The sequence below is a fragment of the Lolium perenne genome, chromosome 7, assembly GCF_019359855.2.
Source record: "Lolium perenne isolate Kyuss_39 chromosome 7, Kyuss_2.0, whole genome shotgun sequence".
Lineage (NCBI taxonomy): Eukaryota > Viridiplantae > Streptophyta > Magnoliopsida > Poales > Poaceae > Lolium > Lolium perenne.
Window position 1 is genome coordinate 328,834,322 of NC_067250.2, and position 72,089 is coordinate 328,906,410.

The 72,089-nt window shown below is 42.3% G+C and overlaps 3 protein-coding genes across 4 annotated transcripts; all 3 read left to right on the plus strand.

Moving 5' to 3' along the window:
• The first annotated feature begins 27,451 nt into the window (after positions 1-27,451).
• LOC127313384 (protein LAZ1) lies at positions 27,452-32,250 on the plus strand. Of its 2 annotated transcripts, none has more exons than XM_051343895.2 (9): positions 27,452-27,778; positions 28,128-28,503; positions 28,602-28,658; positions 28,748-28,856; positions 28,943-29,127; positions 29,222-29,310; positions 30,793-31,054; positions 31,174-31,417; positions 31,535-31,673. In XM_051343895.2, exons 2-9 carry the CDS (start codon positions 28,276-28,278, stop codon positions 31,543-31,545), a joined length of 1,185 nt encoding a protein of 394 aa, XP_051199855.1. In that variant the 5' UTR covers positions 27,452-27,778; positions 28,128-28,275; the 3' UTR covers positions 31,546-31,673. The 2 variants fall into 2 exon arrangements, with proteins under 2 accessions (XP_051199855.1, XP_051199854.1); XM_051343894.2 differs by having other exon boundaries at positions 27,463-27,778; positions 31,174-31,425; positions 31,535-32,250.
• Positions 32,251-34,564: 2,314 nt separating this feature from the next.
• LOC127313388 (1,4-alpha-glucan-branching enzyme, chloroplastic/amyloplastic) lies at positions 34,565-40,980 on the plus strand. The gene is made up of 14 exons (XM_051343899.2): positions 34,565-34,799; positions 34,900-34,986; positions 35,418-35,625; positions 35,722-35,791; positions 36,618-36,887; positions 37,003-37,909; positions 38,223-38,339; positions 38,499-38,561; positions 39,057-39,164; positions 39,620-39,721; positions 39,898-39,965; positions 40,057-40,138; positions 40,256-40,372; positions 40,457-40,980. The coding sequence occupies exons 1-14, from the start codon at positions 34,719-34,721 to the stop codon at positions 40,679-40,681; spliced, it is 2,505 nt and encodes an 834-aa protein (XP_051199859.1). The 5' UTR covers positions 34,565-34,718; the 3' UTR covers positions 40,682-40,980.
• Positions 40,981-43,574: 2,594 nt separating this feature from the next.
• On the plus strand, positions 43,575-45,055 carry LOC127313395 (NAC domain-containing protein 22). Its single transcript, XM_051343906.2, has one exon. The coding sequence runs from the start codon at positions 43,670-43,672 to the stop codon at positions 44,573-44,575; it is 906 nt and encodes a 301-aa protein (XP_051199866.1). The 5' UTR covers positions 43,575-43,669; the 3' UTR covers positions 44,576-45,055.
• Positions 45,056-72,089: the final 27,034 nt, after the last annotated feature.

Below are 72,089 nucleotides of genomic sequence, written 5' to 3' on the forward strand. Positions count from 1 at the left end.
CAGATTAATATTGTCTGGTCGTTTTCAAATGAGTGTGCTGTCCTGGTGCGTGGTAGTGTAAGTCTCATATGAGCAGACAGCAACCTGATTTTAGAAGTGGAACTAACATGGTCGGGTGTTGCTAAGTAAACAAACTGTCTTTTGGGGTTCTTTGTTTTGCAGATGCTAGATGAGAGTTCAATCGGTTAAGCTGTTCAGCTCCTAAACGGAGGTTGTCTCTTGCATCCTACTTCAGCTATTTATGCTACTAGGGTCTAGGGGAATCAAGATATGTTCATCCTTTTACTACTTGAATTTTTATGATGCTCTTCATCTCATGTTACATTCAATCACTCCGCTCGGTGTTTATATGAAGCTGAATAAACCAGATCACTTATCGCAAAAAAGAAAGAGTCAACCAGATGCCTATTCCTGATGCAAATGCACCATTTCGTGCAGATCAAGACCAGGAATATTCTATATACAGGTTTAGGAAGTACTGACCATTTTTTGCGACATCGTTTAAATTTGTCTTACTACTAATTGTATGATCAACATAGGCTTGAACTCTATAGATTTTGAGTTCCGAGTCATTCTCTTATATCCGATTATGCAGAGAAAACAGGAAACAATAACTGTATTGTTGTTATGCTAACACATATGTGTAGTTGTTTGAGCTTGAATTTAATTAGTAGCTGCGTAATTATTGGTCAGACATAATAAACTCAGTTATTGGTATGCCCCTGTTCAAATGTTTTTGTCATGCATGAACTATTCTAGATGTGCAAAATATGTGATTCGGAGATTAAATAAAATCTCACTGTCTTCACCAGACCTACCTTTTACTCTTCATGCAGGTTAAAAGGAAAAGAATGCACTCTAGATGACTTGGTTATACCACGGCCTCCTCATCCGGCAATGTCTATTCTGATTTGTACAATGGACTCAGTTTGACCTTCGACTTCAACTTTATGTATTGTTGGTTGGATTGAAATTTTTTATCTCACTTGCCGTGCAATGATATTCAAAGTATTATAATTTATTCTTGCCCAAGTTTTTCTCTTTTACCAGATGGGAGTAGCATGGTATATCTAGCACAATTAAGCATCTTCAACTGATGTATCTAAAACCCAATTATTAGCTACGCATGTTAGAAAATTTAGAGAGGATATGCAACTGACCCTGGCACAAATAGAAGATGGTGTTTTGTAAATCCTCTTCTTTTTCTTCATAAATACTTCTGCAAACAAATTCTGTTTTTAATGTCTTATACTCTTGGGTCTGATGGAATATGCTCAATATGGACAATCCAACACTCAAGCTTTAATTTTTTTTCCCAACGATCCACAGCTAGGAAGCTGCTCTTCGTCATTCCGAGTCTATGTTTATTGTAGAACCCACCATTACAGATAATATACTTATGGTTCTATTAGACTGTCAATCCATGGAGCAACATGATTCTCCGCTGCAACGCGCGGGTGTCATCTAGTTCATAATGAATGTCTTCAATTAGACTACCAACCATGGTAGAATTTGCGTGCATTAATTAATTGCTAAATATTCCGATGGTACTAGCTGGATGACCCGCACATTGGTGTGGCTAGATATACTATATTTTATTTTATTTTATTTTGTTTATTACTTTCAATATCTTGGCCTATCATTAGGTACACATTTATATATATAGGAAGACTTTATTATGGCCACACTACACTATGAAACGTATTTATTTAAAACCTTATCTTCCTTTCGGGCACCATCAAATTTTTGGTTGCAATTTATTTCTGTTATTTCTTAATTTAATTTTAATCATACATTACCCTCTTTTTTCTTTTGTTGCATGGTGATATAATAGTGTAGTTATGAATTTATATTGATAAATTTTGTTGCCAGTTAGTTCTTGTGGCTCAATGCAATTATGACATCCTCGTCCAGGGCTTAATATGATAGAGATTATACACACATCAACTGTTGTGAGAACACCCTATAGGGCACCGACTAACCATACCTGGTGTGTTCCAAGCAAAGGCCCATGAAGCCCAATGAGGGATGTTGATTACTAAAGGAGCCGAAGCCTAGGAACCTGGAGTGCGACACAAGAACTAGCCCATACAAGGGAACCCTAACATGTAACCGACTTGGGGTCCTGAGACATGGCATTCTTTACAAAGGCCAAGAGGGATCTAGGAGGAGGCAGAGATACGAGACATAGATAGATGCAATCCAGAGAGAACACCATAGATGCAATCCAGAGAGAACACCATAGACACCGAGGAAACATTGTAACATCATCATCAGTCAATCAAGAACAAACATTAAACACATAACTTTTTCACTCTTGGGGTCTGAAGCTGGGTAAGTCATGTCCCCTGTCTTGTTTGTATGCCGATGAATTCACCAGCGCACTCCTTCCTCAAAACCCCAGTCCATCATCTATGGGCATTGTCGTGGCACCCCTACGTCATCAACATGTTGCAATTTTTTTGCAAGCTCATCTCCAAATAACTCTAAGGTTAAACATGATTTAGCCTAGAGAACTTTGACGACTAGAACAATTTGAGGATGAGTGACTGACCTAGAAGTTGATCTCAGGTGCGTACCAATAAGGATAAAGTGCGCAGAAAAGAGATGTATTGGCGTGTGTGTGGACCAGTAAAGAAACCATATAGAGATGCCAGAGGTAACAAACCCGGCCTCGTGGTGGCCAGGGTGTAACACCAACACATACCGTACTTGCTTTTATGCCAATTAATTATAGCAAACAGTATCTTCGCTAGAGACGACCTATTCATGCGTACCTCCTCTAATTGAATTGGACATGAAATTGCTATTTTTCACTTCGCCTCACATTTCAGTTTTACGATGATTTTCATATGGAAATTAAGCTAGTAATTATATATGCATACCTAAATCCTAGTCATAGAATTGGACATAAAATTGTGAAAGAACATCTCTCACAATATGTTTTGTGTGTTTGATGTCAATGTATGTGATACTCTAATGTTTGATGAAGTGGTGCAGGATGTATATAGGTACATGAATTTGTGTGTGTCTTGTGTGGAAACACGAGTCAAAAGACAGCTGAAAAGGACCACCAGGCCGGATATTCCGGGCCGGATATTTGCAAAATATCCGGCCCCCAATTTCTGGCTAAAGGACTCGAGGAATTGTGGCTCAGTACAGGGGCCGGAATTTTGGCCGGAAATTCCATAGGGCTGGATTATCCGGGCCGGATTTTCTTGAAATATCCGGCCCCCCAAGAAACGACTAAGGACCAGAGAAAATGTGGCTCAGTATAGGGGCCGGATTATTGGCCGGACTTTTGCCCGAAAATTCCCCAGGGCCGGATTTTCTCGAAATATCCGGCCCTCTCGAAAATGGCTAAGGACCAGACGCGAAGCAGCCCTAGACATGGGGCGGACTTTTGGCCGGACATTTGGCCGGATTTTTCCATAGGCCGGATTTTTGGTGGGGGGCGGATTATCCGGCCCCAACTTAGGCCGGATTATCCCCCCCCCCCCCCAAGAATGCAACGGCTGGATTTCTGGGGGGTATAAATACCCCCTGATACGTCCAAAACGTATCTACTTTCCCGAACACTTTTGTTATTGTTTTGCCTCTAATTTGTGTATTTTGGATGCAACTAACACGGACTAACGCTGTTTTCAGCAGAACCGCTCTGGTGTCTCGTTTTTGTGCAGAAATCCAACTTTCGGGAAAATCCTCGGAATTTATGCAGAAGGCCCTATTTTCCCAGGAAACTAACGGAGCCAGAAGGACAATTGAGGTGGAGGCCCGAGGGCCCCACACCATAGGGCGGCGCGGCCCTGTGGTGTGGCCCCCTCGGCCGGCCTCCGACGCCCTCCTTCGGACTACTTATTCGCCTCGACTTAAAAACGCACGGGGAGAAGTCGAAGTCGCCAGAAACCCTCCAGAACGCCGCCACATCGCGAAACTCCGTCGCGGGAGCCAGAAGTCTCCGTTCTGGCACTCCGCCGGGACGGGGAATTGGAGGATATCATCGCCGCCATCACCGCCAACGCCTCTACATCAACCAGCCATGTTTCCCCCATCCATGTGTGAGTAATTCCCCCGCTGTAGGCTGAAGGGGATGGTAGGGATTGGATGAGATTGGTCATGTAATAGCATAAGATTGTTAGGGCATAGTGCCTAGTGTCCGTAATTGGTACTTTGATGATATTGTTGCAACTTGTTATGCTTAATGCTTGTCACTAGGGCCCGAGTGAAAGTGCATGGAGCCCCCATGTGTGGTTTTGGTAATTAATGACAATCCCTATGGACTAATGTTTGCATTGAGTTATATTTGTAGGAGTTGTCCATAGGCAATTCTTGAACCATATGTTGGCTTCAAGGTTGCAATAAGAAGAAATTGATGAAGGATATCAAGTGTCAAGTATGTCTTGAAGATGAAGATGAAGTGAGCCCTCAAGCTACTTCAAGACATCAACATGATGAAGAATGAAGAAATGAAGTGCAAGTTCAAGATGAGCCATCTCGAAGAGATCCTTTGCTTGAGTCTTGCCATCCATATGGTGATCATGGATATGTGAAGATGCGCCGAAGAAGAAGCTCTCCCATGGTGGATTATGGGGGAGCAATCCACAAGACTTCGTCAAGCAAGCACAAGCAAGAAAGGCGTTCCATCTTGTTGAGGTCAAGATCGTCGTCATCGAGCTCAAGTGGAATGCGCAAGTATAAGGTTTGCTCTTGATAGGGTTTGTTTCTCACCGGTCTCATAGTGTAGTTGGAGACCGGTTTATAGTTTAGTTGCCGTACTATCAAGAGGGCTCTCGAGTGAGTAACTCGATCGTATCGTTCGGAGAGAGCTCAAACCTTTGCATCCTTGCATCATCTTTCTTGGTTGTTATTTGGACCTTATCCATGTGATGTTTTAGAGCTTGTGCTTATTCTCATGACAAGCTCTAGTTCATCGAAAACGGATTTCGCATAGATCACTTGTTGCGTTTTCGAGTTTGGTTCATCATCTTTCTTGGTTTTATTTGGATCTTATCCATGTGATGTTTTAGAGCTTGTGCTTATTCTCATGACAAGCTCTAGTTCATTGAGAATGGTTTTTCCATGGGCAACTTGTTGCATTTTCAAGATTGGAGGTTTTACCGGTATGTCTTTTTGAGATAGGTCAAACCTTTCATCATTTGTTTCTATCCTCCTTTGCTGGACTATGATGTTTCTATGCATATTGTTGTAGAGCTCGTTGTTGTGATTTCAACGAGCCCAAGATCATCGAAATCGGAGTCCGGATGCAAAAGTTATGCCCGTTTTAGTTTTGGTGTTTCTGCAGTTTTCTTAGGCCGGATATTTTGGAAATATCCGGGCCGGATTATCCGGGCCGGATATTTCGGAAATATCCGGCCCCCGAAATCGTCTAAGGACCGGAAGAAAAGCAGCTCTGGATAGGGGCCGGATTTTTGGCCGGATTTTGTCCAGGTTTTGTCCCCGAGGCCGGATTATCCGGCCCCGGATAATCCGGCCCCAACTTGGGCCGGAATATCCGGCCCTGTTTTGCCCAAACGGCTCGATTTTCTTGGGGGTATAAATACCCCCTTCTTCCTCCTTGGGCTGTGCGTCTCTCACGCGCTCTCCCCTCCATTGTTGAACTAGAGAAGCTTGCTCCATCTCTCAATCCCTCCATGATTCTTGCCCCCATTTGAGGGAAAAGAGAGAGGAGATCTAGATCTACATTTCTACCAATCAAATCCATCTCTTTGTGAGTGGAACTCTCTAGATCTTGATCTTGGTGTTCTTTGTGAATTCCTTTGTTCTTCCTCTCTTATTCCCCCAATAGCTTTTGTAGCTTTGTTGGAATTTGAGAGAGAAGGACTTGAGCATCTTTGTGGTGTTCTTGCCATTGCATTTGGTGCATCGGTTTGAGTTCTCCACGGTGATTCGTGGTGGTGAAAGCAAGAAGGTTGTTACTCTTGGGTTCTTGGAACCCTAGACGGATTCTAGGCCTTTGTGGCGGTTTGTTGGGAGCCTCCAATTAAGTTGTGGATGTGTGCCCCAATCTTTGTGTAAGGCCCGGTTTCCGCCTCGAAGGAAATCCCTTAGTGGAACCGTGACCTAGGCCTTTGTGGCGAGGGTCACCGGAGATTTAGGTGAGGCGCCTTCGTGGCGTTCGGTGTGTGGTGTGAGTACCGCATCTTGGGGTGAGGCCTTTGTGGCGTTGGTGTGCATCGAGCAACCACACCTCAAGGTGAGCCTCTTGTGGCGTTCGGGAGCACTAAGCAACCGCACCTCTCCACCGGAGATTAGCACTCGCAAGAGTGTGAACTCCGGGATAAATCATCGTCTCCCGCGTGCCTCGGTTATCTCTATACCCGAGCTCTTTACTTATGCACTTTACCTTGTGATAGCCATCGTGCTTGAAGTTATATATATCTTGCTATCACATACTTGCTTGTTTTGCTTAGCATAAGTTGTTGGTGCACATAGGTGAACTCTTGCTTAGAATAAGTTGTTGGTGCACATAGGTGAACCATAGTATATAGGCTTTGGGTTTGACAAAGTAAACGCTAGTTTTATTCCGCATTTGTTAAGCCCATCTCGTAAAAGTTTTAAATCGCCTATTCACCCCCCCCCTCTAGGCGACATCCGTGTCCTTTCACCGAGTGCCATGATCTCAGATCTGAACATGTTATTGTTTCATCATGATATTCATTGTTTATGGTCTTACCTATAAGTTGTATACACATGTCGCTGTCCGGAACCGATGGCCCCGAAGTGACAGAAATCGGGACAACCGGAGGGAATGGTAGCGATGTGAGGATCACATGTGTTCACGGAGTGTTAATGCTTTGCTCCGGTACTCTATTAAAAGGAGTACCTTAATATCCAGTAGTTTCCCTTGAGGCCCGGCTGCCACCGGCTGGTAGGACAAAAGATGTTGTGCAAGTTTCTCATTGCGAGCACGCACGACTATATATGGAACACATGCCTATTGATTGCTTTGTACTTGGACACCGTTTTATTATTATCTGCAAATGCCCTGCTATGATTGTTACATGAGTTTCTCTCATCCATGCAACGCCCGTCATCCGTCCCCGTGCCTACAGTATTTTAATTCTGCTGTTTACTAAAATCACTACTGTTGTCTTTGTTACTCTGCTGCTGTTATTTCACTACTGCTACTGTTATAAAACTGTTACTACTGATAAACTCTTGCGAGCAAGTCTGTTTCCAGGTGCAGCTGAATTGACAACTCCGCTGTTAAGGCTTCCAAGTGTTCTTTGTCTCCCCTTGTGTCGAATCAATAAATTGGGTTTTACTTCCCTCGAAGACTGTTGCGATCCCCTATACTTGTGGGTCATCAAGACTATTTTCTGGCGCCATTGCCGGGGAGCATAGCTTTATTTAGAAGTTCACTTGGATTAATATTGTTCGCTGCAAATTCTCCATCATGGGTAAACCTCGCGATACTAAGGTCGCCATATTACCATCCACTACAAGAAAAGGTACAACTCTGAGTACCTCTGCTGCTCTTGATTCACCATCTGTGATTGATAAACTTGTTTCACCGCCACATGCTTCACATGCGGGTACTTCTGCTGAATTTGAAAATTCTCATAATATTGATAATATTTCTGCTGTGCTTGATGATAGTGGTTCATTGGGATCCTTTCTAGATGCTACGATTGCTAGGTCTAGACAAATTGAGAATACTGAAACTCCTAATGCTACTACACCTGTTAGTTCACCTGAACTTGATTATTTTAGTGATGATCCTGAGGAAGATTATGTGGAGCTTAATGATGATTTTATTAAAAAATGCAATGCTACTACTGATGCAAGAAAAATTAAAAAGTTGCTTGCAGAACATGCTGTTAGATATAAACTGTCTCCTGATCCTAAATTTGCCACATCTCCTATAAACATTAGGGATAAAGATTATGATTTTTCTCTTGATCTATCTCATATAGCTATTGTTGAGAAAACACCCTTTTGTGGTACTGAAAAAGAAAGTGCTGTTGAACACATGACTGAGTTATCTACTCTAAGTAGCTTGTTTTCTGATGATGTCAAGATGCGTACTTACTTTGTTGCTAAAATCTTTCCATTCTCATTAAAGGATGACGCTAAAACTTGGTATAATAATTTGCCACCTAATTCTATTAGAAGTCCAAAAGAATTGCTTGATGTTTTCTTCCGCAAATACTTTCCTGCTAGTGCTCAACATATTGCTTTGCAGAGAATTTATAATTTTGACCAGGGAGATGAAGAGAAATTGCCTAAGGCTTGGGCGAGATTTTGCTCTCTTATTAGAGCTCAGCCTGACCATGATTTGGAAAAGCATGATTTACTTGATATATTTTATAGTGGACTAACCATTGAGTCTAGGGCATACCTAGATAGTTGCGCTGGTTGCGTTTTCAGGAAAAGAACTCCAGACGAAGCTGAAGAATTATTGGCTAAAATAAGCCGGAATCATGATGATTGGACTACGCCTGAACCAACTCCAACACCAATATTGAAGAAGAGGGGTATGATTAAATTGAATGATGAAGATATGAGGGAAGCCAAGAAGTCTCTCAAGGAGAAAGGTATTAAATCTGAAGATGTGAAGAATCTACCTCCTATAGAAGATATATGTGAGATAATTCCCCCTTCATCCATGATTGAGGTAAACTCCCTTCAGCGCTTTACTAGGGAAGATATTCCGTATTCGAAGCCTCCTGCACAATGCTTAGATGAGTTTGATAATTATATTGTTAAGCAAGAAAATTTTAATATAAGAGTAGAGAATCATTTAATGGAAAATTCTCGAGCTATTAGTGAATTGCATGGTATTGTAGAGAGAACCTCCAATGATGTTAAGATGCTTGTTAAACATTTTCATATGATTCAAACGCAAATTGATCAACTCACTAAAGTGCAAAATGACTTGTTAGGGAATAATTCTAAAGAGAAACATGCTTATGAAGTAACAACTAGAGGTGGTATCTCTACCCAGGATCCTCTATATCCTGAAGGGCACCCCAAAAGGATTGAACAAGATTCTCAACGCATTGAACCTAGTGCTCATTCTAGGAAGAAAAAGAAGAAGAAACATAAAAATGTTGTAGAATCCTCTGAACCTGTTAATGATCCTAATAGTATTTCTATTTCTGATGCTGAAACTGAAAGTGGTAATGAACATGATAAAGATAATGATAAGAATGATACTCCTGATAAAGAAGAGGTAGAAGAAGAACCTGAAAAGCATGTTAAAAATAAAAGGTACACTAAAGAAGATTTTATTGCTGAGAAACATGGTAATGAAAGAGAACCTTGGGTGCAAAAGCAAATGCCTTTTCCTGCTAAGAAACTAAAATCAAAGGAAGAAGAACACTATAATAAATTTTGCGATTGGATGAAACCTTTATTCTTGCAAATCCCTTTGACTGATGCTATTAAATTGCCTCCTTATTCAAAGTATATGAAAGATATTGTTACTAACAAAAGGAAAATCCCCAATGAGGAAATTTCCACTATGCTTGCTAATTACTCTTTCAATGGCAAAATTCCAAAGAAGTTGGGCGACCCAGGTATACCTACTATTCCTTGTTCTATTAAGAATAATTATGTTAAAACTGCTCTATGTGATTTGGGAGCCGGTGTTAGTGTTATGCCCTTCTCTCTTTATAAGAGACTTTACTTAGATAAGTTGATACCTACTGATATATCTTTACAAATGGCTGATAAATCTACTGCTATTCCTGTTGGTATATGTGAGAATGTTCCTGTTCAAGTTACTACTAACTGCTTGATATTAACTGATTTTGTTGTGTTGGAAATGCCTGAAGATGATAATATGTCTATTATTCTTGGGAGACCTTTTCTTAACACCGCAGGGGCTGTTATTGATTGCAATAAAGGAAATGTTACTTTTAATGTTGATGATAAGGAGCATACCGTCTATTTCCCCAAGAAGATTGATAAAGTATGTGGAGTCAATACTATTACTAATGTGAGAAGTATTAAAGTGGGAACTATTGATTGTCCTATATATGAGCCTAAAGAAAAATATCAAACTCTCGTGATTGGATCCATATCAATACAATTCAAGGTAACATGATTGATTTGAGGTTTATTTCTTCTTATGCTATGTAAAATTTATTTGGTGGCAAGACTTGATCAACCTTGTTAACAAATACCTTTTATATGCATAGAGGAGGTAAACAACATCTCTTTCTTCCTCTACTTGCTCTAGTTGCTGTAGCACTTTTAATTTGCAAAGTTCCTTAGCTAATTGAAGATTTCAAAAAAAAAATTCCTGGCCAGTAATAATAAACTAAATACCCAGAAATGTGCATTTTTCAAAGTTTTCAAAAATTCACAAAAATTATACCGTTGGTCCTATTTTTCGACGAGGCACCTGGGAGCACCAGAGGATGACCTGTGGGGCACCAGAGGGCGCCAAACCACAGGCCGGCGCGGCCAAGGAGGTGGCCGCGCCACCATGTGGTGTGGGCCCCCCTTTGCCCCACTTTGCCATCTCTTCCTCCCAGCATCTTCTCTCTCCCGAAAAAACTCGTACCAAGTTCCTCTCTCTCGCGTTTTTGCTCCAGAGCTTCAGATTTCTCGATCTCTTTGCTCAGCCCAGATTTCTGTCTGAAATTTGGCACATTTGCTCTTCGGTATGTGACTCCTCCACCCATCCAAGTAGAATTTTATTTGGTTGAGTATATCTTGAATATTTTGCTGCTGTAGGTAACATGTTTAGTGAGCTTGCATGCTTGTTCTAAGTGGTAGAAACTAGTTTTGATGCATGATTAGTGCTCTAGCAAGTTCCTATGGTAGTTTCCCTCAATTATATGTCACCAAATCAAATTTCTATATTGTTTGTTGAAATTTCAGAAAATGGAGTGGAATAGATATCACTTGAACCAGCAAGAATTGGAAGTCCAACAAGTTATGAGAGTCAATCGTGAAGAGGGAGTATACCCCTCTTATTACCCGTGCGCGGATTTTATGAGAAGCGCGGGAATACTTGAAGATGTTCAAAGTCTAATTTCTCGTGCAGGGCTGAGTGACTTTGTTGAAGGAGAGCCAAGACAATATGTAAAATTAACTATGTCTTTTGTACAGGACTTCAAGTTCAATTGGTCGCGATCTAACCCCACGGTCCAGTATAAAATTTACAATAAAGCTGTCAACTTGCCATTTAGTGCTTTTTGTGCAGCAATTAGAGTACCACAATGGGGATCATGCGAGAAGATAAGGGGATCGCCGCAAGAACTCGTGGACCTCTTCAAGATGATTTGCGATGGAAGGAGTTTCTCAGGGGATAATGGTAAAATCACTAGTATTCAGCTCCCGGCTATCCGCTACTTTGCCTATTTTATTACTAAATGCGTTCTTGCTAGAAAGATTGGTGGTAAACTTTCTATCCCGGATTTGGCTTTTCTAGCTGCGGCACTGCAAAATAGTAAGACTTATAATTTGGGGGCATTGATAGCTTATAGACTTGCTACTAACCGTGAGAAAGGTGGAATTTGTGGAGGTCTCATCGCCTCTCGTTTACTAGCTTTTCATAATGTAGAACCTCATCATTTTGATATTCCATTCCCCATAGAAAAACTTGACATAGCCTCTATGATTAAACATGAATTTGTTTCAGATTCCTCCAACTTGGGTAACCTGTTTTACAAGATGACATTTTATAAGAAAGTCTGGAAAATAACTAAGAAAACTGAGAAACTAGTAAGATTGCCTGCTCCTGTTTTGTCTAACCTTGATTCCAGGGGAGATTGGTCGGTCACAGAAGGTGCACTGGATGCACACATAGAGAGAGGAGGTCAACATGCAAGATACGACACGGAGGTCGAGGAGCACCTCGACTCATCATCTGATGCAGAAAGTTCCTCGCATCAACATGGTGGATATGCGGAGCCTCCATGCTTTTCTTCTGCACAGGAACTTTACTATGACTACTCCATGTACGATTCATCGGCATGGAACCCGGACCCTCGATGGGGTTGATCTCCACTTAGGCCAAAAGCCTAAGCTTGGGGGGAGGTATACCGGCATCACTCATTCTTTGCATATTATGGTTGCTGGATACTTGTACATACTTGTTTTGTTCGTTTGAGTGGTTTTCTAATGAGAGAAAGATGATATTTGGGGAAGTGCTGCCTGAAAACAGATTCTGGACTGTTACTAGAAAAATTCGTACGCACAGCCAGAGCGTTATTTTGAGCTGCCAATTTTTGTGCAGGTTCCCCAGGTTGTTATCTAACTTTCATTAGTTGAACACTTTTCGATCTGAGCAACGTAAGAGTTTTGTAAAAATCGATTTCTGTACTGCTGTCAGGTTTTGGCAGATTTCTGCCATCTAGCTTTTCTGTGTTTCTTTTAGTTTGCTATTTCTTGTTTTTGCTTTGTTTCCTTTCCAAAACACAAAAAGACCAAAAATATTTCTGTTGTTTCTCTTCACCATTTGTTTGCTTTGGTTTCTTGCATTTGTTTCGCTTTATTTGCTATTGCTAGTTTGCTATAAGAAAACCCAAAAAGATTTTGCTTTGTTTGTTTGTTTCCTCTTGTTCTTGTTTCTAATTCGAAAACACCAAAAATATTTGCTGTTCTTCTTTGGTTTGTAAAGTTCTTTATGAGTTCAATGGTCTTCGGTGGCTGGAGCGTGGTTTTCATTTCATATTATCCAAGCTGCACAAGTGAAAAGGCAATAATGACGATCTACGACAATCTGATTATGGTGAGAGGCTGGTATGAACTCTATTTGTTTTCATTTTTGTACATATACTCATCCATGTGAGCATGCTTAGTTGGTTCATGTGAGGTATATGTTATTTGAGAAAGTCTAGTAGTTTATGATCTCTCATGTTTAGCTCCAATCTATTAATATGAGTAGCATGTCATGGATGTTTGCTTGCATTGTTTTATTCATAAGTAAGTATGGCATTGTGGTATCCTCCTCTGAATAATTCATTTATATCGACTTGGCACATGCTCACGCATGCATATGACTGAACAAAAAGTCAATTAAGCCTCGATGATCTATATTGCTTCAGAGTTCTTGTATCACTTTTATGCCTCCGTTAATTTATTTTGCCGCAAGCATGATTATGACAGTTACTGCTCTCTTGATTTGTCGCTCCCTAGTCTATTGCTAGCCTTCACTTGTACTGAGCGGGAACGCTGCTCGTGCTTCCAAACACCTGAAAACCAAGTTGTTCCAAAAGTGTCCACCATAAATACCTATGCATGGCATTTCAAACCATTCCAAGTAAATTCTCGTGCGCTACCTTTAAAACCTTCAAAATGTTTCTCAATTTGTGTTTATGTTTCATAGCTCATGAGGAAGTATGTGGTGTTTAGCTTTCAACCTTGTCATTTACTTTTGACGGACTCTCATATGGACTAGTGGCACATCCGCTTATCCAATAATTTTGCAAAAAGAGCTGGCAATGGGATTCCCAGTCCCGAATTAATTAACTTAATAGACACTCCTCCATGGTTTGTGATTGTTGGACGGCACCCGAAGGATTCGGTTAGCCATGGCTTGTGTAAGCAAAGGTTGGGGGGAGTGTCATCATCATAATAAAAATAAAATAAAAAGGCACTCCTTCATGGTATGAGATTGTTGGCAGGCACCCGAGGATTCGGTTAGCCATGGTTTGTGTAAGAAAGGTTGGAAGGAGTGCCATATAAATATACAATAATTCATGGGAGCCACTCTTGAAAGTCCGATTGGCGAGGTAGTTAGTGTACCCATTACCATTCGTTGACAACAACAAACACCTCTCAAAATAATTTTACTCCTGATTTATAAAAATGAAAAGCTCTAGCGCATGTTAATCCCTGCTTCCCTCTGCGAAGGGTCAATCTTTTACTTTTATGTTGTGTCTCCATTATTTCTTTGAGCACTATCTTGAGAGCACAACTGTCATTCTTAGTATAATATGCTTGTCTCAAAATATGATTGATTGTGGCATAACTTTGATGCATTTATCTTTTGACAATCACTACTTCTAGTCTTTCTATGAACTCCAGAGGTGCCCGGGCATTTATGTTTTGCCAATCAAATACAGGCAAGCGAGATACCACTTTATCATACTCTCTTATGAACATTGCAATCCTGCTTATATACATGATTCATGATGCTTATTATTAATTGTTGGTACCTCTTCATGATTGACATAGCTGTTAGATGATCTTATTTGCATGTATTTCATTATGAACTGCTTAAGTATTAGCCATAGCATGAGAATATATACATCATATGAGCAAATGTGTTCGTGAAAGTTCTTTTATCGCTCAGTTGTTAACTGAATTGCTTGAGGACAAGCAATAAGCTAAGCTTGGGGGGAGTTGATACGTCCAAAACGTATCTACTTTCCCGAACACTTTTGCTATTGTTTTGCCTCTAATTTGTGTATTTTGGATGCAACTAACACGGACTAACGCTGTTTTCAGCAGAACCGCTCTGGTGTCTCGTTTTTGTGCAGAAATCCAACTTTCGGGAAAATCCTCGGAATTTATGCAGAAGGCCCTATTTTCCCAGGAAACTAACGGAGCCAGAAGGACAATTGAGGTGGAGGCCCGAGGGCCCCACACCATAGGGCGGCGCGGCCCAGGGGGGCCCGCGCGGCCCTGTGGTGTGGCCCCCTCGGCCGGCCTCCGACGCCCTCCTTCGGACTACTTATTCGCCTCGACCTAAAAACGCACGGGGAGAAGTCGAAGTCGCCAGAAACCCTCCAGAACGCCGCCACATCGCGAAACTCCGTCGCGGGAGCCAGAAGTCTCCGTTCTGGCACTCCGCCGGGACGGGGAATTGGAGGATATCATCGCCGCCATCACCGCCAACGCCTCTACATCAACCAGCCATGTTTCCCCCATCCATGTGTGAGTAATTCCCCCGTTGTAGGCTGAAGGGGATGGTAGGGATTGGATGAGATTGGTCATGTAATAGCATAAGATTGTTAGGGCATAGTGCCTAGTGTCCGTAATTGGTACTTTGATGATATTGTTGCAACTTGTTATGCTTAATGCTTGTCACTAGGGCCCGAGTGCCATGATCTCAGATCTGAACATGTTATTGTTTCATCATGATATTCATTGTTTATGGTCTTACCTATAAGTTGTATACACATGTCGCTGTCCGGAACCGATGGCCCCGAAGTGGCCAATCGGGACAACCGGAGGGAATGGTAGCGATGTGAGGATCACATGTGTTCACGGAGTGTTAATGCTTTGCTCCGGTACTCTATTAAAAGGAGTACCTTAATATCCAGTAGTTTCCCTTGAGGCCCGGCTGCCACCGGCTGGTAGGACAAAAGATGTTGTGCAAGTTTCTCATTGCGAGCACGCACGACTATATATGGAACACATGCCTATTGATTGCTTTGTACTTGGACACCGTTTTATTATTATCTGCAAATGCCCTGCTATGATTGTTACATGAGTTTCTCTCATCCATGCAACGCCCGTCATCCGTCCCCGTGCCTACAGTATTTTAATTCTGCTGTTTACTAAAATCACTACTGCTGTCTTTGTTACTCTGCTGCTGTTATTTCACTACTGCTACTGTTATAAAACTGTTACCTGCGATAAACTCTTGCGAGCAAGTCTGTTTCCAGGTGCAGCTGAATTGACAACTCCGCTGTTAAGGCTTCCAAGTGTTCTTTGTCTCCCCTTGTGTCGAATCAATAAATTGGGTTTTACTTCCCTCGAAGACTGTTGCGATCCCCTATACTTGTGGGTCATCACCCCCCTTCTTCTACCTTGGATGCTTGCTCAATCATTGCTCAAAAATCAGCCAAGCCTCACCTCCATTAGAGCCACCACCTCAAGAAACACAAGATTTGCAAGATCTCCTTCCTCCCCCAACCAAAGCTCTTGATCTTTGGAGATTCGAAGGAGAAGACACCGATCTACATCCTCACCAAAGCGTTTTTCATTTCCCCCTCATTTGTTTGAGGGATCTCATGCTAGTGTTCCTATTTGGTTCCCTAGTTGATTTGTGTTGATGTGTTGTTGTTGATTGTTGTATTGTTACAGATTTGGGAGCCTCCAATTCAGTTGTGGATGTGTGCCCCAGGAACCTTGTAAAGGCCCGGTTTCCGCCTCGAGGAAATCCCTTAGATGAAGTGGGCTAGGCCTTCGTGGCGTTGCTCACCGGAGATCTGAGTGAAGCCTTCATGGCTGTTGGTTTGGCTTTCGTAGCAACCACACTCCTCCAAACATAGACGTACCTTCTTGCAAAGGAAGGGAACTGATAACCCACAAGTATAGGGGATCGCGGCAGTCTTCGAGGGAAGTAAAACCCAAATTTATTGATTCGACACAAGGGGAGGTAAAGAATACTTATAAGCCTTAACAACTGAGTTGTCAATTCAGATGCACCTGGAAAAGCACTAGTAACAGGGGTGATGTGAAAGTAGCAGTGATATGAGAGCAATAGTAACAGTAACACAGCAGCAGTAATAGTAAGACAGAGGTAATGGCACCAGAAGATAGTTGAAACTACTTCTAATGACATGTAGAACAAGTATATGATGATGAGAGATGGACCGGGGTTCCCAGCGATCTACACTAGTGGCAACTCTCCAATAACAAGTGACAAGTGTTGGGTGAACAAATTACAGTTGGGCAATTGATAGGATTGATAAGGCATTAAGAAAGAACATCAATTCATTAATCATGTAGGCATGTTTTCCATATATAGTCGTACGTGCTCGCAATGAGAAACTTGCACAACATCTATTGTCCTACCAGCCGGTGGCAGCCGGGCCTCAAGGGAATCTACTGGATATTAAGGTACTCCTTTTAATAGAGTACTGGAGCAAAGCATTAACACTCCGTGAAAACATGTGATCCTCACATCATCGCCATCCCCTCCGGTTGTCCCGATTTCTGTCACTTCGGGGCCTTTGGTTCCGGACAATGACATGTGCATACAACTTGTAGATACAATCTAAGCAATAATTATAAAGCTCAAATCTAAGATCATGCCACTCGGGCCCTAGTGACAAGCATTAAGCATAACAAGATTGCAGCAACAATAACTTCACAAACTTTATAGATAGACTAATCATAATGTATCATCCATCGGATCCCAACAAACACAACACCGATTACATCAGATGAATCTCAATCATGTAAGGCAGCTCATGAGATCATTGTATTGAAGTACATAGGATAGAGAGTACCAACTAGCTACTGCTAGAACCCGTAGTCCATGGGGGAACTACTCACGGAGCATGATGGAGGCGGTGGCGTCGATGGAGATGGCTTCCGGGGGCACTTCCCTGTCCCGGCAGGGTGCCGGAACAGAGACTTCTGTCCCCCGAATTGGAGTTTCGCGATGGCGGTGGCGCCCCTGGAGTCTTTCTGGAGTTTCGTCAATTCGTATCGCGTTTTTAGGTCGAAAGGGCTTAAATAGGCGAAGAGGCGGCGTAGGAGGGCTGACAGGGTGGCCCCACACTAGGCCGGCGCGGCCAGGGTGTAGCCCGCGCGGCCCACGTGTGTGGTGGCCCCCTGGCTCTCCTCCGACTCCCCTTCGGTGTTCTGGAGCCTCCCGGGAAAAATAAGATCTTTGGCGTTGATTTCGTCCAATTCCGAGAATATTGCCCGAACAGCCTTTCTGGAACCAAAAACAACAGAAAACAGGAACTGGCACTGTGGCATCTTGTTAACAGGTTAGTTCCGGAAAACGCATAAAAACATTATAAAGTGCAAGCAAAACATGTAAGTATTGTCATAAAACAAGCATGGAACATCAGAAATTATGGATACGTTGGAGACGTATCAGCATCCCCAAGCTTAGTTCCTGCTCGTCCCGAAAGGTGTAAACGATAAAAAGAATAATTTCTGTAGTGACATGCTACTTACATAACCTTGATCATACTATTACAAAGCATATGAAATGAATGAAGTGACTCAAGGCAATAATCTATAGTTGCTAACAAATAGATAACATATAGCAAAACTTTTTATGAAGAGTACTTTCAAGACAAGCATCAAAAGTCTTGCACAAGAGTTAACTCATAAAGCAATAAATTCAAAGTAAAGGCATCGAAGCAACACAAAGGAAGATATAAGTTTCAGCGATTGCTTTCAACTTTCAACATGCATATCTCATGGATAATTGTCAACATAAATAATATGATGAATGCAAATAAGCAAGTGTGTAAGAATCAATGCACAGTTGACACAAGTGTTTGCTTCTAAGATGGAAGGAAGTAGGTAAACTGACTCAACATAAAGTAAAAGAAAGGCCCTTCGCAGAGGGAAGCATGGATTAAATCATGTGCTAGAGCTTTTTAAGTTTTTGAAATCATATAGAGAGCATAAAAGTAAAGTTTTGAGAGGTGTTTGTTGTTGTCAACGAATGGTAGTGGGCACTCTAACCCCCTTGCTAAACAGACTTTCAAAGAGCGGCTCCCATGAAGGATGTTATCTCTACCAGCAAGGTAGATCATCCCTCTTCTCTTTTGTTTACACATGTACTTTAGTTTTATTTATGGTTGACACTCCTCCCAACCTTTGCTTACACAAGCCATGGCTAACCGAATCCTCGGGTGCCTTCCAACAATCTCATACCATGGAGGAGTGTCTATTTGCAAAATTAAGTTGCTTACTGATGAATCAGAGCAAAACATGTGAAGAGAATTATTAATGAAGTTAATTAATTGGGGGCTGGGAACCCCGCGCCAGCTCTTTTTGCAAAATTATTGGATAAGCGGATGAAGCCACTAGTCCATTGGTGAAAGCTGCCCAACAAGATTGAAAGATAAAACACCACATACTTCCTCATGAGCTATAAAACATTGACACAAATAAGAGATAGTAAATTTTGAATTGTTTAAAGGTAGCACATGAAGTATTTACTTGGAATGGCAGGAAATACCACATAGTAGGTAGGTATGGTGGACACACATGGCATAGGTTTTGGCTCAAGGTTTTGGATGCACGAGAAGTATTTCCTCTCAATACAAGGCTTTGGCTAGCAAGGTTGTTTGAAGCAAACACAAGTATGAACCAGTACAGCAAAACTTACATAAGAACATATTGCAAGCATTATAATACTCTACACTGTCTTCCTTGTTGCTCAAACACTTTTACCAGAAAATATCTAGACCTTAAGAGAGACCAGTCATGCAAACCAATTTCAACAAGCTCTACGGTAGTTCTCCACTAATAGGTTTAAACTACATGAAAAAACTTAATCATGATCTACTTGAGAGCTCAAAACAATTGCCAAGTGTCAAATTATCCAAGACATTATGAGGCATTTTCTGTTTCCACCCAAATAACAATAAGTATTGTAGCTTCCAACTTTTATCATTGAACATTAAAAGTAAAACGAAGAATAAGTGTTCATATGAAAAAGCAGAGCGTGTCTCTCTCCCAAACAAGGATTGCTAGGATCCGATCTTATTCAAACAAAAAACAAAAATAAAAACACACAGACGCTCCAAGTAAAGCACATATGATGTGACCGAATAAAAATATAGTTTCAATAGAAGTGACCTGATAAGTTGATGAAGAAGGGGATGCCTTGGGCATCGCCAAGCTTAGACGCTTGAGTCTTCTTGAAATATGCAGGGATGAACCACGGGGGCATCCCCAAGCTTAGACTTTTCACTCTTCTTGATCATATATCATCCTCCTCTCTTGACCCTTGAAAACTTCCTTCACACCAAACTTCTCATAAACTTCATTAGAGGGGTTAGTACTCAAAAAAACTTGAATCCACCTTGGTCCTGTAGTGAAACATTGCAAGAACTCAATAAAATATTAGCTACAGCTCTCCACGTCTAGAAAGCCTTGCTTAAAGTCCACAAGAGACAATGCAAAAAATAGAGACAGAATCTGCCAAAACAGAACAGCCAGTAAAGACGAATTTTAAAGAGGTACTTCCGTTGCTCAAATCAGAAAACTCAAAACTAATGAAAGTTGCGTACATATCTGAGGAACACGCACGTAAATTGGCAGATTTTTCTGAGTTACCTACAGAGAAAACAGCCCAGATTCGTGACAGATAGAAATCTGTTTCTGCGCAGAAATCCAAATCTAGTATCAACCTTCGATTAGAGGCTTCACTTGACACAACATGCAATAAAATAAAGATAAGGAGAGGTTGCTACAGTAGTAACAACTTCCAAAACACAACAAAACAGTAGCAAAATAAAGACATGGGTTATCTCCCAAGAAGTGCTTTCTTTATAGCCATTAAGATGGGCTCAGCAGTTTCACTGATGCACTCGCAAGAAATAAGAGTTGAGGCAAAAGAGAGTATCAAAAGGCAAATTCAAAACACATTTAAGTCTAACCCACTTCCTATGCATAGGAATCTTGTACACAAATAAATTCATGAAGAACAAAGTGACAAGCATAAGAAGATAAAACATGAGTAACTTCAAAATTTTCGGCATATAGAGAGGTGTTTTAGTACCATGCAAATTTCTACAACCATATTTTCCTCTCTCATAATAATTTTCAGTAGCTTCATGAATAAACTCAACAATATAACTATCACATAAAGCATTCTTTTCATGATCCATAGACACATAATTTTTATCAAGTTCAAAAATAGTGGGATTAAAACTTTCAAACACACTTTTATTAATAATATAACAAGATGAATGATCAATCTCAAGAGATATGGGACACATAGATAATGTCAAGAACTCTCCAATCCCATTTTAATTAGTAGTACAATTAATATTATCAAGTAACATAGGACCATCATCTAGAGCTTTATCATAAACATTTGCCAAGCAAAATTCTTTAATACCATGCATTTCGACATCAGGCACAAACAAAGCATTATCATAAGGTTTATCTAAGTAGCATGGATTATCATAAATAACAGTAGCATAATTATTCTCACAAGTATTACTCATAGGTACTATTTCAAGGGAATCCACAGGAACATAACATTCAACCTCTTTCGATAAGCATGGAGGACAATCAAATAGTGTAAGCGATAAAGAGTTACTCTCATTAGAAGGTTGGCATGGGTAGCTAATCCATTCTTCCTCCTTTTGTTCGTCGCTCTCCTCTTCTTTTTCATCCAATGAGCTTTCAGGTTCACCAATCTCCTCCTCTTTTTCATCCAATGAGCTTTCAGGTTCATCAATTTCTTCTTCCACAGGCTCCTGCAAATTGTGAGTGCATTCTTGTGCATTAATGAGTCTCTCTTTATAATCAATGATATAAGGATTATCAGTGTAACTTTCATTGCAAAAATTAAAGATAGAAGAGACATAATCTTTAAGGTCCTTACAAACAACACAAGTCTCATAATTTTCAACCATGAAGGATTCTATCTCAGAGGCTCCCATAAATAAGACAAATTGTTCTACCTCTTCAAACCCAAAATGAATATAGTTATTCCAATTATAGTTCTTAATTAAAGCTTCTTCACTAAAGTCACATTGAAATTTCAGATGTTTAGTATCCTCTTTAGAGCAACAATTTATATCATGGCGTTTAAGCAAGATTTTAGCAATTGTATTCAATTTTTCTATCATAGCACTCATTACTTTACCAGTTCTTGATTCTCTATAATTATTATAATATTCTATGAGCTTCAAGTAGGTTGTGGGTTCTCCCATAACAGCAGTTTTTAATTTTTAGGTTTTTCAAATTTTTATGGATTTTTGGGTATATGAGAAAAGTAAAACAAAACAAAAAGAAACTAAGCAAAAGTAAACTAAGGAAAATAATACTAGACAGAAATAAACTAAGCACAAATAAACTAAACAAAAGTAAACTAAGCAAAACAAAATAAAACAAAATAAAAAACAGAGAGAGAGGTAGAGTGTACTCCCCAGGTGAACTTATGAGTAGAGCTATGCCTCCCCGGCAACGGCGCCAGAAAACAGTCTTGATAACCCACAAGTATAGGGGATCGCGGCAGTCTTCCAGGGAAGTAAAACCCAAATTTATTGATTCGACACAAGGGGAGGTAAAGAATACTTATAAGCCTTAACAACTGAGTTGTCAATTCAGCTGCACCTGGAAAAGCACTAGTAACAGGGGTGATGTGAAAGTAGCAGTGATATGAGAGCAATAGTAACAGTAACACAGCAGCAGTAATAGTAACACAGAGGTAATGGCACCAGAAGATAGTTGAAACTACTTCTAATGACATGTAGAACAAGTATATGATGATGAGAGATGGACCGGGGTTCCCAGCGATCTACACTAGTGGCAACTCTCCAATAACAAGTGACAAGTGTTGGGTGAACAAATTACAGTTGGGCAATTGATAGGATTGATAAGGCATTAAGAAAGAACATCAATTCATTAATCATGTAGGCATGTTTTCCATATATAGTCGTACGTGCTCGCAATGAGAAACTTGCACAACATCTATTGTCCTACCAGCCGGTGGCAGCCGGGCCTCAAGGAAATCTACTGGATATTAAGGTACTCCTTTTAATAGAGTACCGGAGCAAAGCATTAACACTCCGTGAAAACATGTGATCCTCACATCACCGCCATCCCCTCCGGTTGTCCCGATTTCTATCACTTCGGGGCCTTTGGTTCCGGGCAATGACATGTGCATACAACTTGTAGATACAATCTAAGCAATAATTATAAAGCTCAAATCTAAGATCATGCCACTCGGGCCCTAGTGACAAGCATTAAGCATAACAAGATTGCAGCAACAATAACTTCACAAACTTTATAGATAGACTAATCATAATGTATCATCCATCGGATCCCAACAAACACAACACCGATTACATCAGATGAATCTCAATCATGTAAGGCAGCTCATGAGATCATTGTATTGAAGTACATAGGATAGAGAGTACCAACTAGCTACTGCTAGAACCCGTAGTCCATGGGGGAACTACTCACGGAGTATGATGGAGGCGGTGACGTCGATGGAGATGGCTTCCGGGGGCACTTCCCTGTCCCGGCAGGGTGCCGGAACAGAGACTTCTGTCCCCCGAATTGGAGTTTCGCGATGGCGGCGGCGCCCCTGGAGTCTTTCTGGAGTTTCGTCAATTCGTATCGCGTTTTTAGGTCGAAAGGGCTTAAATAGGCGAAGAGGCGGCGTAGGAGGGCTGACAGGGTGGCCCCACACTAGGCCGGCGCGGCCAGGGTGTAGCCCGTGCGGCCCACGTGTGTGGTGGCCCCTGGCTCTCCTCCGACTCCCCTTCGGTGTTCTGGAGCCTCCCGGGAAAAATAAGATCTTTGGCGTTGATTTCGTCCAATTCCGAGAATATTGCCCGAACAGCCTTTCTGGAATCAAAAACAACAGAAAACAGGAACTGGCACTGTGGCATCTTGTTAATAGGTTAGTTCCGGAAAACGCATAAAAACATTATAAAGTGCAAGCAAAACATGTAAGTATTGTCATAAAACAAGCATGGAACATCAGAAATTATGGATACGTTGGAGACGTATCAGGAACTACGGGAATCATCTCTGTGTCATCGCGTGCTCCACTCTCGGTTACCTCTATCCTATTCTATCTCTTATATTGCGTAGCTATATCTTGCTTAGTTGCTTATCTTGTCATATAGGTAAATTCACTTAGTTGCATATCTAGAGAATTTACCTTTGTGTCAAGCCTAAATTGAAAAAGAACTAAAAATTGGTTAGCACCTATTCACCCCCCCTCTAGGTGCGGCATACGATCCTTTCAAATTGCTATTTTTATAAGTGCTTCCTCTAATTGAATTGGACATAAAATTGCTATTTTTCACTTCTCCTCTCATTTCAACTTTACGATGAGTTTCATATATAAATTAAGCTATTTAATTATATATGCATCTTTTTACAAAGTCACCTATTTTTTGACGTTATATAGAGTCTTCATGTGTTTGTCCAATACAATTTCATCTATATAGGAACTAACAACTTCCTATGATATCATTTATTTTTAAAGAAGTTTAAAGTTGTACAAATATCTATATATTTACCTAAATCCTAGTCATAGAAGTAGAAACATGTTTTGTTCACATGTTATTAACTTTGCTGTTTAACCCCCCCAAGTTCTAGGAAATTATCCCGCATCTATCCGTCATTGGTCGAGTCCAAATTAGTAAACAGTAAAACTTACCTAGCTAGACCCTCCCCTAACGATTTGACCCTCTAGGCCGTCTGATCTAATGTATCTACGTCCAAGGTCGTTGCACTCTACCTTTTTTTTGAGGAACTGTTGCACTCTACCTGAGCTAACTGCAATAGCTCAGTTTGTTAATTCGCACATACTGAGCCGGCCCAACACCGTGGTTGAGTTGGGCATTGTCTCATTGACTGGGATGAACCATGGGAATTTTTGCATGTGGCTGAAATCCCTATACGTGAGGCATGTTCACTCTGCGGTTTTCACCTTCCCTATTCCTCTACCCCGTGGAAAAAAATAGTTCTCTTCCTGCAAGTGATAGGTTGCCTCGTACCGTAAGCGCGCCGAGAAGGCGGCGGCGGCAACGTCAAGTTATAGGCAGTGAAGGAGCACCAAGATGTACCCATCATGATATCATCTCGATCAAACTATCATCTCTGAAAAAGAGGTAATAACCCTTTTTATGTTTCTATGTTATTAAAAATTAAAGCTACTGATCATTATATGCCTTGGCTACCACAAACTTGTTGTTATTTATACATATATAAAATTTTAAAGCATAGGAAGAGAGTGCAGAAGGCCATTTTCCAAATGGAATGCAACAAAGCACCGGGTCCCGATGGTTTTCCAGCGGAGTTTTATCAGACTTTCTGGGATACTATTAAAGCGGATCTTCTAGATTTGTTCAGTGCTCTTCATATAGGGCAACTAGAATCATTTCGTCTGAATTTTGGTGAAGTAATCTTGTTACCGAAAGTTAATGAGGCAGAAAGGATTCAACAATGTAGACCTATTTGCCTCTTAAACGTAAGTTTCAAGATTTTCACGAAAGTGGCCACCATTAGACTTAATACGGTTGCGGATCATGTCGTTCATCCATCACAAACCGCTTTCATGCAAGGAAGAAATATCCTTGATGGACTGGCGGTTTTACATGAGACGGTACATGAGATGCATACTAAGAAATTAAATGGGGTTATTTTAAAATTAGATTTTGAAAAGGCTTATGACAAGGTCAAGTGGTCTTTCCTACAACAGACACTCAGGATGAAAGGTTTTTCTCCTGAATGGCGCGCTTTAATAAATGATTTCGTGTATGGAGGTAGTGTGGTAATTCAGGTTAATGATGACACCGACCATTATTTCCAAACACGAAAAGGGTTACGCCAAGGGGATCCGTTATCACCAATGTTATTCAACATTGTGGCGGATATGCTGGCTATACTCATAGAGCGGGCCAAGTCTGATGGTCAGATTGAAGGTGTGATTCCACATCTGGTTGATGGTGGTTTATCTATCCTTCAATATGCCGACGATACAATTCTGTTTATGGATCACGATCTCGAAAAAGCTCACAACCTGAAATTAATTTTGGCGGCTTTTGAGCAGTTGTCGGGATTGAAAATCAATTTCCATAAAAGTGAATTTGTTCTGTTTCGGTGATGCCCAAGATGATACATCTCTATATACAGAGTTGTTTGGTTGTGGGCAGGGCCAATTTCCTATTCGCTATTTGGGTAGTCCGATTCATTATCGGAGACTCACGATTGCTGAATGGAAAATAGTGGAAGAAAGATTACAGAAGCGCCTTAGTAGTTGGAAAGGTAAATTGTTGTCCCTGGGAGGAAGATTGGTACTCATTAATTCGGTACTGACAAATATGGTACTGTATATGTTATCATTCTTCCTATTGCCAAAAGGAATTCTGCATAAATTCGATTAGTATCGATCCAGATTCTTTTGGCAAGGGGACAACGAGAAAAAGAAATATCGACTGGTTAAATGGAGTATAGTTTGTAGTCCCAAAGATCAAGGCGGGCTTGGAGTTCATGACCTGGAGGTCAAGAATTCAGCTCTACTGGGTAAATGGCTTTTTAAGCTCCTTACCGAGGATGGGATTTGGCAAACTATTCTTCGGAGAAAATATATCGGCTCCAAGACGTTATCCCAAGTGGTTTGGAAACCTGGGGATTCACACTTCTGGGCTGGTCTAATGGTGTCAAAAAATGTCTTTTTTCGTCATGGTACTTTCTCAATTAAGAATGGAGCACAAATACGGTTCTGGGAAAATGCTTGGTTAGACAATGCACCCCTAAGTGAACAGTATCCTGCGTTGTATAGTATCGTTCGTCGCAAAGGAGATACCATTGCCACAGTAATGGCTACCTCTCCACCGAATGTGACGTTCAGACAAGTTTTGCTTGGACAAAGGTTATTGGCATGGAATGCCTTAATTCAAAGGATGGGGGATATTAATCAATCACCTGAACCAGATGAATTTAGGTGGAATTTACATGTAGATGGCTCCTTCTCGGTCAGATCTTTATACAGCGCCATACTTCATTCTGATTTACCAGTTGATAATAATAAGAAAAATTGGAAGATGAAGGTACCATTAAAAATAAAAATATTTGGATGGTATCTTCGTCGAGGGGTCATCCTCACCAAAGACAATCTTGTTAAGCGGAATTGGCACGGAAGTACTCGATGTGTTTTTTGTCATCATGATGAAACTATTAAACACCTTTTCTTCCAGTGCCAGTTCGCGAGATCTATTTGGTCTGTCATCCAAGTAGCGTCAACCTTGTACCCTCCGACTATTGTGGCCAATGTCTTTGGCAATTGGCTTCATGGTATAGATTCAAGGTTCAAGTTGCTTCTTAGGGTGGGGGCGCTAACAATTATCTGGGCGCTTTGGCTGAGTAGAAATGACAAGATTTTTAATGATAAAAATTGCTCTTTGTTGTAGGTCATCTACAGATGTACATGTATTCTCCGTTCGTGGTTACCTCTTCAGCGCATGGAGAACCGAGACCTATTTACGGAGGTCTGTACACGGTTGAAGGCTACGGCGAGGGATACTTTTTTCCTACATGGGTGGCAGCATAGTCTACGGATTGAAGCCCCACCCACACCTTAGGCGTTATATGATTCATCGTTCCGATATGTATTCCGCCTAGTTTTTTTAGTTTGGCATCCTTTTGGACTTAAGACTCATAAACGGCTGTGTGCATTCTGATTATGCAGAGGCTGGATGTAATTGCTTTGCAAAAGTAATAAAGCATCCCTTATCGAAAAAAAGGAAGAGAGTAAACTTAAAAGTGAATTGTTCATGTTTTTATGGTGTGCTCCTTACGCTTTCATCTACTATTCAGTTTGAGCACACCTTTGTATCCAATAAGTTTAGCTAGTGGTACTTGATAATTAGTTTACAAGTTTGAATAAGAATAAAATTTGGGAAAATAAGTGAGAAGAATGAGCAATTGAGAAGACGGGGGTTGACCTTGCGCATGTGTTGTTCATGCCAATGAAACTATTGCAAAGCCTATATCATTAGAACTTTTGCTACAACAAAATAGAATAAGAAGAATGTTTTCTTTTGTCTATATTTGCTTCTTGATGTGAGCTGGAAAGGAGTAAAGGATAAGAATCGGAGCAAAATTTGAGGAGGAGCGGCCGCCGGAGTAGAATCGCCGGGGCAGAAGGGTGGCGAGGGCTCGAGAACACAACGTTGGAACCATGCGAGGCAGCGTAGCCAGGTCGCCGCGCCCGTGTTCCCGTGTCTCTGTCTGATCTGATACTGATAATACGCTTCTGACACCTAACCCTCTTTCTTCTCTAATTATCCATCCTAACCAAACCTAACCCTCTCCTCCTCCCGATCCCCCCGATCCCGCATTTTGCCTCTCCGGCGCGGCGCGGCGTCGATCCGGTCCGGTTCCTCCAGAGGTACGTACGCGCTCCTCCTTCCCGCGCCTCGCCCTGTTTCCCACGCTTTGATCCGCCCGCCGACGAATTCGGCCGGAAATTAAGCTGCCGCGCCCATTCGTCCCCGATTCGCGGTTTGCGTAATTCTGTCCAGTTTCTCATTCGCCTGGCCCCTGATTCCGCGGCGCCCGGCTCGATGCGAATTGCGTATCATTGGGTGGGAATCAAGCTAGGTCTCTGCTTAGTTCTTTCGCACAAAAAAAAGGTTTCTTTGCTTCGTTTTCTAATTATATCACGACTCACGAGGGTCCCTTTCGATTTCGTCCTCTTAAGTGAATTCCTCATAAAATGTACAAATTGCTGCCTGCAGGTGAATCCCAGTGACTGTGAGCATTATTAGGTCCAAGGCTGGCCTCTGCATTTTTCGGTGGCTGACAAAAGGACATCGGTATCAGTTAGGCGAATAACTGGATTATGGTGCTCCACGAACTGCACTCCGGAGGGGCACGAGGTTGCGGATGCGCTGGAAACTCGAGAGAGGGCGCAGGGTTCGAGCGGAGTTGAGCTGTGGGGCACAGTACACAGAGCACAAGGCAATGGGCCTGGCCAGCCAGCTGCTCCTGGTGCTCAGGAGCTACTCCCTGCCTGTCTGGGCGACGATCATCTCCGGGCTCTTCGTCGTCGTCTCGCTCTCGCTGTCCCTCTTCCTGCTCTTCAACCACCTGTCGGCCTACAAGAACCCAGAGGTTGGTTTTATGGGGCGTTTTCTGGTCTGAGACATTGCAGTGAATGGATTGTTGGACATGTTTTTTACTTGTGGTTGCTGTTTTTGTGCTTTTTTCAGGAGCAGAAGTTCCTGGTCGGAGTTGTGCTGATGGTGCCAATTTATGCGATCGAGTCGGTAAGGTGCCTTGCTGCCAAGCGTGCAGTCACAATGTTGGCTGAGGTCGATTCAGCCGTTAACCTCCGTGCGTTATTCTACTGATGCAGTATATATCGTTGGTCAACCCATCGATCGGTGTTGATATTGAGATTCTGCGGGATGGCTACGAGGCATTTGCCATGTACTGTTTCGGCCGGTACCTAGTCGCGTGCTTAGGTACTCCCACTTTGTCTATCTGCCATTCCATTGTTATCAACATCCATGTCTTTGCCTGTCCTTATGATTAATCCTCTTCATGCTAGGTGGGGAAGATAGGACAATAGAGTTTCTGAAGAAGGAGGGCGGTTCTGGTTCCGATGCGCCACTTTTAGGCCACGCATCCGAAGAACGACTTGTGAACCACCCTTTTCCGATGAATTACATGTTGAACCCTTGGCCCATTGGCGAGTGGTTCTACATTGTCGTTAAGTCTGGGCTTGTCCAATATGTATGTCGCTCTTCAGATCCCGTTCCATTTGATTTTGCAGCATTTGCCTTCTGAAGGATGTTCCAACTGATACCTTCTCCTTTTCCTCTGATAGATGATAATGAAGACAATATGTGCTCTTCTTGCGGTGATTCTTGAATCCTTCGGGGTGTACTGTGAAGGGGAGTTTAAATGGAACTGTGGGTAAGACACATACTCATGAGCACAACCTATTTGTTCCACTCAATAATCTTGGCATGAACTTGTCTTATTCTGCTATACTGATACTGTACTACTCCCTCCAGCTTTTTAGATGCCGCTTTTTAGATTGTGTGCAGCAGTCCAGTCAGTGTTAATGTACACACCAGTATTTCGGTATATCATGTGTAATACCTATTGCTTGATTTTTTCATTAAAATGTATTTTGATCTCATTGTATTTTAAATAATTATAATAATATATAATGGCAAGAAGTAATGGTCGTCAAAGTTGTTTACTGTAGACTTTTCAGTGTCCAGAATGATAGGTCTAGCCAGTGTTCATGTACACACCATTATTTGGATTTGTCATATGTAAATCTTATTGACCATTTTTTAAATAAAAATACACTCTAATCTCATTGTATTTTAAAAACTACACCCTCCGTTCCATAATTCTTGTCGCAGATTCGAATGTATCTATTAAGCAAATATGTCTAGATACATCCGAATTGCTGACAAGAATTATGGAAAGAAGAGAGTAAATAATAGTAATGGTCAGATGTGTATATTGGACAATTTTTCAACGTCCAAAACAATAGGTAAAAAGAACACAGGTATCACTATTTTGTTCAGAAATCTTTATTTCAGGTGCATTCATGGTGTTTTTATACGTTCTCTGATATTCATGAGAAGATCATAATAACATATCAGTTCCTGTATGCTGTATCCTAGATTTTAGTTTTCCCACACCTGTTGTTTGGTTCAAATTGGATCCTTTTTTTCACCATAATTTGTTAAATTATGACGGAATGATTTTAGTTCTCTGATTTGAGTTGTGAGTTGTCCCACACCTGTTGTTTGGTTCAAATTGGATATTTTTTCACCGTAATTTGTTAAATTATGATGGAATGACTTTGATTTTTTTGCATCAACATTTCTGGTTAGCTCTTATAGATGAAATATTTATTCCAGCCCCGTTTCAAAAAAAAAAAAAAAAAATTCCAGCTGCATTCATGGCATTTTCTTTACACTCTTCAGATACTTATGAGAAAATCGTAATAGTATATCAATTCATGTATGCTGTATCCTAGATTTTTGTTGCCCTGCACCTTTTGTTTAATTACGAATTATAATTTATAGTTATCATATATTTGTCAAATTATGATGATTGCATTGAATGACTTGATCCGTCAGCTCTTATAAAATCTAAGAAACTCCATCCATTCGAAATTTGGAATACGTTTATGCATATCTTTGATTTGTAAGAAAACTACTGTAAGCTTTGCCTTGTTCTTTCCCCTCTACCATTCTATGTACAACTAATGTCATTGAACCTGCCCATGCATCCTATGATGCCGTTGGCTTCTACTGATGAACTACTTCGAGTTCTAGAGGCATGTGGTAGCTTTAGCGAACTTGTTCATGCATCTGATGATTTTAAATGCATTTTCTTGCTACTTATATGAGTTAATGTATTGTTTACCAGGTACTCTTACACAGCCATGGCTCTCAATTTCAGTCAGTCATGGGCCTTGTACTGTCTTGTTCAATTTTATGCCGTCATAAAAGATGAGCTAGCCCATATAAAGCCCCTTGCAAAGTTTCTCACATTCAAGTCTATTGTGTTCTTAACATGGTGGCAAGGTGTGGCAATTGCATTGCTCTCCAGCTGGGGTTTGTTGAGAGGCCCTATAGCTCAAGAGTTGCAGTTCAAGTCCAGTATTCAGGACTTCATCATCTGCATAGAGGTGGCCAAAAGTTACCATTTCAGTTTCTTCTGTGATACTGATAAATTCTTGTTTAACCATGTTGGAATTCTCAACTTTAGAATAGTCCTAACAAAGTTAATTTATATCATCCAATACAGATGGGTGTTGCTTCTCTTGTTCACCTGTACGTCTTCCCTGCAAAGCCATATGAGCTAATGGGCGATCGTTTCATGGGAGGGGTTTCAGTTCTTGGAGACTATGCTTCAGTTGACTGCCCTCTAGATCCAGATGAAGTTAAAGATAGCGAACGGCCAACCAAATTTAGGCTTCCCCAGCCAACCGATCATGTGAGATGCTCCACTGCCATAAAAGAAAGCGTCCGCGATGTTGTACTTGGAGGAGGTGAATATGTAAGAAAAAGATGCTACTTTGTTATTTACCCTCCCCTTATCTATTGCTCACTTTTATTTTGATCAGCTGTAGCTAAACCGAAACACCATGCCCGACCGAACCTTGCAGATTGTGAATGACCTGAAGTTCACCTTCGACCACGCAGTGGAGCCGATCAACGAGAAGATCCACCAGATATCCCAGAACATGAAGAAGCATGATAAAGAGAAGAATAAGAAGACGAACGATGACAGCTGCATCGACTCTCCGCGATCCCTGCATAGGGTGATCAGCGGGATCGACGACCCGCTTCTGAACGGGAGCCTCAGCGACAACAGCGGGCCGAAGAAATCGCGGAGGCAGCAGCGCAGGAGGTCGGGTGCAGGGAGTGGCGGGGAGAGCAGCGACCAAGGGCTGGGCGGGTATGAGATCCGAGGGCACAGGTGGATCACAAAGGAGTGAGGGTCAGAAATCCCAGTCTGAAATTCCTTTTGGAGAAGTGCTGGATTCTTTGGATATTCCTGACTGCTAGCTGAAAGGCATTAATCACCTGAAGCCTTGATGAATCGGGAGTCGGCGTGGAAGTATGATGTCTGACCCTTGCGACGCGGCAAATAGAGCTAGTATTTGTCGTCGGTTTTTTCATTTCGGCTGACAATTTCAGCTGATAGTGCCTCGATCGTATATACAGTATATAGCAGGATTACAGGCCTACATCAAGTAAAGGAAGGAATGAGCATGGCAGGCTCACACAGCATACCCATGCTGCATCCATCATTTCTATACCTTTTAGACGAACATGTTCTGTAAAGTGCAGACTAATAAGATGCAAATGAATTTATTGATGGCTGCTCTGAACCTGCAAGTGTTTTTTGGCGTCTGACGCTTCAGACAAGACCGTGCACATGGGATGATGAAGAAATCTTGTTCCTCTTATGTTCTCATCTCCATTTGTCTGGAAGTTTAAAGGATGACAGAAGCAGCTGTTTCTATCCATCATCGAGTCACCTAAAGTGCTCAAGCTGCAACACTGTCACATGGACAAGGAAAAAGGAAAACAAACAGTTGTTAGGAAAGCTACTTTTGTAAATGGAACTTTTGCTAAGCAAAGTGTTTATAATAATAAACCAATGGCGGAAATAAACTGTTGTTGAAGCGTACACAAGGGAATCTAACCCACAACACAAGGCAAAACCTCTGGTGAATCGCCTCAAACCTGAAGGGATGACACAAATCTTCCAAAGGGAAGGCGAGTGGGCGCTTGAGCTCGAACATTTCATGTCGGCCTCTATATATCTTTGTTGTTTCTTCCATCTAACAATGGTGTGCAAACCAGAAACAAAGAATCATCATAAAATTAATAGTGACGGAAAATAACCGAGACCAACAGGAACCGCGTGCCGCCCTACCACAAAGTCAAAAGCCATCACAAATGCCGGTGAACATTCTTTTTTTTGAACAGGGGTGGCCCCGAAGGACCTAGAGCTTCATTGCAGTCAAAGCAGTGGAGGTACAAATTACATCAAGAGTCAAAGTGAAACAAGAAATTACAATCTAACCCTGACTATTTGCACAAAGGACCCTAAGAAAGAAACAGAAAAAGCAATCGAGTCCAGCTCCTTCTCCACCACAGCAGGGCTCGCCGTCGTCAACCTGCATGCCGCTGGGGACACGACCACTTAGGGCATGTAGGTGGGAGCTAACAACTACGCAACCAGTAAACCTCCGCCGGAGGTTGATTGAGTCCTGGAGGTGACGGCCGTACGCCGTCGCTCGAGGTTGGAGGGGCCGCCCTTCGGCCATGTAGAACGGCGATAGTGGCGCCGTAGGGTACCTCCAGAAGAAGACCTGGAAGTGACGGCAAGACGCCATCACTCGAGGTTGGAGGGGCCGCCTTTCGGCCATGAAGAACGGCGAGAGTGGCGCTGTATGAGACCTCCGGTGAGAAGCTACGCTCCCCTGCTGCAGATCCAGTGGGCAGCCGACCAAAAGCCGCATCCCCTCCCCAATCACGCCACCATGGTAGATCAGGGAGAAAAAGTTACAGCTTCGGTCTTGACCACCAGATCCCGCCGAATCAACCTTATTTATGGAGATCTCCACGCTCCTCCGCCACCACAACACCGGCTCCGACCGCCGGAGCACCTTGGAGCAACTGAGGAAGATGGTTCGACGCCGGATCTGGCTGAGAAGATCCGCCGCCTCCCTCCCGGCATAGACGCCAGACGCCATATAGGACCAAACCCTAGACCTACCACTACCACTATCTACTCCTGCGCCTGCTCCTTCCCTACTCCGGCCGGCTATTCCGGCGGAGCGAGCATCAGAGCGGCCCGGCGAGAGAAAAACACCTATCAACCACTGTAGCGAGATGAGAGCGGTGGAGGGGGGGGGGGAATGAGCTCGACCCGTACGCCGCCGCCGGTGAACATTCGACAAACCATTCGGGAAGACCAATAGAAGCTTATTCTTTCCTCGGTGAACGTGCACTAGCTATTATGCCGGGTTAATACATCAAATAAGGAGTAGAGTAGCAATACAAGAGTTAATAAAAAAAATTATAGTTGCACAAACTCTTTCTCTCTCTCTTGTAGTCTTGTTTCTTTCAGAAAATCTATCTCTCTATCTTAAAAAATGGCATAATCCTTTTTTGAAAAAGATACAAAAAAAAAAAAGAACCAACCTAAGGTTGAGTGGTTAGGAGGATGGTTGTATCCCCAGTCCACAAGATTTCAAACCCCAGGTTTGACATCTGCGTGTCTCATAAAGATGGAATATTCTTTCAATGGGAGGCGACATTCCCGCCGACAGTGAGGCGTTCGGGGTGACTTCGTCAATTTCAATATCTGATCCGCCAACTCAGTCTACCGGAGGTGCTCATAGAGGTAGAGTGTGCATGTGTGCGTTTATGGAGATAAGTGTACGCGCGTGTATGTGAGCGACTACATTTGTACTGTGTTTCGAAAGAAAAAAATACTTTTTCAAAGTGGAGAGACACGTGAGAGCCCCGACCTTTTTACTTTTTTCTTTAACAAACAAACCTTTTCACTGGCCTAGCGACGCAGGCCTTCTCCCTGACCATCCACGTGGCACTATGGCCCACCCGGGCCCACAGATCCGCATCCACCTCGTCGTCCTCGTGCCTCCCCTGAATTGCTTCCACTCCACTCTTCTCCTCGAACAGGCCAAGAAAAAAATCACGCCTTTCCTTCCGCTCCGCTCGGCCTCCGGCGTCCTCCGGCCGCTATAAATCGGCCGCGGAAAATGGGACTATCCTCCGCCATCGACAGCTCCGCCGCCCTCACCCGCGACGATGCTCTGCCTCACCACCTCGTCGCCCTCCGCCCTGCCGCGCCCCTCTCCCGCCGCTGACCGCCCGGGCCCCGGGATCTCGGTGAGTCACTGGTTGTTAGAGATCTTGTTTCCGTCCTACCAGCGCCCAGTTTCTTGATGCGATGCGATGTAATGATGTGATGCCGCGCGCGTACGTGCAGGGTGGCGGCGGCGGCGGCAATGTGCGGCTGAGCGGCGTCGTGGTGCCGTCCGTCCCGTCCTCGCTTCGCTGGTCGTGGCCACGCAAGGTACGCGTCCTCCCTCTTTTACCCCAGATTCGCGAGTACGACGCCGTGTTGCTAATCCCTCCCAGAAAATGGAATTCCATCGTCAGTACTAGTACTAACTAATAATCTGAGATTGGATTTCGTTCAAAACAAACACATGATCCAGAACCTGCTTCATGATGCGGATGGGATTTCGAAGAAATTCCTTTACACTGATGTGATCCATAGTGTACATTTCCTCCGCTGCAGCATTCCAACCGTGCTACTACTCGCTTGCAACACAACAACCCAAGCGCGCGCGTGTGATCCGTGATTAAATGTAGCAACAGATTTCCACGCCGTGACAAAAATATCTGATCGATATACAAGCGCACGATCACGTGTTCTATCTGCCCCTCTTGTTCAGTCTTAGATCGGCCGCTTGGTCTAACTGCCATTCATATATATGCAAGGCCAAGAGCAAGTTTTCTGTCCCCGTGACCGCGCAAGGAACCGAGACTATGACAACAGGTGGAGATGGCCTCGGCCACCTCCCCATCTACGATCTGGATCCGAAGCTGGCCGGATTCAAGGAGCACTTCGATTACAGGATGAAAAGGTACCTTGACCAGAAACAATCGATTGAGCAACATGAGGGGAGCCTTGAAGAGTTTGCTAAAGGTTAGCTTCTGTTCATGCGTTCGGAATGCTAGTGCTCATGGCATCCGCAGCACGACATGATCTAACTCTGTTTTTTGGGCCTTCGGTTTGTTGTAGGCTATCTGAAGTTTGGGATCAACAAAGAAGGTGATGCATCTGTGTACCGTGAATGGGCCCCTGCTGCAGTGTAAGTTCTGTCGGTTAATCTAGGTGTTAGACTTGGCGGGTTTAGCTCTTTTTCAGTTAAGTTCAGTTAGCGTCAGGTAGAGTTTCAGCTAGTGCGTTGTTTGACTCGATCATTCCCTGTTCTCACGATTGCTTGGACGTGGGATGGCATGTTGATGAAGGGCATTGTGTTAGCCAGACACGATGGATTTCTTGTGAGTAGAAGGAAGAAGAAGAACGCAGAAAAGCTGCAAGTTGTTGGCAGCACCCAAACACCTGTCTCCACTTTTGAATCTTTCTCCGAATTTCGTTCTCTGGAAGTCCAGAAGTGGTATCAGAGCCTGCTCGTGATCAATAGCAGGCTGCTCCCTCGCCGTAAGAGCTTCCCATCTCCTGCTTGCCGTGGGCAGTCCGATGTGATGCCATGGGGCAAGCTGGTGGTGTGCGAGAGTCGTTAGGGAGGGCGGCTGCGTACCCAGTACCCGATACTGACGTGCACCAAGTACGCGGATTGGGCGCTGGTCGTGCGCTCTAATGTATGGAATGCTTAAGCTGTCTAAGAACTATTTTCCAATTTTGTTTCCAATGAGATGGTTTGTGTTGTCTGATAGTAGCTAGTAAAAAAAAGGAAACGGTTTCGAGTTTTCACTAATGCCATGTTTTGGGCTGTTAACATAAGCATTACCCGTAGTGGACTATGAAGCACCGAATAGAGAAAATATGTTTCCCTTTTCTGATTGTGCTTGTAGTTGACTGGTGCTCATTTCATTTATGGCAATGCTTACTTCCCACTTTCTTTAGTAGAGTCATGTATTTACTTGCAAGTCTCTTCTACTTCATGGGTGTAGGGAAGCACAGCTTGTTGGCGACTTCAACAACTGGGATGGTTCTAAGCACAAGATGACAAAGGATAGTTTTGGCGTTTGGTCAATCAAGATTTCTCATGTCAATGGGAAACCTGCCATCCCTCACAATTCCAAGGTTAAATTTCGATTTAGGCATGGAGGTGGAGTATGGGCTGATCGGATTCCAGCATGGATTCGTTATGCTACTGTTGATGCCTCTAAATTCGGAGCTCCTTACGATGGTGTTCACTGGGATCCACCAACTAGTGAAAGGTATACTCTTAGTGGCTCGAAATATTGTAACGATGAGGAAGAAATCTGAGAAAATTAACAAAAAATAAATAAAATAAATGCGGCGACATGATAATTTTTTCTGCTCATTCTACAGGTATGTGTTTAAGCATTCACGGCCTCGAAAGCCTGACGCTCCACGTATCTACGAGGCCCATATTGGGATGAGTGGTGAAAAGCCTGAAGTAAGCACATACAGAGAATTTGCAGACAATGTGCTACCACGCATAAGGGCAAATAACTACAACACAGTTCAGCTGATGGCAATCATGGAACATTCCTACTATGCTTCTTTTGGGTATCATGTGACAAATTTCTTTGCAGTCAGCAGCAGATCAGGCACGCCAGAGGACCTCAAATATCTTGTTGACAAGGCGCATAGTTTAGGATTGCGTGTTCTGATGGATGTTGTCCATAGCCATGCGAGCAATAACAGGACAGATGGTCTAAATGGCTATGATGTTGGACAAAACACACAGGAGTCTTATTTTCACACAGGCGACAGGGGCTACCATAAACTGTGGGATAGCCGCCTGTTCAACTATGCTAATTGGGAGGTCTTAAGATTTCTTCTTTCTAACTTGAGATATTGGATGGACGAATTCATGTTTGATGGCTTTCGATTTGACGGGGTTACATCCATGCTATACAATCATAATGGTATCAATATGTCATTCACTGGAAATTACAAGGAGTATTTCGGGTTGGATACCAATGTAGATGCAGTTGTGTACATGATGCTCGCGAACCATTTAATGCACAAACTCTTGCCTGAAGCAACTGTTGTAGCAGAAGATGTTTCAGGCATGCCAGTGCTTTGTCGGTCAGTTGATGAAGGTGGAGTAGGCTTTGACTATCGCCTGGCTATGGCTATTCCTGATAGATGGATTGACTACCTGAAGAACAAAGACGACCTTGAATGGTCAATGAGTGGAATAGCACAGACTTTGACTAACAGGAGATACACGGAAAAGTGCATTGCGTATGCTGAGAGCCATGATCAGGTATGTTTGCCTTTGTTGTTGTGCGTGAGTGCATTTTTTTTTGGGGTCAGGGCGCTATTCTAAGAACATATAGTTCAAAAGTGAGGCACTTCCTTTGCCTGGTAGATGGATTAAGAAATAGACACTAGGCTCGATGAAGTGTCAGAATATATATCATAGGTTATCATTGTTCTTTTCTGATAAATAGTGTTAGTAACCACTAACCAGTAATTATAGACCATGTAAGCATGTCCAAAGATCTGCAGCTGTATATCATTGACTTCATATTCGTCTATTGAAACAACTGAATAATTATTTTCACTCAAAATTGCAGTCTATTGTTGGTGACAAGACTATGGCATTTCTCTTAATGGACAAAGAAATGTATACTGGCATGTCAGACCTGCAGCCTGCTTCACCTACAATTGATCGTGGCATTGCACTTCAAAAGGTTCAATTATTTTCAAGTATTCCTGAATTTGATAGTTCTAGTTCTAGATGGTGTTGTAATCTTTGTAGGTTTGCTCAGAGTTCTGTTTAGCCCTTGAAAAGGCCAAGGTGTCCCAGTCCCATTTGGTACATTGGGCTTATTGTGTTACAAATATTTCAGATGATTCACTTTATCACTATGGCCCTTGGAGGTGATGGCTACTTAAATTTTATGGGTAATGAGGTAATATCTAGTGACCCGTCGAAACTTGTTTCTGATCAATCTATTTTTCATGATTCCATTAAGAAATTTATTCCTTTGTGTGGGGATTGCGCAAGGTGCAAAAATTCAAACCTCTGTTTTCTAAGATAACCAAAGTATGCTCGAGCTATTTCTGTGTTATCACTATCATTTAGATGTGCTGGTAGTTAATCTTTATTTAATTCATAGTTGGTTTTGATTTGAGCATGGCAGTCTTCTGTTTGTTGCTCGATCAACTTGTCCAATTTATATGTATGCCAACATCACATATGTATGAATATTCCCTGTTTGAAATATTTTATTTGAAACCATTATTTCTCCGTAAATGATGCAAACATGATATTATCAATTATGCTATTCATGTTTACATGTAAGGCAAGCTTCTTGCACAAATCCGTAGCAATTAGCAAATTGCTGTTACCACACCACATTTATATCTCTTCTCTAACTCGTAGTGATGTTGCAATTTCTTTTTAGTTTGGCCACCCTGAATGGATTGACTTTCCAAGAGAGGGCAACGGTTGGAGCTATGATAAATGTAGACGGCAGTGGAGCCTCGTCGACACTGATCACCTACGATACAAGGTTATGCCTATGCATTAGTTTTACAGTTTCTGGTCTGGTATCTCTCTTGAGTTCTTGACCTTCCCTTATCTCATTTTATAGCTATTTACACTGGGTTCCAACTTACGTCTGTGTTGGGCTAGAGTTTCTCTTATAACACTTCATATTAGGCCTTTCCAACTAATCTAAGTTTCTGATCTCTTACCAGTTGCTCAGTACAATGATCAATCCTTCCTGTGATAACCTATTGAATTCTTGGTTCTTACACATTACTGATGAGCAGTACATACATTATCCATGTGTAAACTGGCATTGTATTTTCTCCAATTTTATTTCAAAGCCGTGTTCTTTTTCTGACAGGAAGTTTTTGTCTCTGCATATTATAATAAATATACCCTATCACAATTTTTTTTTCATATTATATCCTCTGCATTCAAGCATTAATATTTCTCACCTAACGAATAAAATTTAAACAGTACATGAACGCATTTGATCAAGCAATGAATGCACTCGACGAGAAATTTTCCTTCCTATCATCATCAAAGCAGATTGTGAGCGACATGGATGAGGACAAAAAGGTAATTAACTATACAATCTTTAGTCAGGGCACTTCTTGCATAATTTGTTCCGCTCTTACTTTTAGGAGTACCAGCAACCCTGACTTGCTTGTGCTTTTTGTGACCTTGATATTTGCTTGATATGAACCGTTGTTGTCTAAAAATGGACTGTGCACCTAATCCAACATCCTTTCCAGGTTATTGTATTTGAGCGTGGAGATTTGGTTTTTGTCTTCAATTTTCATCCCAACAAAACTTATGACGGGTAACTGCATTATTTCGAGTTGCGCCTTTCAATATTTCTTCTGCTTAATGTGCAAGGTGCTTAATCTCATCTCTACTTGCAAAACATGCAGTTACAAAGTTGGATGTGATTTGCCTGGGAAATACAGAGTTGCTCTAGACTCCGACGCTCTGATGTTTGGTGGACATGGAAGAGTAAGCAATGCCAATGATTTTCAAGATCTGTTTTGCAATCCTTTTCTCATGCAATAGGGGCCATCAAGGTTGCATCAGATTATCTTACTCGCTGTGTTGATCTGTGTCGTATCGCAGGTTGGCCATGACGTGGATCACTTCACGTCAACTGAAGGAGTACCAGGAGTGCCTGAAACAAACTTCAACAACCGCCCCAACTCATTCAGAATCCTGTCTCCACCCCGCACTTGTGTGGTAATACTAATTCTACGAAGATTCAGTAGTTAACTAATTAAAATAACAAAACCGTAGTAAGACCTCACAAAATTCTTATACCAGGCATACTATCTTGTTGACGAAAAAGCTGAAAGGCGTAAGAAGGAAGCAGCTGTTTCTTGGGAGGAGAATGTGACTATGGGGTACATCGATGTTGAAGCTACTCACGCCAAAGAGAGAACAGACGATGAGGCGACCTCTGGTTCCAAAAAAGCGTCAACAGAGAATGTCTCTGGCAACAAGGGAATGAACTTTGTGTTCCATTCGTATGACGACGGCAAGAAATAAGCACCGTATGACTGCTTGATCGGGACAGGCTGCTGGTGCCCTTGTCTGCTTTCACTAGCAGTAACAATAGCAATAATATTGAGCTGTGCAAACTTGAGATTCTGGCTTCGACTTGGCAGAGGTTACCTGCTGTACGAACTGCATGTATAGCTCTCTAGAAAGAGAAATAAGCAGTGATGGTGTGGGGCAAGACCCGGGTCAGGTCCGGTTATATGTGAGCAATATGCGTGGCCCGGGTTATCCTGTCATAAAAAAGTATAGGGCTTCAAGCCCAAAATAAAACAGTTGTGTGTTTGCAATTTATTTTTGCCTCCATGATAAACTACACTGTGTGTATCTTCTGACAGTAACTGAAGAGCCGAGGAAGCTTCGCTCCTTGTTTCCTTTCTTCAGACCAGGTGTCGTGTTGGCACACATATGTAAGCCATCTTATCATGTACCAAATTTTCTCCAGTTGAAAGAAGATCCATCGCTAACGACCTCTTTTTTCCAGGTCTTGTTCCTCCACAACAAGGCAGCCATCATCATCATCTTAAGCAGCAGCAGCACCAATGGCCACTGAAGCCACAACAAACGCATGAGGGCGACGGTAAGTGGGAAGACTTGGACCGTTTCAAAGTACACCGCTGCCATGTCCATCTTCTTCTCCCTCTTCTATTGTGTTTGTGGTTTACAGGTGAGTTGGCTGGCTTCATTGCATTTTTTCTGCGTGAACAGAAGTGGTGCAACCATTGAAATCGACTACGACCTGAGCTGGATGGTGGAAGTGGTCTAGATTCTACGTGATGTGGATGTAGGGTCTTCTTTTCTTGGTTTTCTAGCAGCAGACAAGTCGGTCCATGGCTGTTGCTTGTGACACTGAAATAAACACTACTCCCAGTATTTCGCTACATCATAACAACAAAATTATAATATACTACCTATGTATTCAAATACACCGTAATCCGCGTTCTTTCAGAATTGATTAACTTCATGAATACATTTTGTATATAACCTTTGAATTTCTTTTCCCTTGTCACTTCAATCAATATACGGAATTTATTTTGTAGCTGTTTGCTAGGAGGGTTCCAAAGTTGCTTCCTGTGAAGGCACAAGAAATGTTGAACGCGGGGTTGCTCTACTGCTTTACCATCTTTTTTCTCTCTCAAAATGTCAACATTTATTAATTTGGCCAGACTTGCCAAATGCAATGTACCTAAAAAGTGAAACCACCTTATGAAACCCTATTATTTATTATACAATTCTTTTTTTTCCGCAGCCCAGCACTAGCATGCAGCAGCCAAAACTATCCGCAATGATTTCCACTTTGAAAATAATTTCGTCAAAAAAGGAAAAAAAATATAACCAGAACTTGGAACAATTCAACACGGTTTTGTGCATTCAGGGAACTTTGTTTGGAGATATGTGAATAGAGCACTATCATGGCGACCTGACCCCATGGAGTCATGGTGTCATCTCTTTGGAATTTCCTGTGGAAATCCATGGCCAAGCGCCGCTAGTGGACACGCACGTACGAATTGTTGAAAATCTTCGGTGATTTTCTTTGAGATAGTTCTTGAGACAGTGACCTACCTCTTACCGTTTCAAAGCAAAGACATCCGTGTCAGTGGAGCCCTGCGGCTGAGGTAATGAGCTTCACTGATCAATACCTTCTGGATTCCCAATTTGAACCTAGAAATTCTGTTTGAAACAGTGAAGAAATTCTTGCCCCGTTCAGAGTAGGACGAAAGTGTGTTCATGGTGTTAACAACAGGTGAGTAGTTAATAGCCGAATTGAGGTTCCCAGGATCAAAGAAACCAAGTCAAAGATTTGTGCTTAACATTTCACTCTTTGTCCTAAGTTACATCAAAAATATATGAGGTTAAGAACAATGGCTGCGCAAGAATTGACCCAGGGTCAACAATGGCTACGTTGTTTATACAGGTCAGACAAGATTCTCCACACCGTCATGAAAGCTACGTCAACCCAATCTGATTACTCGTAGTAATCTCCTGACTGTCCAATCACAAACTCGCCAGTATATTACATACACTGTAAATTTAAGAATGATATATTTGTGGACACTCTGAACATGATATTAATTTCTTTGGGGACAAATTGGACCAGCTTAGAGCCAATACCACACGCGTATGATTCGACAATATTTGAAATGTTTGATACTGTCGAATTTACTGTGTGGGTTGCTCTGAGTGCTTGACCAATTATGATTTTTCCACCATCTTGAATTAGCTAAACTAAGTGGATTGTAACAGGGGACCACTACACAAAAAAGTGAGAGATTAAATAACACTAAACTGCGAGAGACTTATTATATCCTTCGAAGAAAAAATGTTCATCAAAATTTGAGACAACAGTCAATAGAAGATACATCCACAACAGTACACTTGTCACTTTCCCATCGTAGTTCTCAGTAGAATCCTACACCATTAGATTTGTATTGTGATTCGTGCAGCTGAATTGTAAGTTTATTTGTGCTAATGGTGAGTTGCAACATAGCTTTGCAACTGAGATTCGATGACGTTATCAGAATTAGTCGCACCCTTTTCTATCATTTTCAACCCCTTTCAAATCTTTTTTACCACGAAATAAAATCACCATTAGACTAATTAACATGTACAGATAGCCACACACTAACTAATCATACTCACACTGAATAATCACACTCACACTGGTTAGCTATCTAACTTGACCCCCAGTCAGTTAATCAACGCAAATTACCAATTAAGAATTCCAAGTCCAACACACACTCACTCACTCACTATCTGTTGGGCCAGTAAAAGTCATGCGAAGACTTGGAATTGATTTCTTTTTGCACAGAGAGCGACCACTTTAAAAGTTTTAATTCCCTCCCTCTTCAGCACCGGCCTATATATGCATACATCCGGTCCTCCCAACACCATTCATCTAACAACTTGCCACACTTGAATCTACTCAAGCTATCTAGCTCCATCAGTAATCGGTCGAGCATACAGTTAGCTGATCGGTCCATGGAGCGGCGAGCAGGGGGAGGAGGTGGAGCAGCCGCGACGTCGCTGGACCTGCCGGGGTTCCGGTTCCACCCGACGGAGGAGGAGCTGCTGGAGTTCTACCTCAAGCAGCAGGTCATGGCCGGCGGCCGCACCAACAGCAGCAACAAGAAGCAGCAAATCAGCTTCGACATCATCCCAACAGTGCATCTGTACCGGCACGATCCCTGGGACCTGCCGGCGCTCGCCGCCATCGCCAGCGAGCGGGAGTGGTACTTCTTCGTGCCCCGCGACGGCGCCCGAGGGAAGGTCCAGGGTGGCGGGAGGCCCAGCCGGACCACGGAGCGCGGGTTCTGGAAGGCCACGGGGTCCGACCGCGCCGTGCGGTGCGCCGCCGACCCCAAGCGCCTCGTGGGGCTCAAGAAGACGCTGGTCTACTACCAGGGCCGCGCGCCCCGGGGCGCCAAGACCGACTGGGTCATGAACGAGTACCGCCTACCCGAAGTGGTGGACGGCAAGGCCGACCTGCAGCAGGAGGTGGTGCTCTGCAAGGTCTACCGCAAGGCCGTGTCGCTCAAGGAGCTTGAGCAGCGGGTCGCCATGGAGGAGCTCGCGCGCACCCGCCATTCCGTCTCCCAGTCCCACTCACACTGCAGCGCCGCCTCACCGGACGACTCGTCGTCATCGGCGTCGGAGGTTGTCCACGAGGCTGCCGCCGCCACCGCCGCAGGAGTGAAGAAAGAGGAGGTGTCAGTGGCAGCCGTGGCGAGGCCGGCGGCGATGAGGCTGCCGCAGCTGGAGACGCCGCGGGGGCCCGGCGGCGGGCTGGAGTGGATGCAGGACCCGTTCCTGACGCAGCTGAGGAGCCCCTGGATGGAGAGCCTCTGCTTGTCTCCCTTCTACGCCAGCAGCGTCCTCAACTTCTAGAACCAGAGTAATAGTAATTAACTAGTCGGTTAATCCATGGAGCCATTTCAAACTTCACAGGTCGTGAATATATGATGATCGAATACAAGGTATATACAGTTATGTAATCAGATACTACATATTGTAAGATATAGAACATGGGCACCGCTGCACGGCGTCAGACGCGGATCTCACAACTCGAGCTTTTGGGACCGACTGCCGAGTGGACTGGTTGCTGCATCAAATTCAATACAAGATGAAGATAGAGAAAAGGGATGGTGCCTACTTTCACCGTCTAAAAATAGGTATCTCAACTTTATCTAGATACGGATATATCTCTAATTGGATAAAAGTAAGAGATCTATTTTTAGATGGAGTGAGTACTATTTCAGAATGTATGTAGGTAGAACAACCTCGGTGGAAACACAATTAACTATGGTAAAAGGATGGTTGTACCGAAAATGACCATCTTTTCTATTAAAAGGAGACTATGACCATTTCTGACTAGTGGATTTCAACAAGAAAGATAAATGTGGTGAATAGTAGAGGAATGAAGAACACAAATATTGCACGTGTTGATTCACTTGATTGCAAATGGCAGTTTCTGGTGAATATTCGAGTTTCTAGGAAATTCATGTGCAAGGTTAGATTTCATTAAGTTGAAAGGAAATTCTTTATGAAACCCAAAATCATGTGAATACATAAAACAAACTGTACAAATAGCTTAATTGTTACTCACTTCATTCTAAATTAATTTACACGCTATTCATTGAAAATTAGCAAAATCTGAAACACGTCAGATATATGCGTATCTAGACTAAATCTTACCTAAGTTGCGACAGCTAAACTGAAATGGGGGAAATATTTTTTTTTGAAACAACATGAGGGGATGTTTTCTACGCCATTTACATCCTACATTAAAAAAAGATCACACCATGAGTAACTGTGTTTTTTCTTACTCACTAGTGTCACAATGACTCAACTTTTAAAACTAGAAAAACATGAGGGGATGTGTCGTTTTTCAGTGAGCCCGACCCCAGGATTTGAGCTACAGACACGCATACATATCCTCTGTGCATGTGATTTATACCTTGTGTAAAAATTCACCGAATCTAACATCCGAATTCGAGACGGGTTCAACATGCAGTTTCAGAGTAATTTGCTAATGCATATTGCCAAAAGAAAAAAAGTTCAGGTAAATAATTAGTTTAATACCTACAACTATGATGGTCATGTTCAATATTAAGTGTGATATCTTTGGCACCAATTTAAATTTGGAGTAAAAAATGCATTGACGCGTCAATATACACTCCATTCGACATATATGCATGGTCTAGTTTCAGGAACATACGAAACCTCATCTAACTAGGTAGATAGGCGAGCTTCGCCTCGCTGCCTACAATCCGCTTTGGCACTGCGTGTTAGGCGTGCTAGGCTAGAGGGTGTTCACATTCGAGCATGCAACCTCTTGATGAATTTTTTTGATAGTGCTTGATGCAATGTTTGATGAACCATATATCTGATAGATAAATTGTTTCTATTGGCTAATAGCCTTACACTCATTTCACACCAGCGGTGTGAGTGATGCATTGATCAAGAAACTAATACTAAAGAACCAGGGAACATATGGAATCCCATAATCGGAATGTTGCAGCAATACATATACATAACACTGTTCCATCTCTGCTATACTCTAGTAGAATTTCATGCAAAAAGTGAAAATACATACACCAATGGGCATTCAGTCATTCAATCTACCTGTTAATAAGACAACTTTGTAAAGCAGATATATTTAGTATTTCCCGAGGTATCAATCCACTTCACGGTTTCATTTTGTTCTTACCTTGTACGCAAAACAAACACTTTGTTGCAAGTTGAAATATGTTTCACTGGATCTGTCATGATAACACTTCAAAAATTGCCAACTAAAGACCAATGTTTTATCTGAGACATTTTATCTTCTTTATGATACTACCCGGTTTAGTTGAACAGGCAAAAAACCCCGAAAAGAGACCACTATATCATAATCCAAAATGCAATTGGTACTCTCTTTTTTAAAAAAATGTTCACATGCTCCCAGGCGACAACAGGACAATATTCAGACATGGACCATTCTACATGCCGTTAAGAGAAAATATGCAGCAAAGGACATACCGTAACTAAACAAACAACAATCTAATTTCAGTTTGCAATACTTCCTATGGGAGGATTTTCTGAGCATTTCCTTCTTGAACTAAGGCATCAAGGGTGCTGCAAAAACTTTTTTGGACCCAAAGCTGTTGTTTAATGACCCAATAGGAAATGGTTGCATGCTTCTGAGTCAAGTGTCTGATGAAATTCCTAAAAAGTGATGCTTGACGCCTACTGCTTCGTACAGACTACTCAAGTTTGTTTGGAGTAGAATTCACTTTATCGAAAAACAATTTGTTGGCTATTTCATGAATACTTTGGATATTTATTGAAGAAGGCATTCGTCAAGTACACTATGTACTTGCATCACCGGTTATCTTTGTCATATTGTCACTAAGGTAATTATGTGTTGCTCCTAGATATGTTCCGCTTTGTGGAAATTTTTTTTTTGGTGTGTAGAGTAGATTAATCCAGTAATGCATGTTTTCGACTAAGAATTGGCTTGGAGCCATCACAGCTACTTACCACATGCTTTCTAAAAAAATATTCATACCTTATAATACATCGGCAAGAACAGGTTACATGATATATAGGCTTCTATCATGAGGAGGTCAGCTGCAAGCAATACTGTAACTAAATAAGTAATCAACCCAAAAGCTCAATTCAACTATAAAACTGTTTGAGAAAAAAATAACTTAAAAGCTGAAAACGTTAGGCTAAAGAAATGGTATCCATGCAAATCAAGATCAGTGACACATGGAGGCTTCAGGAGTAGACTACCGACTAGTCTGAAATGCAGCAGGAAATTAATATTACCATCATAGCCTACAAGTATTTTAAAATGCTTATTGACATATCTTTGGGTGTCTGGACGTTCCAAACGGATACATATGCACTCTAAATAGTAGGATTCAGTGATGATTGTTTTCTTATAGAAAAATAAGTGTCCTGATACTTGACGCTAGAAAATTGTTAACCAACATACCATCATCAGTCCCATGAAGCATCATTAATCAATTAGCATATGCATATTTGACTCGGATAAATGTAACAATTTCAGTTGCTTCAAGTGATCTCTATACAACTACAAATGCGGAATAGAAAAAAAGCAAAATACCTGGTATACCCAAGTGTGTAGAATTTCCTATTTGATAACTGAGTGCTCGCTAATCAGAAAAACAGATGCATCAATGGATCACTGTTCAAGGTCCTTTCTAGCCCTTTCCTTCGTGCTCTGTGGAAAACCAAATGCATTACATTTTAGAAATATTTCCTGCGTCTATCTAGATTTTGAATACTCCCACTGAAAATGAAATCATTTCCCCTAGCCGAAATATTCTAGGCTGCAGCCATGGTAATCCCCACGCAAAAAGAAGCTGCAAGAACATCTGAAAGATTACGCCACGCCTAGCAGCAGATATGGAACATGGTAAGCATAGAATACACAGCCAAAACACCATAGACATCGTTGATATTTCGAAAAACTACCCAACACTGACCAAAACTATTTTGTTCCAGCATTGGTTGCCAATCACCAACATCCAAGATATTATACCCAGGCAAGGAAATGTACAATTTCACGGTATACCAAAATTATATATCACCATCGTACTTTTTCAGAAGAAACTTCTTTCTTTGTCCTATATAAGTTAACACTGGAAGTCAAAATGATCCGGTATGATCTTATAACTTACCCTTAATGATGACCGACATTTTCAAACAGGCTGGCCATGGCACCCGGAGCTTCAATAGTTGTCGAACACTGTGGCTGGACCCCCCTGCAGGGTTGCGAACTTTGACTCGGTCTTGGATTTACCATTCCCTGAAACATTATCCTATGCCCCAATATCTGAAGACATCATCTTCGCCGTGTGGTGCTTGTGCATTTTCTTGAGATCTGCTGCAAGGTTCTTGATGGAATCACAAGATTCTTTCGACATGAGCGATGCAATTCCCTCGGACCAGTCTCCCGAGAGAACAAAGAGCGGTGGAGCAAGGTGTTCGCAAGGTGAGAGGTTCAACCTTCTTCCCGTGAGCGATCTCGTATTTCCACCGCACATTTTTGCAGCCAAGAGTGGACACCACTAACATAATTTTTGTAAGCATCAACCCAGCATGCCAAACTGGAATAGAGGAATCCCAGTTCAGTGATAAGGCTCATCAAGGTATGTTTTGCGACTCACTTAGAGATGTAGATGAGATCTTTTTTTTTTTACATCTAGCCGAGACATAATGGAATGCTGCATTTGGTGAACTTCCAACATCATTCTCCACATGATATCTGCCTGTCATAGCATCATGCACGATAATAAGTATGATACATAATTCAATATCTTAGTTTGCATACAAGGGAAGTGAGGAATATTTAGCCAACATATTCAATATTTTCTGCATATAAAATAGCCCATCGAAATAAATACATTATTTAACCATAACAGGTGAAAATACAGTTTCAACAATAGTTCTGAAGTCCTAGTATGTATTGTACATAGTACTGAGAAAATAAAATCTTACCCGTGTAGTAATTCAAGAGGTTGGGTCTTCAAATACCCATCTCGTAACTTCTCAATTACTTTTGAATTTAATCACGGTGGTTCAATACCTACACAACTTGAACATCGCATTCATCTGAGCACATAATTTAAAGAGGAGTGTGTATAGATAGTACTTACTGAATTCTACATGTTGACCAATATCACTCCAGGTTCAGCCTATGTTCAGAATTTGATACGGCTGGTTCTCACACATATTCAGAGTATGACCAAATCCCTCTGTTACTCTTTAATTAAGATCCAAACTAACCCTAGTAATCATGGAGGTAGGGCATGGCGGGAGGATAGCGGCAGAGCCACTCGACACAGAAGCCGCACTTGACGATCGCCTGTCTCGCCACTACCAGTCAGCAGCGCTGCGCATGGGAAGAACAGTCCAAAAGAATTCAGGCAGAAGAGCGGCCAGACCTATGGGGGTAGGAGGCGCTGGTAGCGAGCAACATCAGGAGCTGATGTGCACCGGCCGGAGCTGGATAGGAGGCGGCCGGAAACCCTATGCAAGGGGCACCCGGGAGGAAAAAAAAGATGAAAATGACCTTTTTTTTAGGTAAGAGTGTGTGTGTGGGATTGGAGTGTGTCAGGGATATGCCGAGTATTGGAGGCTCACCTGCCAGTCTCACAACACAGGCAGAAGGTTTACACTACGGTAATACTTCCTCCGTTCTTTTCTATAGTTCCTATTGATTTTTGGGATATGTTTCAGAATATAAAGCTGTAGCTTGGCTTTTTTCAATTACCCCCTTCACCGGTCAACTCCCACACGACATACATGAAAAAAAATCCATACAAAATAGGAAACAGTTAATCGAGATTCCTAATGCATGAACACAATGATTGCTTAGATTTAGAAAAGCAATGTTTTTCTTTCCTTAATTAAACATGGCTGCACATATATGGAGAGTCAACTAGAGAGATTTGTGGGATTTATTACGGTAAGTTAGGAAGTTATCGATTTCCTAATTTTACTCCGATCTCAAATCGTTCAGCCAGGGGGTCTTGTGTAAAAATTACTCTTGCGCTAATTTCTGTGCCAAAAAATATAGGCACTATAAAATGGAACGGAGGGAGTAATACATTTCTTAAGGAAACACTAAACCCATGGTGATAATGACAACGCTAAAGTAAAAAATAAAACAAAATATGCAAGCTCGACCGACCTAGATACAAGTACAGTTGTTGGCTAGCCACTGGATCCTTTCTCCTCCTCCAGTTCTGGCAATGGATCGTTCGGATCAAAGATGAAACAACTGGCATTGTTGAAGTTTTTGTGGTGGTGTCCTTGTCTGCTTGCTGCTTCTCTTGCTCATGCTCCTCATTCGGCTTTGAGGCCATGGAGCATCCTTTCTCGCTAGTCACGTTGGATCTGGGAGGATGGCCGCCCAGAGAGAGACGCTTTTCGATAGAGGGTGATTGTTTCTTGTTTCGACCCCAGCTGCAAGGGACGTGACAATGCCAGGCATGGCAGTGCAGATCCTCCTCGGAGGTGTAGAAGCTCTCGCACGAGGAACACCTGACAGGCTCCCGTTCGTCTCCTCTGTCGGCGCTGTCGAGCTGGTGCACGGACTTCATGCTACACGGGTGGCTGGGAGGCTTTTTGCCACGCCGGAGCCGCCAGACATGATCGAGGCCCTTGAGGTTGACTGTGCCTGGCGTGGCCATCGGCTTGGTCGACCTCGATAAAGACTCATTCCCATTAATCATCGTCGTGGCTAGTTGTTGTGTCTAGACTGTCTCTCTTCTCTCTCTGGAACACAACAAACTATATGTAGCAAAAAAAAATTGGCTACCCGCTTTTTTTGGGAAAATATTCACTAGTACAGAACATGCCAATTGTCCCGGCCCATAAGAGGCTTTTGGGACAACGGAGGCGGGACAAAAGGCCCAATCTTTTGTCCCGGCCCTCTTACCAGCCGGGACATATAGTCCACCACGTGTCCGCCACGTGGCGCGCAGGGGTCACCCCATGGAAATGAAAAGGTAAGCATCGATCCTTCTTAGTCGCTCTAAAATGAAGCTGAATTTTGGGAGGTTTTTGAAATTTCCATGTTTGAAACCCAAAACCACTTCTCTTCATGCTTGACTTCATAAGACGAAGTTTAGGGTCGATAGGGGGTAGATACATGATTTGTCTTGTTTGAATATGTCTAGACCTTGTTTATCAACTTGAATGCTTACTATATGACATAAGAGGACTATGTGCATTGGTATTTCATTTTTTGATTTTTATGCCCATTTGAGAATCTTGGTAAAATCCTAGGTTTGTTGAGCAAGATTTAAACAAGTTTAACATGTGAAAATGATAAGGTAATTAAGTCTGGATCTTTCTCTTAGTAACTCTAAAATGAAGCTTTTGGGAGGTTCTTGAATTTACCATGTTTGAAACCCAAAACCACCGTACTTCTGTTCATGCTTGACTTCATAAGACAGAGTTTAGGGTTAGGGGTAGATACATGATTTTTCTGGTTTGAATATGTCTAGACCATGTTTATCAATTTGAATGCTTACTATATGACATAAGAAGGCTATGTGCTTTGATTTTTCATTCTTTCGATTTTTTTCTGAAATTTTATGCCCATTTGAATCTTGGTCAAATCCTAGGTTCGACCAAGATTTAAACAAGTTTAAAACATGACAATGAAAAGGTAATTAATCATGGATCCTTCTTAATTAACCAACGATCTAATTAAAATGAAGCTTTTTGGGAGGTTTTTGAAATTTCCATGTTTGAAACCCAAAACCACACTTCTCTGCTTCATGCTTGACTTCATATATAATTAAGACAAAGTTTAGGGTTAGGGGGTACATGATTTGTCTGGTTTGAATATGTCTAGACCTTGTTTATGAACTTTTGAATGCTTACTATATGACATAAGAAGACTATGTGCTTTGGTTTTTTATTTTATTTATTTTTTATTTTATGCCCATTTGAATATTGGTCAAATCCTAGGTTTGACCAAGATTTAAACAAGTTTAAAACATGAAAATGAAAAGGTAAGCCTGGATCCTTCTTAACTAGTCACTCTAAAATGAAGCTTTAATTTTGGGAGGTTTTTGAAATTTCCATGTTTGAAACCAAAAACCACTTCTCTTCATGCTTGACTTCATAAGACAGAGTTTATGGTTTTAGAGGGGTAGATACATGATTTGTCTGGTTTGAATATGTCTAGCTAGACCTTGTTTATCAACTTTTGAATGCTTACTATATATATGTATGTGACATAAGAAAACTATGTGCTTTGGTTTTTCATTTTTCTGATTTTTTCAGACTGGGACAAAAGGTTCTCTACGTGGCGCGCGCAGGACATTGCTCCTTTAGGGTTTAGGGGCCCTTCGGCAGGGGTGCAGCCCACCCCCGCCACCGCCCCCCTTTTATTTTATTTTTTCATTTCAAAATATTTTTCATATATTTGCACGCTACTACAAGCTGTACACATTCATGTATTATATATAGATCGAGCAAACAAATATTTGAAGCAAAAGTCTGTTCGTAGATTCCCCTTACATATATACATGGAGCTCACGACTGCCAGGACTAGAGCCCGTCGTCTATTCTAACTATTACACGAGGATCATCAGAAGCGCCTATTTAGACTAAACAAGCCACTATCGTCTATCATTTCTCCCATCAGAAGTCCCACCAGTACCTCCACAATTCCTAGTAGGTGTTGCTATGGTTGAAGCTTCTCCCGCATGAACTCGATCTATATAGGAAAATGAGATGAATATGAATATATCATTCTTGATAACGAAATATTGACGGTAATAAATTAAAGTTATGAATGTATTGTTTACGTTGAATCTACGATCGTCCTTCTCAGTGGTTAACATGTGAATGGACTCGCAAACGTAGTATCCACATAAATTCTTCCCATGTGGCTGATGGGCGCATGATACAGGAGTAAATGTTAGCTTCTCTGTGAATTTACTACCCTTAACCACCTTGTTGAAGCTTCTCCAAACCTTGCCAGGCAAAAAAAAATGATTGAATGAGTGGATAATTAATTGATATCTCACGAAAGAGATCGATATAGCGCGACAATGATTGAAATTACTTCTGGAGCAAGTCCTGCAAGTTACCAGACCTCTATTCAATGGGTTCCTTACTTCAACTATTTCATTATCAACTTGAATGTCTAGCAGAATCCAGTAAAAACTACACATGTTTATATATACGTCATGAATTACACTTAACATCGAGTAAGAAAAATTGAATGTGTACAACAGAGTAAGACTCTCACCTGTAGTTGTAAGGAAACAATGCTGAATCACAAAAATGTTGCTCCATTAAAAACTTTAGCAGGTTTCTCCCCGTTTCTTCGATTTTATCCCTTACCGTGTCATGATGTACTTTATCTGGGTCAATAAACCCACTATTGTTTATATACCTTCTTTTGCATTCCTCGATCTTCATTCCGCATAACAGAGTACAAAATGATATAATGAGTATATGCAATGAACAGGAACAACTGAATGAACAAGAACTTATATGTAGTCAACAACTTACAAGCAATAGCAACTCATGAGAGATTTGTCGAGGGCGTCTAAATTGAATAACTAACAGAGTCCGCACATCTCAATATGGAGATCCTCCCTTCGGAAGTAATATTCCCATAGGACATTCGTCCAGATGTATTTTTGGTTCACCTTGCACGCATCAAGGTACCACTGATGCAAATTCCGCATATGCATTGACAGTTATTCCAGCCTCTTTTTGCTGACCAAGTTGGCCCCGTAGAAAAATTTAGGGGCTATATCAGCAAAGGGTAGTGCAGTATCTTGGGAACTCAACAATTCCTCCACAGTACAATTCATTTGAGTCGCTAGCTTCGCAGCTGCTTCCATGTCCAAACCATCATGTTCCTGGCACACCAAGGGAACATCTAACACTTTGAGGGGTGGGATCGATTGTTTGGCCTGTTTTTCGAGATGGGGAACATCATTTGTTTTTCTGCTTGTTGTCGCCTGCTGGGGCTTGAGGGATGCACTTTTTGTACTTTATTTCTTCCCGGCTGCACTTTTAAGTTGATGATTTGCTCTCGCTAGCACTTTTACTTTCTTTGCTCTACTCAATTACCTTCGCAAGTGTGCGTGTATAGTCATCATTCTTCTCGTGTAAGTCATACTACGATGGTGTGTTAAGAAAATCGAGAGCATATTGTTTTTGCTTCTCGGTGTATGGCGCTGGCGGCTTTGGTTTTTCCTTATGAAAATGTGCATGCATTTGGCTCTATGCGATGGCGTCATTTTCCTCTTCAGTACGATCGTAAGCACGGGGGGGGGGGGGGACCTTTGGTACTCTTGGGAGGGGCGACTGTCGGCGGACAGGGCTCTTGTCACACTTCCGCTTAGAGGGTGCCTGCCGAGTCTTAGTGGGCGCAAGCGGCGGCGAGGACGGCTGAGCCGGCGGTGGAGATCGATATGGACTAGGGATGTGGTGGTCGTACTCATGAGGTGATGGTGACATGTGACCACTCAGAGAAGGTGATGGTGACCTGTGACGACTCGTAGGGGTACCCAGCCTGTAAGCTTGATGTTTTTCTTCTCCCAAAGAATGATGTCCCACTACTTCTCTGAGTGTACCCTGACCTTCACCTCCAGGGATTTGAAGCTCCAATGACTCAAACGACGGTACAATTGTATCCACCCCGACACGAGCATAGCCAGCTAGAATCTCATTGCCATGCCATAGTGCCGGCTTACCTTCAAGTCCTAATGCAGAAAAAACAAAGCCGACCATCACCTTCAGAGATAGGTTCCTGAACTCCTGATAGAGATCACAACGTGTCTGCTCCTTGATTCCATCCACAGGGTAGCCAGGACTGCCATCTATCATCCGTGGATCGTCAGGCGGAGCCTCCAAGTCAGCCAACGCTGCTTCGCCGCTGAGATGTGTCGGCGGTATTATCGAGCTGGCGCCGTCCTTTAAGCTCATCATACCGTCCTCTTGGAATTTCCCAACCGCTTCCACAACAACCGCCACCAAGATTGTCTAGCGCCATCACCGGAGCACCATCAGAGGTTTGTACTTCAAGATCACATAGAAACTGAAATCCAAAACAAATTAAGGATAATATGAGAAAAGGTTGGAAGAGTGTGTTGCAGCTGCTGCTGTCGGTCATGAGATGTGCTCGGTAGCTGCTGCAACCATGATGAACCGGCAAGCCAGATACCCGACCATGTTTTTCCCTATCGGCACGACATGTCTCCCGATGCCGGAGTATTTCCAGGTGGAGCTTCAAATCATGACGTAAATTGGAGGGCGCGGTGGGAAGATCGTGGACCTATGGGATTAGCATAATCATGACGGAGAGCGGAGGAGCATAGAAGTACATCTTTATTTGGTGGACGAGGCCAGATATTTCGGAATTGGGATTTAGGTATGTGCGGGTCTAATGGAGCAGATTTATTTTCTGGGGGGTGCGGGGAGGGGACAATGTAATTATAGATCCGCATAATGGAAATGAATTGGATGGCATCAGAGCGGTCTGACGAGTTACTTCCCATCAGCCTACGATATATAGTTAATGTTTACCTATGAAACCACATCTAATTTCTTAAGAAAACACTAAGCCCATTTTATTTTGCTGGTCGGTCGATATGGTGCTAATGACAGATACAACACAGAATTAAAATAGAACAAAACCAAATAGTAATCCCACACAACATGCGAACTCGACCGACCTAGATACTAGTACACTAGATGGCTAGCCACTGGATCTCTTCCCCTCCTCCAATTCTGGCACCGGATTATTCAGATCAAAGACGAAGTTGTCAGCTGGCATCACTAGAGCTTCTGTGGCGGCATCCTTGGATGCTTGCTTCTTCTGCTCCTGCTCTTTCTCCTCATTTTGCTTTGAGACCACGGAGTATCCTTTCTCGCTGGTCCCATTGGAGATGGGCAGATGTCCGCCCAGAGAGAGCCGCTTCTCGACAAAGGGTGCTTGTTCCTTGCGTCGACGCCAGCTGCGAGGGACGTGGCAGCGCCGGATGTGGCAGTGCAGATCCTCCTCGGAGATGTAGAAGCCCTCACATGAGGAGCACTTGAAAGGCCTCTCTTCGAATCCTCCAACAGCGATTGTTGGGACGGCCGGCCTCTTGCTGCCTCTGCCGGCGCCGTCAAGCTGGTGCACGGACTTCGTGCTATATGGGTGGGTGGGTGGCTTGTCACCTCCGTCGGCACCACCGGACACGAGGCCCTTGAGGTTGCCGGTGACTGGCGTGGCCAACTGCTGGGTCGACCTCGATGAAGACCCGTTCCCGTTAATCATCGCCGTGGCTAGCTGTTGTTTCTAGACTGTCTCTCTTCTCTCTCTCTGAAACACAACTGCAGCAGACTATATATAGCAAAAAAAATGGCTAGCAGTTAATGCTCTGCAAAAGATATAATTTGCATTTGACAGCAGTAGCTTATTTTTAAGGAAACATTAAATAGTAGCTAAAAATTAAGCGCAGTACATCACAGGGATATGGATTCCATTTTTGGACTTTTACTGGCCATAAAAATATTGTGAACTGTGACAACGTGATTTCTTTGATTTCTTGTGGTTATATGTTTCCATCTAAAATAGTGAAAAAGACCGTGTCACTATAAGTAACAAGGCATTTTACTTTAAAAATAAAAACAAAACAATTAATTCTGTTTTTCATCCTATGAAGTATCAAACGATTCTGACCGATGAGTTCAGGGTAACACTAGGTGAGTGCGCTAGATGAATAAAAAGGAATTTGACCAATTTTTTTTTCTTAACTATGCACTTACAGTGTGGAGTACTACTAGAGAAAATAAAACAAATGCAGTGACTTCTCATAGGCCAAACACGGACATTCCCTAAAGTAATAACATACAAACACGTCTGTTTCGCCAAAAAATAAAAGGACTTTTGTTTGAGTGACACCACATTAGACGTGTTTCTACTATTTCTCTGTGTAATGGTCATAGCATATAGAAAACCCATGTGATACTGTTATATCTCCCATATATACTTTTTGAAGAAACATAAGTGACTCGGGAACGGGTACATGATGGAGCTTGCACATTTCATATTTTCTCTTGAAGAAAAACGGCTGTAGCTATTTTCATTCTTTTGTACAATATCAAAGCTATTGACAAGCAATCATATTATGCCAAGTGTCACATGATACACTTGACATGAATTTGCATGAGTAGTTCATGGCATTGAAGAAGATCTAGAAAAAGCATTTAATACATATATTTCTTTTAATGGGAGAAGATTTGGAAAAAATCATATATAGTGAATTTAATGAGTGAATCAAACAAATTAACTTGATTTGGCAGCATATCAGTAAATCTTTGAGATATCAAATATACATTTGAGCCAGCTATAACTTATAATGCAACCAGCAAATCTTTGAGATATCAAACTACATTTGAGCCAGCTATAACTTAATGCAACCAGCAAATCTTTGAGATATCAAATATACATTTGAGCCAGCTATAACTTAATGTAACTCATTAAATCGCGCTCATCATATAGGATTGTATGTGGCTGGAAGCACGAGTGGCATTTTCCCCTGGGCCAAAAAATCCTTGAAACAAAATTGGAAAAAATGGAGATGCATGTAGGCCTGTAGAAAAGACGTTCCATATAAGAAAGAACAAGAAGGAATTTGGCAAGCGACCACAGATAATATATGTATATGACATCTATAGGGAAAGTTTGGGGTTACATTTATATGAAATATATGTTTGTACGTGTGTTTGTAAATTCACTAGGTTTGATCCAGGAAATTCAAAATATATATGTTAATTTATAGATCGGACAATCTCGGTATAGCAGCTGGAATCTATTGACCGGACAATCTCGGTATAGCAGCTGTAGTAGTTTCTTTTGGAAAAGGGGAAAACCCATATTTTTAACCAATAAGAGTGGCATATGTTGTATACCTAGGAGATCCTCCTTGTTGAGTGGCATATGTTGTGTCATTTTTCACCGAGCTGTAATGTGTTGTTTTTCACCAAACCCTCGTGTATCCCCTTGTGCATGTGATTTATACTTTGTGGAAAACTTCACCGAATCCGACATCCGAATCCGAGTAGGATTTCAACAGCCGGTCTCCGACTAAGTAGCTAATGCATATTGGCAACGATTTATTTGTCGACTAGAATCCCTGCAACTACGATGGTCATTTTCAAAATTCAACATGAAATTTCTTAATTTATGTCCCAACTTTTATTTAATATTGATCGAACGAGATATGGTGCCAATTACAGTTAATCCTCAAAAATAAAGTGAAACAGATAGAAACGATAAAGAAACAACACAGAGGGACATTAGCACACACAACACAAGCTCGATCGACTAGCACGTGCAAGCCATAGTTAGCTAGCCACTGGAACCCTTCTCCTCCTCTGCCGCCTCCGGTGCTGGAACGTTCAGATCAAACGCAAAATCGACGACGGGCCTCGCCGCCGGAGCTTCTACCGCGGCGGCCTCGTCGGTTTGCTGTTGTTCCAGGGACGATCCTCCCTTTTCAGTATGGCTGGAGCTGGAACCTTGGCCGCCCGGCGAGAGCTTCTGCCGGACAGACCGTGGTGGCAGTGGTGCTTCGTCCTTGGCCCGACGCCAGCTGCGAGGGACGTGGCAGCGCCGGATGTGGCACTTGAGCTCCTCCTCGACGATGAAGATGCCCATGCAGAAGGAGCACTGGAAGGCCTGCCATTGTTGTCCTCCAGCAGAGAGCGTGAGGACGTCCGGCCTCTCACTGACCCTGCCGGCATCGGCTATGGCAGGGACGAGGCCGTCGAGCTCGTGCGAAGACTTGATGCCCCTGGGGTGCCTGGGGGGCTTGTCTCCATCGCCGGTGCCTCCGGACAGGTGGCCTTGGAGCTTGCCCGCGGTCGAGCTCGACGACGAACTGTTCCCATGCACCATGGTCAGTTGGTCACTGGTTGTTTCTAAATTCTAAGCGCTCTGGGTCTGTCCCAGACTGAAGGCTACGCTACAGATCGCAATATATATAGATAGGATCTTTTTTGGCTACAACTAAGTTCTCTATAAGAGACAAGGATTGGCATTTAAGAGCAGAACCTTTTAAGGGAGCGTACTAGTACCTAGTAGAAATTAATTCTTAGCCATCTTTTGATTTGAACTTCGTTTATTGAGTTGTAACCAAGGGGCGATTTTAACAGAAATAACCCTTTGGATGAAGTAATACACAAAATAACCTCCCGGAGAAACTATTTCAGTCCACTAACCCGTTTATGTGACGCCAACGCGAGCGCCGCCACACTGTGTGGCGTCTATGCAAGCGGCGCCACAAGTCATGCCTTTGTGGCGTGGACCTACCGCTGTGTCGTGCAGCTGCCAACGTGGCAGCAATGTGTGCCGCCTAAGACCCAAAGGCGCCACACTACTCTTTATATATAGTAGTGTTTGTCAAAAGTTTATAAAACACTATGGTAACTCAGCTGGATGAAGCCTTTGTAGCCACATCTTAGGTCTTGAGTTCAAACCACCACACCATCTTATTTTATTTTTATTTTTAAGAATTGTGCTACATGTTGTAGTATGTTCCAAAACATGTAACCCAGCCTCGTATTGGTTTTTGGCTTCTTATTATTTTTCTCTGTTGAGAATATGAGATTATGGACATGATTTTACATGCCCTTCATTATTTATAATGAAAACCAATTGATCAAATCCTTGGGATTGAAATGTAGACCATTGTACTAGAGTGTGTAGGTCATGATCTAGGATTTAGTTGTGGTTGCTAAGTATTACACAAGTTTGGGTTGAGAGATGGTCTAGGATTTTAGGTGTGTAGAAAATAGGTTGAGTGAACTAGGATTGCTCTTTCTAATCATTGATAGGATGGTTACATCAAAATATGTTAAGATTGCCATAAGGGCTTGACAGGGCAAGGTTTTGTTTCCTTCATTTGTTTTACTACTTAAGGTGTTTAATAATGGTCTATGGTTACTTACTAGTGATTTTGTAACATCCCAAGAATTTCAAAACAAAACAAATGAACTTTCCTAGTTCCAAATTTTGGAACCAACAAAAACTTTTATTAATTAAGTATGATACATAGTGATCTTGCTTAATTCTTGTGTTATTGCTATGATTGCTTGTTATTAGTAATTGAAGTAATCTTAAACCCTAAACCTCACCTCTCTTTTCACCAACCTAGCTACAATAAAATAAAAGGAAATTAAATAAGAAAAAGGTATATGTGCCTATGGCTATATTTATAAATCTTTACCCTAAGCTTTTCTACTTTGCTTAGAGACTTGGAAAACCTTCATACTCCCTATCAAACACTTATCAAACCAATTTCAAGTGGTTTCCAAAGAAATTCAAAAGAAACTAAAAATGCCATAGAGGCATATGAGAGTAAAATAGCAAATTTGTGAATTTGAGAAGATTGACCCTAGGACTTGTTGTGACTGGTTGGATCACTTCCATATACCATTTCAACACTCAACAACACCAAATGGGTCAAGCCAAGTCAAATTTAAAATGAAATGCAACATATGCATAGAGGCATATGTGGCACATAGCCATAATACCCAATTCTTGTTCTATGACTTTAAACCTTGACCAAATGGTGTGAAACCATCCCTCAACCTAATATAATACTAAATTGACCCTAACCCATGCCCAAGTAAAGCAAGGTGAACAATTTACAAAAATAATAAAATTTAACACCTCACCTCTTATGTGTTATGGCCATTTTTGCAAATCTTTGAGCAAGACCATTTGAATTGGTTTCAATGGTTGGAAAATGTTTCTAAACTAATAAGAACCACATTAGAGTCAAGAAAAGTCAAATCAAATGGAGAGAAATCAAATGGTGAGATAATCCCAATTTCACTCACATACACATAAGGCCAATTTTGCAAATCTTCAACCAAGGCCACCATTGCTTGATCTATTGTTTGTAAAAGTCTTATATATGATAAACAAACACAATTGCATCAAAGAAACCAAAATCAAATCAAAGCAAATCTCAAAATCAACATTACATGTGATAATGGTCATTTGGCCATTTTATAAAATGTTCCTCACTTTACCCCTCTGGCTTTGACTTTTCTTCAACCAAACTTGGTCAACTATTGCCATTTCATCCAAGACCTCATCAAGATGAACAAGTTTGATGTTGACCATTAGGGTTGACTCTGCCTAGGTTGACCAGAATAGAGGAGACAAGTGGAGACCTTGAAATAAAGAGAAGATGATCCACTTTTTGAAACTTTGCAAATCTTCACCAAATTGACCACCACCACCACCTTTCTACTTCTTTATTTATATGAATGAAGTGCACCAAAAAGAATTTCAAATTTTGAAAAGATTTTTCATGCGGCCATTGTGTCGAGCACCTTGTGTGCACAAATCTGGAAAAGTGACACATGCTTTTAACCTCTGGATTTTTGCCTAAATCACTTTCTATCTCTGATCATTGTGCTACTGGTACCCTCTCTGCACCATCCTATGCCCTGCAGCCCTGCAAAAGGTGAAGCCAATGAGCAAGAACTCCACCATGCCGGCCATGATGGACATGCCCATGCTCAACCCTACCCTGGCCCTCTCCTCTCTACATAACCTTGCCAAACTAGCTCCCCTCTCTCTGCTGAACACACTAGACATCGTCCCAGGTCAAATGGAAGACGACAACGCCCTGGACAACTCGTGGTCACCACGACTGGGCACGCCAGAGCGTGCACCAGCACCCCTCTGGACGCGCCAGGGCTCTGCCTCGCCTGGAGCCCCTCGTCCTCCTCTCCCTTTTCTTCTCATGCATGCGTGATCACCACCACACCCGTACCCTCCTGGACACGCCCACTGGCTCGCGGAAGCATTGACGCCCACGCCATGATCAAAACCTTCCGCCGCGGTACCGCAAGGACACCTCCGTCGCCAGCCCGCCACAGACCATCATTTAGCACGCCGTCACGCTCAATAGCTCCGCCTAGACGTCGCCTACACGACGCCCCCATCGCCTTGCCCCTTCGCGTCCTGAATCGCCGGCGCCATTGACGACTAGCCGCTCCGCCACGGCCACCCCCTCATACTATAAATAGAGACCCCCTCAGCCTTCTCCTTCCACATCAAACTCGCTCCACTCTTCCTTCTGATCCTCCTCGATCCCTCTCTCACCCACATTACGCAGTAGAACGCTCCAATTCGAAGCCAACGGCCGCCGGAGTCCGCACATCACCGTCGCCGATTCACGCCGCCCCGAGCCCCGCCGACGGTACCAGTCGCTCCCTCGTCCTCGACAACGACGCCCAGCACCTAGCAGAGCACCGCGGGAGCCTCCGTCGCGCCGCCGACCCCCTACCCCGCCGGCGCAGCGAGCTCTCCTCCCCCGTCGGCAACGACGACGGTCGACCGTCGGATCAGCGTCTGATCGCACGGCTCAAGTGAGTGGATACCGTTTCGGGTTTAATACAGACTGACCAGCGGGTCCCACTGTCAGCTGGCGGTGGCGCGCTGAAGCGTTACTGGGCTGGGCCAGTTCCTTTATTCAAACCATTTCGGCCCATCTGTTTCCCGCGCAGCCCAACACATTTAAATCTTGTATTAATTCATTTCAGCAGTTATTCAATTCTGGTCAGTGCTATAAATTCAATAGTTCAAATTCTACAAACGCAAATTTAGCAAATCCAAATGTTCTGGAAAGCTTATGATTGGCTCTAACCAACCCCACTGGATTCAAACTCATACCTTGTGTAGTTTTTGAATAACAAAAATAACAAAACAGATACTTTTCTGTATTCAAATAAATCTTAAAAATCAACCATTTTGAATTTTGAAGTGAATCCAATTGCAATAATTCACATTTAACAAACTCTAATTTACTATGTAAAAATAGGATATATGTTCTGTACATGATCATGGGCTAGAATCAAAATATTGGCTATGTAGTCAATACTAGCCCATTTAAACTATTTCAAATTTTAGGAATTTAAACCAATGAGGTGTAGCACCTCATTTAAATCATTCTCACCAATGTTATGAAGTATTGTGTTGACCTCTAAATGCTTAGGCTCATACTGGCCCACTTATAGATTTTTAAATCTAAATAGTATTTACCTTTGCCATGGTTAGTAAAATCACATGAGATGATGAATCTCATTTAAATCCCTTTTCTCAAATACTAAGTGTGAAGTGTTGACCTTGGTCAACATGGGATCCTCCCTGCTTATTTGAGAATATTGCATCACCTCAATAATTGTTTTTACTAAATTAGTTACAACTATGTGTTAAACCATATGAGAGGTATTCCTCTCATTTAAATCTTGTTCTCAAGTAATTCAACATGAGGTAGTGACCATGGTCTATATACTCTCATATTGAGTTATTTGGTGGCATTAAATCACTACCATGTTAGTATTAAATTGCATGAGGTATGAAACCTCATTTAAATCATTTTTCTCGAATGATGAGTATGAAGAGGTTAACTTTGGTCAACCTAGGTCATATACTACTCATAAGAGAAATTAAATCTTAAGAAGAATACAATGAGAGGAAATTATTTCTCCAAACCAAAGATAAACCCTACTTCCAATTTTCAATGAGAGGAAATTATTTTCCTAATGTTAAATAAGGAAACCCTAGAATAATTGTTGGATAAATGTTAAGTAATGATGCTAGATCAATTGTGTGAGCCATTAAGGCTAATTAAGACTACTTAAGTGTTGTTTGGTGATTGTATCCTCGTACTCATTTATAGACGCTAGTACCGGAGACTATCAAGAGGAAGAGGTCTTCTACCAAGAGGAAGAGCAAGAAAACTTTGATCACATCACCAATCAAGGCAAGCTAACACTCTTGCAAGGTTCCCTTGTGCAAAGCTCTACAAGAGCAAGGCACCATTACATTTTACTTTATGAACCTATCCCAAGTTTTTACTTTACAAGCTTTACTTGATTTTATTTTATCAAAGTTACTTTTTGGTTTATGATTCACTTGGTTGAATTATAGAGTAGTACAAGAGCATCACACTTAGCCTAGCAAGCTCCCAGATACTTAGCACCCCTCATGACTAGTTGCTAGTGCTCAATATTAAAAGTGACTACTCTAGTTGGGAACTTGTGAATTGAAATGACTTTGAAAACCTTGGAATGATGAGTCATTCTATTGAGAGATTTTGAAGGTGAATATGACTGGTGAATGACTTGGTGAATTTTACAAAAACACTGATGGTTGGGTTCGGATGCGATACCATTCCAATTTTACAAGTACCCCCACCATACCTGAATCTGGGTAAGGCTTAGCTGGAAACTTATGTATTTTAGTATGGGTTCCCTCTGAACAAGCGTCATAGGGGTTATGCTTGAGGCTGCCTCCGTACTGGTGAAGTGATGGGAAATGACGTGAAATGAGGTGAATGTCCGGCCCAAGCCCTGTGCAGTTCCCGGGTTGACTGCGGTTTTCACCGGGAGGCCAAGCTCATGGGGAGAGGTGCCTATACTAGAGTATGTAAATGAAAGGTTAGGATTGGTAGTTCGCGTACTGCGTACGATAAATCAGGGCCAGTTACCCCTGACGAACTATTGCAATTGTTGTGGCACAAGTGTACATCCTCTGCAGAGTTAAACCTATTCGAATAGCCGCGTCCGCGGTTATGGACAGTTGGAAAGGCCATACTGTTCCGTCATCAGAACTTTTCTAAAAAAATGAATGGTGACTTGTGATTTTGAATTGAAAGGTGACTTTGACTTTGAATCCCAACTGAGTTGTGGGAATGACACTAATGTTCCCACTTGAGTTAGTTAAATGAAGATGCTTTGATTTTTAAAGTGCTTATGAAATAAAACTGGCTTTATGCAAATGAAACTAGAGCTTAGAACCCCCATACTATAGTTGATAGTATTTACCTTAGTATTAGTTTGCGAGTACTTTAAAGTACTCATGGCTGTGTCCCTGGCTATTCAAATGGCCAGACTATGAAGACGAGTACCAGAACCCGGAAGAAGGACGGCAGGACGTCTACGACAACTAGGATCACTCCTGACGTCAACAGTTGCCTGTGGAATAGATGGACTACTACTACGCTACTTTCGCTTCCGCTATGTGTTATGTAATGAATAAATAGAACTTCTATTATTGTAATGAGACTGGATCATGTGATCCTTTATTTGTAAGACGCTTATGTGTTGTAATGAATGATGTGTTGTGATATCAATCTATTATGTCTCGCAAAAACAATATTCCTGGGATTGCGAGGAATGGCATAATAGGCATCTAGACTTAAAAATCCGGGTGTTGACAAGTTGGTATCAGAGCCATTGTTGACCTTAGGAGACCCTAGTTAGAATGGACGTCTGAAAAATGTTAGTTTCAAAACAAATGAAATGACTATTTAAGAAAACTTATTCTCCCTCTTATCATTGAGATCTTTTTCAAATAAGAAAGTTATGCTCTATTCTTCTTATACTAGTACCTAAAATTTTGACACACTTCTCTAACTTACTCATCATAATTCTTCACAGATGGAGTACAACTGGGAGTGCTATCAGCTTGGTCACGGAGGAGAACTGCGGTTCGAAAAGGATCTAAAACAACTGGTTGAATATCTAGGACACCCGTATCCCGAGTTCTTCGGAATACCCCTCAAAGCTCAGTTAGGAGAACCACCTCGGTGGGACGTTTCTACTGATCTACGAAGGAAGCTTGATGCCCCGGTATGGGAAACCATCTGGTTTTCTGTAACGGGAAACACTTGGAAGGAAGGACTAGACAAAGCTATGCAAGAAGCAATGTTCCGTCTGTGTGGACAAAATGAGGACAAGATCAAGAGCACTCGTTTCATCTACTACCCAAGACATGACTCCATGGGAAGACCGATGACCATGCCCCCACCACAACCAAAGATGAACCCCTATGAAGCACCTCAGGACTTCAGGCAGTACAAAACCCGCAGGGATTTGGACAACGCCCTTGCCTCTCGCCAAGCACCTCACCCGTGAAGAAGAAGAATCCACCCTGAAGAGTGATATCACCCCAGCACTATAGTAGGTGTGAGTTGTATCAGGATTCCCCTTGTATCGTAGAGCGATGAATGGTTCTTCAAACCAACGGTGTGTTAGCTTTGTAATATATGATGCTTGGTATGAATGAAAAAGTGTTGTTGGTTTTTACCCCCGCAACACTACTCAAGTTTTCAATATTATGAACTTTTTAAACTTTAACAAAACAAACCATAGAAAATTCCCTCTTATCTTATCATCTACATCAATGTTTAGATGGCCCCACCAACCCGCAACGCCACCTAGGATGCCATGATGCAACTGCTGCAGACGATGATGGCAGACCGAGAAGCCGAAAGAGCTGAACGCCAAGCCAACATTACCGCACTGCAACAGATAGCTCAGAACAATCAAGGCCACGGAAACCACGATCACCCTGGATCGAAGCTGAAGAACTTTCAGCACACCAACCCTCCGATGTTCAACAAGACTGAAGAGCCCCTCGATGCTGATGACTGGCTCCAGACAATGGAGAACAACCTCGAAGTTGCGGGAGTTGAAGCCGCAGAAAAAGTACTGTTTGCCACCCACTATCTGTCCGGACCTGCCAGAGCCTGGTGGACAAGTGCCCGTGCAATGAATGCGGGACAGATGATGACATGGGAAGACTTCAAGCTGAAGTTCAGCAAATACCATGTGCCCCAAGGACTGATCAAGAAGATGAGAGACGAGTTCCGTGAACTCAAACAAGGAAGAATGTCCGTGGTGGAATACCGCGACAGGTTTCTCACTCTGTCAAGGTACGCCCCGGATGAGACCGACACCAATGAGAAGAGAAAGGAAAGATTTCTGAACGGACTACACGACGAAATGCAGACTGTGTTAGTGAACATTCCGTTCACTGACTTAGAAGCCCTCGTGGACTCCGCCATACAGATGGAAGGAAAGCTGCATCAGGCCAATGAGAACCGCAAGAGAAGAATGATGAACCAGAATGGACCCCACCATACCCAGAGGTACCGCAACAACTCCTCTGGAGGATTCACCCCAAGATACAACAAGCCCCCTGCCCAGAATTATCGCCCCAACTACACCAACAACAACGGAGGACCCCCGAAGACCGGAGGCAACAACAACAATAACAGCAACAACAACAACAACCACCCCAACAACAGCAACAACAATGGAAACAACAACAACACCAATACTGGCCCAAGGACTGGAAGCAATGCTACCCCCGTAATCCCCAAAGACAAGTCCACCGTCAATTGCTACGAATGTGGAGTTGTGGGTCACTTCTCCAATGAGTGCCCCAAAAAGCTTGCCAGGATTGCCGCCAATACCGCTGCACCTGCTCAGCAACAGCGTCGCTTCGCAGGTAGAAGGAACCAGAACAACAACAACGGCCGTCTCTACCACATGACTGCCACTGAAGCTCAGGAAGCACCCCAGACCATGCCAAGTATGTCTTCCTGTTAATCAAAATACTCAATCTCTCTTAGGAACCTAACTTTTCTTAAAATCTCGGGACGAGATTTGTTTAAGGGGGAAGGGTTTGTAACATCCCAAGAATTTCAAAACAAAACAAATGAACTTCCCTAGTTCCAAATTTTGGAACCAACAAAAACTTTTATTAATTAAGTATGATACATAGTGATCTTGCTTAATTCTTGTGTTATTGCTATGATTGCTTGTTATTAGTAATTGAAGTAATCTTAAACCCTAAACCTCACCTCTCTTTTCACCAACCTAGCTACAATAAAATAAAAGGAAATTAAATAAGAAAAAGGTATATGTGCCTATGGCTATATTTATAAATCTTTACCCTAAGCTTTTCTACTTTGCTTAGAGACTTGGAAAACCTTCATACTCCCTATCAAACACTTATCAAACCAATTTCAAGTGGTTTCCAAAGAAATTCAAAAGAAACTAAAAATGCCATAGAGGCATATGAGAGTAAAATAGCAAATTTGTGAATTTGAGAAGATTGACCCTAGGACTTGTTGTGACTGGTTGGATCACTTCCATATACCATTTCAACACTCAACAACACCAAATGGGTCAAGCCAAGTCAAATTTAAAATGAAATGCAACATATGCATAGAGGCATATGTGGCACATAGCCATAATACCCAATTCTTGTTCTATGACTTTAAACCTTGACCAAATGGTGTGAAACCATCCCTCAACCTAATATAATACTAAATTGACCCTAACCCATGCCCAAGTAAAGCAAGGTGAACAATTTACAAAAATAATAAAATTTAACACCTCACCTCTTATGTGTTATGGCCATTTTTGCAAATCTTTGAGCAAGACCATTTGAATTGGTTTCAATGGTTGGAAAATGTTTCTAAACTAATAAGAACCACATTAGAGTCAAGAAAAGTCAAATCAAATGGAGAGAAATCAAATGGTGAGATAATCCCAATTTCACTCACATACACATAAGGCCAATTTTGCAAATCTTCAACCAAGGCCACCATTGCTTGATCTATTGTTTGTAAAAGTCTTATATATGATAAACAAACACAATTGCATCAAAGAAACCAAAATCAAATCAAAGCAAATCTCAAAATCAACATTACATGTGATAATGGTCATTTGGCCATTTTATAAAATGTTCCTCACTTTACCCCTCTGGCTTTGACTTTTCTTCAACCAAACTTGGTCAACTATTGCCATTTCATCCAAGACCTCATCAAGATGAACAAGTTTGATGTTGACCATTAGGGTTGACTCTGCCTAGGTTGACCAGAATAGAGGAGACAAGTGGAGACCTTGAAATAAAGAGAAGATGATCCACTTTTTGAAACTTTGCAAATCTTCACCAAATTGACCACCACCACCACCTTTCTACTTCTTTATTTATATGAATGAAGTGCACCAAAAAGAATTTCAAATTTTGAAAAGATTTTTCATGCGGCCATTGTGTCGAGCACCTTGTGTGCACAAATCTGGAAAAGTGACACATGCTTTTAACCTCTGGATTTTTGCCTAAATCACTTTCTATCTCTGATCATTGTGCTACTGGTACCCTCTCTGCACCATCCTATGCCCTGCAGCCCTGCAAAAGGTGAAGCCAATGAGCAAGAACTCCACCATGCCGGCCATGATGGACATGCCCATGCTCAACCCTACCCTGGCCCTCTCCTCTCTACATAACCTTGCCAAACTAGCTCCCCTCTCTCTGCTGAACACACTAGACATCGTCCCAGGTCAAATGGAAGACGACAACGCCCTGGACAACTCGTGGTCACCACGACTGGGCAAGCCAGAGCGTGCACCAGCACCCCTCTGGACGCGCCAGGGCTCTGCCTCGCCTGGAGCCCCTCGTCCTCCTCTCCCTTTTCTTCTCATGCATGCGTGATCACCACCACACCCGTACCCTCCTGGACACGCCCACTGGCTCGCGGAAGCATTGACGCCCACGCCATGATCAAAACCTTCCGCCGCGGTACCACAAGGACACCTCCGTCGCCAGCCCGCCACAGACCATCATTTAGCACGCCGTCGCGCTCAATAGCTCCGCCTAGACGCCGCCTACACGACGCCCCCATCGCCTTGCCCCTTCGCGTCCTGAATCGCCGGCGCCATTGACGACTAGCCGCTCCGCCACGGCCACCCCCTCATACTATAAATAGAGACCCCCTCAGCCTTCTCCTTCCACATCAAACTCGCTCCACTCTTCCTTCTGATCCTCCTCGATCCCTCTCTCACCCACATTACGCAGTAGAACGCTCCAATTTGAAGCCGACGGCCGCCGGAGTCCGCACATCACCGTCGCCGATTCACGCCGCCCCGAGCCCCGCCGACGGTACCAGTCGCTCCCTCGTCCTCGACAACGACGCCCAGCACCTAGCAGAGCACCGCGGGAGCCTCCGTCGCGCCGCCGACCCCCTACCCCGCCGGCGCAGCGAGCTCTCCTCCCCCGTCGGCAACGACGACGGTCGACCGTCGGATCAGCGTCTGATCGCACGGCTCAAGTGAGTGGATACCGTTTCGGGTTTAATACAGACTGACCAGCGGGTCCCACTGTCAGCTGGCGGTGGCGCGCTGAAGCGTTACTGGGCTGGGCCAGTTCCTTTATTCAAACCATTTCGGCCCATCTGTTTCCCGCGCAGCCCAACACATTTAAATCTTGTATTAATTCATTTCAGCAGTTATTCAATTCTGGTCAGTGCTATAAATTCAATAGTTCAAATTCTACAAACGCAAATTTAGCAAATCCAAATGTTCTGGAAAGCTTATGATTTGCTCTAACCAACCCCACTGGATTCAAACTCATACCTTGTGTAGTTTTTGAATAGCAAAAATAACAAAGCAGATACTTTTCTGTATTCAAATAAATCTTAAAAATCAACCATTTTGAATTTTGAAGTGAATCCAATTGCAATAATTCACATTTAACAAACTCTAATTTACTATGTAAAAATAGGATATATGTTCTGTACATGATCATGGGCTAGAATCAAAATATTGGCTATGTAGTCAATACTAGCCCATTTAAACTATTTCAAATTTTAGGAATTTAAACCAATGAGGTGTAGCACCTCATTTAAATCATTCTCACCAATGTTATGAAGTATTGTGTTGACCTCTAAATGCTTAGGCTCATACTGGCCCACTTATAGATTTTTAAATCTAAATAGTATTTACCTTTGCCATGGTTAGTAAAATCACATGAGATGATGAATCTCATTTAAATCCCTTTTCTCAAATACTAAGTGTGAAGTGTTGACCTTGGTCAACATGGGATCCTCCCTGATTATTTGAGAATATTGCATCACCTCAGTAATAGTTTTTACTAAATTAGTTACAACTATGTGTTAAACCATATGAGAGGTATTCCTCTCATTTAAATCTTGTTCTCAAGTAATTCAACATGAGGTAGTGACCATGGTCTATATACTCTCATATTGAGTTATTTGGTGGCATTAAATCACTACCATGTTAGTATTAAATTGCATGAGGTATGAAACCTCATTTAAATCATTTTTCTCGAATGATGAGTATGAAGAGGTTGACTTTGGTCAACCTAGGTCATATACTACTCATAAGAGAAATTAAATCTTAAGAAGAATACAATGAGAGGAAATTATTTCTCCAAACCAAAGATAAACCCTACTTCCAATTTTCAATGAGAGGAAATTATTTTCCTAATGTTAAATAAGGAAACCCTAGAATAATTGTTGGATAAATGTTAAGTAATGATGCTAGATCAATTGTGTGAGCCATTAAGGCTAATTAAGACTACTTAAGTGTTGTTTGGTGATTGTATCCTCGTACTCATTTATAGACGCTAGTACCGGAGACTATCAAGAGGAAGAGGTCTTCTACCAAGAGGAAGAGCAAGAAAACTTTGATCACATCACCAATCAAGGCAAGCTAACACTCTTGCAAGGTTCCCTTGTGCAAAGCTCTACAAGAGCAAGGCACCATTACATTTTACTTTATGAACCTATCCCAAGTTTTTACTTTACAAGCTTTACTTGATTTTATTTTATCAAAGTTACTTTTTGGTTTATGATTCACTTGGTTGAATTATAGAGTAGTACAAGAGCATCACACTTAGCCTAGCAAGCTCCCAGATACTTAGCACCCCTCATGACTAGTTGCTAGTGCTCAATATTAAAAGTGACTACTCTAGTTGGGAACTTGTGAATTGAAATGACTTTGAAAACCTTGGAATGATGAGTCATTCTATTGAGAGATTTTGAAGGTGAATATGACTGGTGAATGACTTGGTGAATTTTACAAAAACACTGATGGTTGGGTTCGGATGCGATACCATTCCAATTTTACAAGTACCCCCACCATACCTGAATCTGGGTAAGGCTTAGCTGGAAACTTATGTATTTTAGTATGGGTTCCCTCTGAACAAGCGTCATAGGGGTTATGCTTGAGGCTGCCTCCG

Bases quoted from the DNA above. Each gene is read 5' to 3' on its own strand.
- LOC127313384 (XM_051343894.2), top strand. From the start codon at position 28,276: ATGCGCTGGAAACTCGAGAGAGGGCGCAGGGTTCGAGCGGAGTTGAGC. The intron at 28,659-28,747 runs GTAAGGTGCCTT...CTACTGATGCAG, and splicing joins CAATTTATGCGATCGAGTCG to TATATATCGTTGGTCAACCC. The intron at 31,055-31,173 runs GTGGCCAAAAGT...CATCCAATACAG, and splicing joins ACTTCATCATCTGCATAGAG to ATGGGTGTTGCTTCTCTTGT.
- LOC127313388 (XM_051343899.2), top strand. From the start codon at position 34,719: ATGCTCTGCCTCACCACCTCGTCGCCCTCCGCCCTGCCGCGCCCCTCT. The intron at 34,987-35,417 runs GTACGCGTCCTC...TATATATGCAAG, and splicing joins GCTGGTCGTGGCCACGCAAG to GCCAAGAGCAAGTTTTCTGT. The intron at 36,888-37,002 runs GTATACTCTTAG...CTCATTCTACAG, and splicing joins GATCCACCAACTAGTGAAAG to GTATGTGTTTAAGCATTCAC.
- LOC127313395 (XM_051343906.2), top strand. From the start codon at position 43,670: ATGGAGCGGCGAGCAGGGGGAGGAGGTGGAGCAGCCGCGACGTCGCTG.